The sequence below is a fragment of the Fukomys damarensis genome, unplaced genomic scaffold (assembly GCF_012274545.1).
Source record: "Fukomys damarensis isolate Sample0158 unplaced genomic scaffold, DMR_v1.0_HiC HiC_scaffold_13, whole genome shotgun sequence".
In the NCBI taxonomy this organism is placed as follows: domain Eukaryota; kingdom Metazoa; phylum Chordata; class Mammalia; order Rodentia; family Bathyergidae; genus Fukomys; species Fukomys damarensis.
The window spans coordinates 20213326-20273031 of record NW_022900925.1 but is presented as its reverse complement, the minus strand read 5'-3'; the positions used below and the strand labels follow the sequence as shown (position 1 = coordinate 20273031).

Below are 59706 nucleotides of genomic sequence, written 5' to 3'. Positions count from 1 at the left end.
TTTTTTTTTTTTTTTTTTTTTTTCGTTTTTTGAGACAGGGTCTCACTATGTAGTTGAGACTGATCTGGAACTATGTAGCTCAGGCTGCTCTCGGATTCACTGCTATCCTCCTGCCTCAGCCTCCCCAGTTCTGGGATTACAGGTGTGCGCCACCACTCCCGGCCCATGTATTGATTTTTATTTAAAAACATAGTTGTTTGTTTTCAGTACTGGGGATAAAACATGCAGGACCTTGCACTTGGAAGGCAAGCGGCAGCAACACTGAGCTAAATCCTCAACCCAAGATAATTAGATTTAATTAGGCATGGTAGCACACGCCTGTAATCCCAGCACTCTGGAGGTTATGCAGATCTCCATGAGTTTAAGGCCAGCCTAGGCTACACAACACTGTCTCAAAACAAACAAAATAAAGTTTTTGTTTTGAGAGAGGGTCTCACTATGTAGTTCAGACTGACCTGGAACTATGTAGCCCAGGTTGATCTTGAACTCACAGTGATCCTCCTGCCTCAGCCTCCCGAGTGCTGGGATTACAGGCATGTGTTCCAACTCGCCTGGGGAGAACAAAATAAAGTTTTAATGATTATGAAACAACTAGAACAGTAAGCAGACAACTACAAAGACTATCCATTTGTTATCTTTACTGAATGAAATAAAGAACGTACTTTAGGGCCAGGGATTTAGCTGCCTTCCTCACAAGCGTAAGGACCCAAGTTCGATCCCCTGTACCCACTCAAAAAAGAATCTTACTTTAGAGAGGGGCAAGGTGGCATACTCAAACTAATCTGACCTACCTCCCTAATTAATGAGGGCACTCTCCACTCTTAGGAAGAACAAGCTAGATGAGGCCTCTATTTTTCCCCAGATTCTCTAGGCTAAATCTCCAAAGGATCCTGTTTTTAAGCATGCATTATGGTTTCTGTTGCCCTGTGTGCTGTAAAAGACAGAGCCTTGCCTCAGGAATCTATTTGAGTTTTGTTCGCATGCTAGATGGTGGCTGGATTACCTAAAGGATAGCGCTAAGACCTTAGCTTTGTGCTGGATGACCAACATGCTTAGATCGATTTACTTCTTTTACTTGGACATTAAGGATAAATGTCTGCTATGCAAGGTACTTTTTCTATCTGCAATAAATTGCTTTTCAACCAATCCATTCATTGTCCAAACTCCAACTCATTCTTCAGCAGGGAGGGATCATTTCTATAGTCTTTTTTTCCCTCAGTACTGGGAAGTGAACTGAGCACCTTGCATATTTGCCAGGCAAGTGCAGTGTCACTGAGCTACATCCCCAGCCCTAGTCACCTCTTTTCAACCTTATCACCACTAAGAAGAGAACTGCCCCATTTCCACCTTTATGGCTTTTTGTATATTGCAGTAATAGCACATTTTATACCAAAACTGTTCAAATCTTTTGCTGCAATGTATGTTCCATGAGAACATGTGCCATTCTAATTATAAAATATTTTAAACCTACAGCACATCCACATAGCCACCATGTAGCCTTAGCACTTTGTCATATTTGCTATAGATCCTTAAGAAACATCAAAAACCAGGCATGGTGACACACAACTGTTAACTCCAGAACTCTGGGAAGTGGAGGCAAGAAGCTAAGTTTGAGCCTATCCTGGGCAATTTAACAATTTAGCAAGAACTTGTTTCAAGAAAAAAAATGTGGAGATATAGCTCATATGAAGAAGGCCTTCCGTTCAATCAAAAAGACAAATAAAGGTCAGAAATTGAGCTCATCAGCACCGTGCCTGCCTTGCAAGCCCACGTTCCTGAGTTTCATCCCCATATCAAAAAAAAAAAAAAGAGAGAGATAAAATGCCAGGTGTGTTGGCACATGCCTATTATCCTACCTTTTGGGAGGCTTACGCAGGAGAATCACAAATTCAAGGACAGATTGGGCTACACAGTGAATTCAGAGCCACTTTGAACTATATAGCAAGACAGTCTACAAAAAAAAAAAAAAAAAAAAAAAAAAAAAAAAAAAAAAAAAAAAAACATAAAACAAAAAACAAAAAACAAAAAACAAAAAACAAAAAACCCAAAACTGAAGCACTTCACTCTCCCTACCCATCAAGTTTTTTGTTTTTTTTTTTAATTTTTGAGACAGGCTCGCTTTTGAGTTCAGACTGCCTTTGAACTCACTATGTAGCTCTGGCCTCAAAATCATGGAATTTCTCCTGCCTCAGCCTCCCAAGCACTAGGATTACAGGCATGTGATCTCAACACCCGGCCATTTCTTTTTTTTCCCCCCGTACCGGGGATCGAATTGAGGTCCTCATGCTTGCAGTGGAACCACTGAGCTAAATCCCTGGCCCCTGTATTTTTAAAAATTTTATTAGTACACGTCTGTAGTTCATGCATTTTACAATCATCTTAGGGAGTGGACAGACATACATACTTGAGTTTTTTAATACCCTTCTCCTCTTCCCATTTCTCTCCTTGCCTCCCTAAGAGTAACTCCTACTTTGATTCTGTATTTACCCATTCCTACACACACACACACACACACACACACACACACACACAGATGCAGTTTTCCAATATTTGCTGTTATTATACACTTTGACACAACTTGCTTTTGTCACCATTGACATTTATCTGTGACACATGTAATACAATTATGTGCTCATTTTAATTTTTCTGCATTTACTCATATTCATTTTTCACTGATTAACATTTAGGTTGCTAATCAAAGAAGATGGCTTTTTTTTTTTGGTTTTTTTGAGACAGGGTCTCACTATGTAGTTGAGACTGACCTAGAACTCACTATGTAGCCCAGGCTGGTCTCGAACTCACAGGGATCCTCCTGCCTCAGCCTCCCAAGTGCTGGGATTACAGGCGTGTACCACCACACCGGTTGAAGATGGCTTTTAAAGTTGACAGATAAACAACTTAAAAGGAACCAGTGTCCCAAACATGGTATCAGCAATATACCATTCAAGGACTGCTATGAGATAAACTGTCACTTCATTAAAACATATATCTCTACCTTTGTTGTTATAGTCAAAGTATTTATACTAATAAATGCACATTTCCATTAGCAGTTTTTCCACATCCTCACCAATATCTTTGATAATCACTTTAATTTTTGCCAATAGGCTTTTGAAATTGTTTTAATTTGCATTTTTCTGACAAGTGAAGTTATTTTTTTTACATGTATTATCCATTCTAGTCTCCTCTTATAAATTAAACCAGCCATGATGGCACAACCTATAACCTGAAAGCTGAGGCAGGAGGATCACAAGATCAAACCCAGAATGAGCAATTTAGTGGCTTTGTCAGACTGTCTCAAAAGATTAAGTAAGAAGCCAGGAGAGCCAGGGATTTAGCTCAATGGCACTGTGCCTGCCTCACAGGTGCAAGGTCCTGAATTTGATCTCTGGTTCCAAAAAAAAAAAGAAGCCAGGAGTGGTGATACACTCTGTAATCCTATTTGGGAGGCTGAAGTAGGAAGGTCACCAGGAGTTCGAGAACAGCCTGGACTACATAGCAAGACCCTGTCTCAAAAAACAATCCCCCCAAAAGAGGGCCAGAGATTTAGTTCAGTGGTTCTGCTGCCTGCCTCGCAAGTGCAACGAACCAAGTTCAATCCCCAGTACCAAAAAAAAAAAAAAAAAAAAAAAAAAAAAAAAAAAAAAAAGAAAGAAAGAAAGAAGTAAAGGTCTGGGGAGGTAACTCAGTGTGAAGGCCCTGAGTCCAAACCCCAGAACCAGTAAATAAATAAATGGATAGCTGATAGTCTATTTTTACACTGGGTTTCATTTTCTTGTTAATAACTATATTTTGGGAACTTTCTTCCTGATTTAATTTTACTCTTGTGGGTTAATTCCCGTTTTCTCAACTGTGAAACAATGATTTAACATGGTTTTATTCTACACATCATTTTAGAGGTGGTACTGACCTGAGTATGGTCACACACCTGGAGTCTCAGCACTCCAAAGGCTGAGGCAGTAGCATCATGAGTTCGAGGCCAGCCTGGGCTACAAAGCAAGTCCCTGTCTCAAATATATAAAAATTTAAAAATATGTAAACCAGATGTGGTGCACACACCTATAATCCCAGCATTTGGGAGGCTGAGCCAGTAGGACTGCCAGGAGTTCAAGGCAAGCCTGGGCTACACAGCAATTTCAAGCCCAGGCTAAACTTCACAGGGAGATTATCTCAAAACAAACAAAGGAACTAAAGGATATAATAAAAGTAGGCAAAATTACACAGAAAGAGAGACAGATACCAAGAAAAACCAAAATCTTTACTAGAAGTCAGTGTTATTACACTAGTTTTTAGCCTTTCAAGTGGTACTTATAGTCTTAATATTACAACTTTTTTTTTGGTACCGGGGATCGAACTCGGGTACTTGCGCTTCCAAGGCAGGCAGCAGAACCACTGAGCCAAACGCTGGCCCCAATATTATAACTCTTTATTAAGTCATTATTAGAACTGGGGCTGGGCTAGGGATTTAGCACAGTGGCACCACGCCTGCCTCGTAAGTGCAAGCTCTTGAGTTCGATCCCTGGTACAAAACAAAAGAGAAAAAGAAAGGACTGGGGAAGTTGCTCAATCATACAGCACTCACCTTGCATGTATAACCCTAGGTTCCTTCTCTGGTATAGAGAAAAAAAGACTGGTGATTTCCAATTTTAAAAACTTATTTACTGTATAAATAAAACATATATACAGAAAAAAATGTAAATGTCTCAGCATTAACATTGTAAAAAGTATAAATTCCTAAGAAGTGAAAAGATAAAAAAATCCTATTTTGGGGCCGGGGATTTAGCTCAGTGGTTCCACCACCTGCCTCGCAAGCACAAGGACCTGAGTTCAATCCCTGGTACCCCAAAAAAAAAAAAATCTATTTTTAATGTATTAAAGATTTGTGATTTATTTAGGTGCTAGGGATTGAACCCAGGGTCTCATACTTGCTAAGCACATGCTCTGCTATTTAGCTACACTCCTTGTCCTTATTTATGAGGTTGAGATACTATCTTTGACAAAACAAGGAAAACATTAAGTTAACAATACAACTGATGAGGGCCAGGGATTTAGCTCAGCGGTTCCACCTCCTGCTTTGCAAGCACAAGGTCCTAAATTCAATCCTTGGTTAAAAAAAAAAAAGCAAACAATAAAACTGATGATAAATTCATTAAGAGGGAAAGCGTGGTAGACTCACAATGAGATAAATCCTTACCCAAGAAAGTAGAAATCAATGGATGCTAAGTAAATAATAGAATGCTGTTATTAAATATACTAAGGTAAAGCCAAAACAGTTCAAACTATTTCTTCCACGATACTACAGCTAGAGGTGAAGGCATGGAACTTGTTTTGACTCACATTAATTTCTTTTTTTTTTTTTTTTTTGTACCAGGGATCAAACTCTGGTCCTTGTGCTTGCAAGGAAAGTGGCAGAACCACTGAGCTAAATTCCTGGCAACTCACATTAAATTTTAAAAACTTTTGCTATTTTTTTAAAAAAAAATCTACTCCCAAGCACAAGGTCCCGAGTTCAATCCCTAGTACAAAAAAAAAAAAAAAAAAAAAAAAAAAAAAAATTAAGGGCATTTTGTTTTTTGAAGCATGGTCTCACTATATAGTTCAAACTGGCATTGAACGCATGGTACTTTTTTGCCTCAGCTTCCTGAGTACTAGGAATTATAGGCATGTGCCACCACACCAGGCTAAAACTGTAATTATGTTATCTAAAATAAAAATAGGGGCTGGGGATAGCTCAGTGATAGAGCACTTGACTAGCATGCAGAAAATCCTGGGTTCCCATCACTGCAAATTTGATTTCTTTACTTCATATAAAAGTACCACTGACACAAACAAAACTCCAGAACACGTCACTCATCTACTTATTTAGTTTTTCTTTTTATCTCACCACTATTTGCCAATTGAGAAACTGGAGACTGAAGTACACTCTGCCAATACCCTGACATGATCAATGCCCTATAACCACAGAAATAAATCTACTCTAAGAAACACTGACTACGCAACAGGTGCCAGGGCCAAGAAATAAAATAACCTTTTTCAAAGCCTCACAGTAATAAATTTGAGTCACCTGTTAAGACTATTTCCAAGATATGCCTTTTACCCACTCAAAAATTATTGATTTTTCTGAAACCTTACTTTTGTAATCTCAATCCTCTTGGGAAATTACATTGCCTGAAAGATGTTCTAGAAGTCCAGACACTAAACAAAGTTTATTTATTCATTACAACCTGCACCTGAATCACAGTGGTCAGTTAGTTCAACTACACCAGTCTACACAGTAGCTTATTCTCCAACATACTGCCATTAGATGTCTCTTTTTTATTACCAAACCTTCCTTTCTAGGACTACCTGGTTTCCTCCTAGGAACATCAGTTTCCACCCAAGAAGCCTCATACTGGTAGAACTGACCTATACTTAAGTGTTTGGAATATACTGTTCGTTTTTTGTTTTGGTTTGGTTTTTCTGCAGTACTGGGATCGATCTCAGGAGCTTTTACTTGCAAGGCATGTGCACCACCATTGAGCTAAATCCCGGACCCCTTCCACTTTTGTTTTTGGCATACCAGGAATCAAACTCAGGTCCCTGTGCTTGCGAGGCAGGCAGCAGTACCACTGAGCTAAATCCCCAGTCCCCTTGTGTTTTTTGTTTTTGAGAAAGTGTCTTGCTGTAGTAGGCAATGAACATAATATAGCCCAAGATGACCTTGAAATTGCCGTACGTTGGGATTACAGGTGTGCACCATCACACCCAGCAGGCTTCAATTCTTTTTAACAGTTATTTGTGGGCCATGGATGTAGCTCAATGGCACTGTGCCTGCCTGGCAAGTGCAAAGTCCTGTGATAAATTCCCAGTGCTGGAGAAGAAAAAAAGTTATTTGTGAAATTACAAAAGACAATTTTGTCAGAAAAATTAACATGGCAATCCTGGCAAGGTACAAAGTATGCAATGAGCGTCATTTACAAGCATCATGGATTTACCATTACGTCTCCAAATGGCTTGTTGCACTTTCCAGGTTGTCTGGTTCTTGTACATATTTGTTTAAAACCCCTGGGCTTGCCTACTTCTACTCCAAACTAGTGTTTTGTTTTATGTTGTTTAGTTGTTTTTGAGTCAGAGTTTCATTATATAGTCCAGGATGCTCTCGAACTCAAGGCAATCCTGCTTCAGTTTCCCAAGTGCTGCGATTACAGGTGTGCAGCACCATGTCCAGCTAGATATCTTTCACATGGGAAACAAGAACATTTTGGCAAAGCAAAAAAATTACTTTTCAAAAATCCTTTTATTTCTGAACAAATATACCATGTTTAACAAAACTGCTCCACGTTCTTTGCTACTGAAAAGGATTTTCTTTCATCTAAGTACTTGCTCTAAAGATTCCACTGAAAAAGTGACAGTAGTGCCTGTAATCCCTTACTTTGGGAGATGATGTAAGATCAGAAAACTTCCTTCTGACAACTGCGAACCCAACAGTTAAGTGCCTCTTTCAAGTGCCATGCAGCATTATGGGATTCAGGAATGCTATAAACAAGAGATGGTCCTTGCTTAAAGGAGGTTGCAGTACAGTACAGTACAGGCTACACAATCAAGTACCCAGGGCAATGAAAACACATATGAAGGTCTTCACGGAGGCTCAGGGATTTGTAAGACAAAACTAACGGTAAACCAATTAAGTGACCTGTGAGAAAGTTATCCAAATCAAAGTATTAAGGGGAGAAAAGATGTGTAGGCTGAGGTAATTGAATTTTAACTGAACACTAAGGAGGAATGGCAAACAGTGAAGCTGTGAAGATAAGCAGGGGTTTTTGGACATGATGGAACACACAGTCAACAGGGTCCTAAGTATGAGCCCAGCATGAACAATGTAGTAACTTAGCCAGGCCCTATCTCAAAAATAAATAAATAAAATAAAAGACAGAACTGGGCTTGGGAAGCTGAGGCAGGATCACCCAGAGTTAGAAGTCAGCCTGGACTACATAATGAGTTCAAGGTTAGCCTGAACTACACAGCAAAAGCATGTCTCAAAAACACCTCCCACCAAAAAAGGATAGGGATGCAGCTTAGGGTGAAGGCTCTGGGTTCAATCCTCAGTACCACACCCCAAAAGAATGCTGAAAACTAAAATCTGTCAAGCTTTTTTTAAACCTTTTTGTTGTTGTTGTTGTTGTTTGGTATCAGGGATCAAACTTGGGATCTTGCGCTTGTGAGGCAGGTGGCGGAACCACTGAACCAAATCCCTGGTCCTAAGCCTGTCATTCTTAACTTTCACCTCTTATGCCACTTCAAACCACATTGTACCCTAAAAGGAGTTAAGAGTGGAAGCCAGGTGTGGTGGTACATGTCTACAATCCCAGGATTATAAGGGTGGGCAAATCAAGAGGATCCCAAGTTTGCCTCTCACCTGGGGAAATTAGATTAAAAGAAATAACAGGTCTTTGATTCAGCTCAGTGGGTTTCATCCACACTTGACAGGGGCTGGGGAAGAGAAGGAAGAGGAGGGAGAAAGAAAAAACTAAAGAGGGGCCAGGGATTTAGCTCAGTGGAACCTACCAAGCCTGCCTCAAAAGCACAAGATCCAAGTTCGATGCCCGGTACCCAAAACAAAAAAGGAAAGAATTCGAACAAAGTACAAATGGACACAAGAGATCACTAAAATAAAAAGTGACTAGATAAGACTGTAAAGCACATTCAAGATTAGACATTAAAACACACACACACACACACACACACTATTTAGCCAGGTATGGTAGCACATATCGTAATCCCAGTACTTGGGAAGCTGAGCACCAGCCTGAACTACACAGTGAGATCCTGTCTCAAAAACAAATGAACACCTACCTAGTCCTGTGAAAACTGACAACACTAATTGTAGATACACTGATCCTAGATAGGAGAGCCTTACTTTTTAAGGTCTTCATAAATTAGAAAGCAAAGTCACCTGAAAAAACCTGTGGTGGCAGGGATAGTGATGAGAGAATAGCAAATGCAGAAGTCAGTGGATTGACTGAAAAAGGAGAGAATACTGTATATTCTTTCATAAAGTTGCTTCACTGCATCACAAACCAATGAAGGCTGAAGTGGGGGACACTCCATATTTGTTACACATGATTATTCATTATCCATCTACAATGCATTTTACATTGGTAGAGGTATCAACAAACAAGATTGTCAGTGTCTTCAGCAACAAGGCATTATTGCTAAACTTCACGAGCAACATTCACCGTTTTTTTTTGTTTTGTTTTTGGTACCGGGGATTGAACTCAGGTCCTTGTGCTTGTGAGTCAGGCAGCAGAACCACTGAGCTAAATCTCCAGCCCTCACCAATTTATAATGATTTTTATGTCTTTTTTGATGAGACAAGGTTAAAGTCTCATCATTTAGTTCAGGCTGGCCTTGAACTTAAAGAGGGCCTCCTGCCTCAGTCTCCCAAGTGCTGGGATGGTAGGCACATGCCACACCTGGCAAGAAATACTTATCTACCTCAGAATAATCAGTATTTTCTACTTTTCTAGACACCTTGCTTTTTAGCTTTTACATTTAGGTCTAAGTCTTTTTATTTTTGGGGGCATCATATTCAGAATGGAATCCAGGATCAACCACTAAACTACATCACCAGACCTTTATTTTTAAGACATAGTCTCAGTAAGTTGCACAGGCTGACCTCAACCTTGTGATATTCCTGCTTCAGCCTCTTGAGTGTTGGGTTTCTATAGGCATGTACCCCACAACCCAATTTTCAAAAAATGTAAGAGCACTTGCCAAATTAACATACCAAATACTTCAATGAAGCAGTAAAAAGGTGGAAAAGATGTGGAGCCAAAGAGAGATTTATATACAATGGTTTGATCTCTCCTAAATAATGAGCTCAGGGTTCTATCACACTGGAGCTATAGGCCGGTGTGGTGGCGCACGCCTGTAATCAATCCCAGCACTTCGGAGGCTGAGCTGAGGCAGGAGGATCGCTGTGAGTTAGAGACCAGCCTGGGCTACATAGTGAGACCCTGTCTCAAAAACAAAAACAAAACAAAAAAAACACCCCAACCTACAAATAATCTAGATGAACAAACAAAGTGTTATGAACCTTCTCTTTCCAATAAGGTTCTGTGAAGAATTCAGAGTTCAGTTACTATTTAGCAACAGTTAGGCTAGGCATAGTGGCACATCGCTCATCTCTGGGATATAAACTGAGAAGGCCCTAAATTAAATCCCCAGTACTGCAAATAAAAACAAACCAAACCTGAGTTTTTTATTCCCCCCCCACCCCGGTTCCAGGGATTGAACTCGGTCCTTGCGCTTGCAAGGCAGGCCACCGAACCACTGAGCTAAATTCCCCGGCCCAGGAATAAATATGTACTTTCTATGTACTTTCTTTGAAATATTTTGCTTGGCTCTCAAGACTGTCCTATCTCACACCTAATCTTTTCTTTGGCTCAGCTTCCAACTCCACCCTGTTCTTCACAATTTTTCCTGGTAGGGGATATCCAACTCAAGACTTTGTACTTAACGGGCAGGGCTGGCATCACTGAGCTAAATCGCAGCCCACAATTTCCTTTCATGTAACTCTAGTTTTCCAGTCTTCTGCAATTTTCAGTCTGTCCAAATCCCAATAATCCTTGAGACCTACTTCATGTGCTACCTTTCCCTGATAGAGAACAAACAGAATTACCTTCAAATCCCTTGGGGGCACTTACCACTTTATCCTTCTTAAACTTGTGAGATGAAGTCTTTAATCTCCCTCTCCACTTCACTAGATATTCAATCCTCTAACCTACTGAAGAAAACCAGGGGCCCTCAACCACTGAGCTATATCCCTTGGCCCTACAAATTTTTTTTACGAAGTTTCCAAGCTACCCTGCTAGCTTTAAACTCACAATCATTCTGCCTCAACCTCCCAAATGACTGGTATAGGAGGGGGCCACTAGACCCAATTTAGAATGGATTTAGTATGAAGTTTTAATTTAAAAAATTACCTTCTCCAAGTCCTTTGAAAGACTTCCATTAGAATAAAATTCAAACATAGTCCTATGCCATTTTGCCATACTCCATTTGTTTGGGTTTTTTTTTGAGACAATTTTACTATGTAGTTTAGACTGGCTTTGAACTATGTACCCAGGCTATCTTTGGACTTGGGGGAATCCTACCTCAGCCTCCCGAGTGCTGGGATTACAGGTGTGTGCAGCATACCCACCTTCCATCTACATCCTCATTCACTATAGACTTCTTTCCTTCCTCTACGATTCTGTGCCTTTATCATGCCATGGTTCCTTCATCTACCATTATGTTTGACATACTGTTGTGTAATAAGACTTTGTGAAGGCTAATAACTTCTTAAAACCCTAAGTTCCAACAGTCCTCTTCTGTGGGCCAGGGATTTGGCTCACTGGTTCCACCACCTGCCTCACTAGCACAAGGGCTGAAGTTTGATCCCCAGTAACAAAAAAACAAAAAACAAAACACCAACAGTCCTCTTCTGATGCATTTACTATTTACTCTATCTGTTCAAAGGACTCTAATCAAGCATATATAATTTATGAAATAGGATTTTTAGATTTTTCAGGTAACCTGCCCCCACCATTTCCACTGGGTTAACAAGGTTACCCCAAGTGTGAACTATATCAGTTCTTTCACATAAATATATACAGAAAATATTCAAACACTTACAAGGGCCAGGCCAGCGTAAACATGTACTCCTGACTTATCACAAACCTAGAAAACCTATCATTTGAATAGTAATTTTTGCTAAGGAGATTATAACAAATGATAAAAATATCAGGATTTGATTCTAAACTTTTAGACTTACTCTAAAACACTATTGCTCAATTTACCTGTCCAAGTTCAATAAGCACTGTAACCATGTCACACGTCTAAATATGCTTTTACCCTTTAAATATTTTCTCCTTATAATCTACATTCAATAAAAATAAGTGATAGCTGGCCCAGGGCACACCAAAATATGCTTAGCACAGCTGATTTATTAGACTCCATTCTCAATATAAGCTGTTTTGGGTGTAAATAAAAGAGCTCAGACAAGTAATATAAATAACAAATGAATTATTTTATTCATCTCTGTAGACAATAGGCACTCAAAGGTTAATGAATGATGGAGATAATCCACTCTTTCCTCATTAAAAAAAAGGGGGGGCTGACTTTTAATATTGCAAAAGTAAAACATAAGGTAACAAACTAAAAATAAATGAAGAAGTGGTAGTTTTGGCTTACTTAAAAGCCTAGTAGGGGGTTGGGGATTTAGCTCAGTGGTGCTGCAGCCTGCCTTACACCCAAGGTGCCCAGTTTGATCCCCGTTACAAAAGAGAAAAGAGAAAAGAGAAAGGAAAGGAGGGAGGGAGGGAGCAAGCCTAGTGGGACCAGGAATTTAGTTCAATGTTTCCACGGCCTGCTTTGCAAGCAGAAGTCCTGAGTTCAATCCCCAGTACAAACCCACACCCACCAAAAAAAGCCTGATAGATATTCAGAGCACCGTAAAAACAAATTTTTTCAATGTCCTTTCATGAGATATTTTAGTGTATGACTGCATAATCGGGCTAGGAATTTAGCTGAGGTACTGCGCCTGCCTCAGAAGCACAAGGTCCTGAGTCCAATCCCTGATAAAAAACCAAAAACAAACAAACAAAAAAACCACACAAACAAAACTCCCAAATATCTATTGGTAGACAAAAATTAAACTTACATATACACTTTAAATGTGATTTTTCTCATTGTTTCTTTTGCAAAAGCTTCCAGTTTAACCAAGTGACAGGATGTAGTAACATTACTTGTGCAAGAAAAACTAAAATTCACAAAATCCATGTTAGAGCTTTAATGTTGATAAATTTTAAAGCTAGTTTTTAATTAAACTTTTATTGAGCTAAGATTTCTGAGTAGCTAGATCATGTAAATCATATTTTTGGACTAGCATTCTCCCTTGTACTCTGGTCCTTCTTACAACCACATCCATCAAATCACTTATTCTTTACTGCATTTCTTGACAAAACAAAGGCTTAAAGCCTGGAAAATAAATTAAGAGAGCAGCTTTTTTTTTGGGGGGGGGGGTTTTGGTACCAGGGATGGAACTTGGGTCCTATGCACTTGAGAGGCAGGTGGTGAAAACATTGAGCTAAATCCCCAGCCTATGTCTCCCTCTTTTCTAACAACCCTATGGGATCTTGTATCACATCTTATAATAGATACTATACTGGCTTGATTTTTAAAAAGGATGAATTAAAAAAAAAATTAAAAAGGATCAATAATCATGCTTCATGGCTGCACCTAATAAAAGCTTCTCACTTTAACCTCTATCCAAATTTCATCAAATTTTCTCCCTTAAAAGCACAGCCTCTATGCGAATGAAGTATGGCTTAATACCATTTTACAATTATGCAATAATTCCTACAATATTCCAGAAAAAGTACAATGAGTTTTTCCATTTTGATCAGCTGCCTATATTGTCAGTTTTAACAGGAGCTGAAAAACAGAAGACTTAAAGTAAACTAAAAGTCCTTACTGGATTTTAAGAAAAACACATTTAAGTAATCTTCTTGAGGACATTTTCTTTTGACAGCCACTTATTTCTACCCTGAAAAAAGCTTGAAATATAAAATTAGTATTTAATATGCCATACAAAATTCTAAAAAAAAACTAGACAAGTACATACACTTCAGTTTAATCATTGTGCACATAGATTTGTGAAAAATGTTAAAATACACTTTAAATCACAAAAGAATTTTAAGAACTCTTGTTCACTGTTACAGCATGGAATATGGCTACTTAGTCTATTATATGCACTTAAAATTACATACTTACCAGTTTTTTCAGTCTGGTAATTCCTTAGAAATTTACTTTCTGTAAGTCTTAAGACACAAATTGAGGGTTCATACTTTGAGTGCTTATCTAAAACAACAGATTACTGTATCACACACAAGATTATTAATTATGTATTTATTTAGAAAACTATGACTGCCCATATGAGAGTTCACAGACTGACAAAGATCAAGCAGAAAACAATGTGAAAACAGCCACAGACTCTATAGACATCACTTGGATTGTGGCTAGAAACCAGAGGGAGAGAAATCTTGCATTGTAAACATTAAGGATAAAACAGAGCAGAATTAAAAAATACACCCCAAGGGTAATTTTTACTGGTATACACATGTCTCAAAAACCAGTATATTTAACCAAAGAATTCAAATAATTAAAACGTTGAAAACTTTAAGACTCAAAGAGAACCTTATGATCAATTGGTCTGCGTGACCAATTCTGAACCCTCCTCATTCCCAACTCATTTAGTCATGAGTCACTGCAATGACATCTTTAACAAGAACGCAGTAGTTCACATAACTATTCTATTATTAAATTATATGAAAATTAAGAGCAATGAGAAAATTCATTTGGCTATCAACTAAAAAGAAAATTTTAAGCCTTATAAGTTTGTATGTATGTTTTATTAAGTGACAAAAAAGTAAACCAGAAGTAGGGGAAATGTATGGTGTTAAAATAATCATTCTTTTTTTTTTTTTGGTTTTTTGAAACAGGGTCTCACTATGTAGCTGAGACTGACCTGGAATTCACTATGTAGCCCAGGCTGGTCTCCAACTTGCTGGCATTACAGGTGTGTCACCACACCCACTTTAAAATAATTATGAAAGTAATACCCAAAGAGATCAAGAAATTCAGATTGCTCAACTCTTCAGTCCGATTTCAGTTAATTTTAAAAGGTAAAAATGGTGATACATCGAAGTATAGGACAGTACTCACCAGAAAAGCAGCTTTAAGAGAGATGATTTTAGGGCCAGGGATTTAGCTCAGTGGTACCACGCCTGCCTCACAAGCACAAGATCAAGAGTTCGATCCCCAGTACAAAAAAAAAAAAAAAAAAAAAAAAATTTAAAAAATAAAAAAAAAAAAAAAAAAAAAAAAAAAAAGATTTAAGGAAAACTATTTCCACTGTTTTTATGCCATTTCTTATACAGATTAAACTGTGAAAGGCAATAAAACTTAAGCCTTTGGGAAATTTTATATTAAAACACTTTTTATCAATTGACAAACCTAGGGGTTTTTTTGGTACCAGGGGTCGAACTCAGGACCTTGTGCTAATTGGGCAGGTGTGGTGCCACTTAGCTAAATCCCTGACCCTAGAGTTTTTTGTAAAAAGACTTAACACACAACTCCCAAACAAAATGAAGATGAACTATTTTCAGAATGGCTAATCACAATCCAGTTAAAGAGTACAAGATGAACTACAATCATGGATAGACCATCTCAAGCTAATCATAATAAGGTGAAGAGAAGTACCCATCAAGTTCAGCATCAGTGCTACAGATCTGGAAGGATGCATCAGGCTTGTACAAAATTGTAGAATTTATTCCTCCCTCTTCAGTGTTTTTAAATTGAACCAACATAAAAGTGTTAATATTAAAGAGTTAAAAAATCTCTCAATGGTTCAAACAATGAGCTCTGGTACAATGAAAAAATGGTAACTCTTTCAAAACCTCACTGCCCTTCCAAAAAAATTACTTGAGAAATCTTGACAGGTTTCTTGACAGGTAGTAGTCAGCTTTCATTTGTATTAAAAAGGTTATTTTTAGTTAAAAGTAAAATGAACCCCTAGGGGGGCACATGAACATTAACAGGATAAAAATTTTTTCTTTTTACAAAAAAAAAAAAAATCAGTAAGTCATTATATACTTGTGGTGCTAAGAATATTTAAGATGAAATAACCAGTATAAAAATATATTCTAGCTTATGATTACACAACACTTATCACTGCTATAAGTGAAGAAACTTACTTTTTCTTAGGTTGATTCATACTATAAAAGTAAAAGGTGAATATAAGAACCAGCACTGGAGTGGCTAAAGTCAAAGACACTGTATCCATAGTCCTACAGTCCTTATTGTATAGCAGTAAGGGCAGAACCAACCGGATCTTGCACTCTTCCTTTTACATACAGCATATCTATTTAGGTACAAGGTAATAAAATATTAAACCATTATGACAACTGCAGTTAGCAAAACTAGAAGTACTTTGCCCCAAGTACTAAGTGGTTATTACAAGTGTCCAGTGGATCTATTAGTTATACTCACATTTAAGTACTGCACAGCTTTCTTCCTTGTGTGGATTATATGGATATGTTTGAAAAAAATAGGAATATCAGGTACTTACAGATTAAACTAACCTGTACTGGCAAGGCTGTGGGATTTTTCTTCTCTACCAGTAAGTAGCAAATGCTGAAATTCTGCTGCTAGTTAACAAAAACACAAATTGTATTAAACTGAGGAGTTCCATCCATAGTTTAAAAGTCATTGTGCATTTAATTTCCTCAGAGTCTGATAGTAATACACTGAAAAACTTCCCTATGTTTAACAGAAGTTACGTTACACTAAATTTGTTTTTGGTACCAGGAATCCAACTTGGGACCTTGCAAGGCATGCGGTGAAACCAGTGATACTATTAAATTTAAAGTGATTCTGTAAGAATGAGCCAGTAACACAGTGTATCTTTTGGACATATCTCAATTTTAATAAACTATTCTAACGTGAATTGTGCTGGAAATAACTGGTTATACCAAAAAAAGAGGTGGCATACGTTAAATATTTTCTAAATTTAATATGTAGACACACCTCTCTACAGGTAATTTTCACAATTTTCATTTAATTTTCATAAAACGAGTCTTAATTTTAAAAACATGCACTGAAAATAAAAAATTCTATTACTCTTTAAAGTTCATTATTAGCAAGCTTGTTTCAATATAGAAAGCTTGATTTAATAAACGGACATGCCAAATTTCTGCTTCAAACGTGTATTTAAAAATTTTTTGGGGGGGTACCAGGGATCAAACTCAGGACCCTGTACTTTGTGAGGCAGGCGAGCTGCTACTGAGCTAAAACCCCAGCCCTCAAACTTATAAACTTTTAACTCTTCTTTTGTGTAGTTAACCTAAAAAAAAAAAAAAAAAAAAAAAAAAAAAAAAAAAAAAAAAAAATTCCCCCTTGCAGTACTGGGGATCAAACCCAGGTTTTTGCAAATATACATCTCCAGCTCACCCTTCCCTTTTTTCTATTTTCAGATAGAATCTTGCCAGTAAGTTCTCCAGGCTGGATTGGGGACTTGTAACATCATAAGCATATGCCACTACCCCTTGGTGATACTCCAAATTTTCTTCTTTAGCATACTGTTAAATTATTTAGAAATAAAACATTAATAATACCTACCGTAAAATATGAAAAGTGAAAACCCAAATAGCAGGAATATTAACACTGATTATAACTTAAGATTTTATAAACACTATATAAACTATCTCTTTCAAACCATCATTATTGATTTGTGTGTATTTTTTTTCCAGTAGCGGGAATCAAACTCAGAACCTTAAACTTGGCCAGGCAGGAATGGCACTACTGAGCTACATCTCTGGCCTTGACTTGTGTATAATGAACTGGGGAAAAGTTTTTTTTTTCTTTCTTTCTTTCCACCGCACCAGGGATCAAACTCAGGACCTTGTGCTTGCAAGGTAGGCGCAGTACCACTGATCTAAATGCCCAGCACTTCTTTTTTGTTTTTGAGTTTTCATTCTTCTTTTGTTGGTGCTGGGGATTTAATCCAGGGCTTTGCCCATGTACCAGTGAGTTACTCTGCCAGTTTTTATTCTTAGTTTTTACTCAAATTGAGCATCAATAAATTCTATTGTCAGTTTTTCAAATTTAACAAAGATGAAGTCAATTTTTTTGGTACCAGGTATCAGACTGAGGACCTTGGCACTTGCCAGGCAGGTAGGGAACCTGAATAAAGATTCTTTAATCGTAAGTTAAAAACAAAACAAATATCCCCTGTAGAGAGATGGCAAACGCTGATGGAAGAATTTCACTATTTTATAAACATATGTAAAATCTGATGAAAAACACAGCACACAAAAATGTGCCATATATCACATTACACACTGTTGCAGTATTACAATGGGTGGGGTGTAAGCAGTAAATAACACATTGTAAAAAGCACATGTATCTCTTCTGTAATTAATTCTATCAAAATGAAAATACAAAAACAAATTCTCATATACCTTCTAAAGAACCTAACCAAGAAAGTTTTTATTGAATGAGCCAGTTTGATTTATTAGTGTTTGATTTGCTTCAGGTAGAAAGTAGCTCAAATTTGCTTCAATAAAGACTTTTTTTTTTTTGGAGACAGTGCTTCATGTAATTCAGGCTGGCCTTAAACTCACTACGAGCCCAAGCAGGCCTCAAAATCGTGGAGATCCTCCTCCCTCAGAGTCCCATGAAAATCTCTTTTAAGGGATTATAAAATTCCATCATAGCATTATTTGTACATTCCCCTTAGTATAATACATTTGTGCAAACACAATAGATTAACAGATTTTGAAGAAAATGAAAAGATCTACTTATTAGGACCAAATATTATGCAAGAATAAAGAGCTCAGAGTAGGAAAAAAAACAGTGCTTATTAAAAGCAATTCTTAGCTGGGTGTGGTGGCACACTCCTGTAATCCCAACACTTGGGAGGCTGAGGCAGGAGGATCTCTGTGAGTTCAAGACTAGTCTGGGCTACATAGTGAGTTCCAGGTCAGTCTCAACTATATAGTGAGACCCTGTCTCAAAAAATAAAGAATTAAAATTTTAAAAATAAATAAAAGCGATTCTTCTTGAGGGGAGAATGGGATAAAATAAAATGTATGAATTGAAAAACAACCTGCAAAAAACAATTCTGGGCTGGGAGTGTGGCTCAGCAGCACAGTCCCTGCCTGGCAAGCACTGCCTGGCCTGGAACTTGCTTGCTAGTACCATAAAAACACCCAAAAGAATTCTGAGCATTACCTTTTGAAAATGCATTTTCTAGCCAAGAAGCAAAGCTAGAACATTTAAAAAGATGAGTCTTTTAAGGACAAACCAGCTGGAAAACTTTATCTCATAAAAAATGTGCAATTACCATGTATCAAGAAATTTGACATCATACAAAAAAAAAAGTGAAATCGGGCTAGGCGTGGTGGCTCTCACCTGTAATCCCAGCATTCAGGAGGCCGAGGCAGAAGGATTGCTGTGGGTTCGAAACCAGCCTGGGCTACATAGTGAGTTCCAGGTCATTCTCAACTACATAGTGAGACCCTGTATCAAACCCCCACCCCCCAAAAAAGGAAAGGTGAACTTCCTAAAACCACTATTGGTTAGGGACCAGCAACTAGCTCAGTGGTTCTGCTGACTGCCTCACAAGTGCCAGGTCCCAAGTTCAATCCCTGGTACCAAAAATAAATAAATAAATAAAAATTAACACACAGAACAAAAAAACATTATTGGAAATGGTGTATATATTAAAAAGATGGCCAAACTTAAGCCCTGCTTTCTTTGATTCCTATGCATTCATCTTAGTTAGATCGATATAAGGATTCCTAAGAGTTTAAGGCATTGCATTTTTTAAAATTTAACATTAATTACATAATTATAAATATCCACTTATGAATGACTATATACAACATTGTTAAAATAATGCTGTTTTTGTGGAGACGAGATCAGGCTGTATGGCCCAAGAGGGCCTCGAACTTGTGGTCCTCCTGCCTCAGTCACCCAAGTGCTGGTATTACAGGCATGCGCCATCACACCTGGCCAGTGCTTATCTTACCAGGAAATAGCACAGAAGATGATTTCTTCACTATAAAAATCAAAAGACTGTTAAAATGATTTCATGACAGAAAACAAAATACTGAGAAAAGGTTAAAAAAAAAAAAAGTTAATTCAGTGTCATGAGATAGTTAAAGAGAATCAGAGGAACATTTACTTACAAAAATCTGCCCTACAGTCCAGTCTCCTAAATGAATCTTTTAGAAGATATTTCCATGAAAGTTCAGTAAGAGAAAATGAACTTAATTTGGGGAGAATGTTCAAAAACTATTGTCTATATAGGCAAATACCACCTTTAAAAAAAGACATACCAGATTTATAAAAATTTAGGGTACACATTTAATTTCTTTTATCTCCTAACCAATACAACAGTGTTGTATCTGTTTTCATCAGTTTACTCAAACAAAATTTTACCTAAGTGACTGAAGTATTTTTACAGTTTTACCATTAGACATTATAGACACCTGAAAATTATCTAACTTTCAAAACTATTTGGTCACAGAATTACAAAGATATGAAAGGATACATAATTTTCTTCTGGGGTAAGGGTGGGTGGGTTTCTGGGAATCAAACCCAAGAACTTTTACATGTCAGGCAAATGCCCTACTAAACACCTGAGGCCCCAAAGGATACATTTTAAATTAGTTATTACTGCCTTAACAATTTGTGCCATTAGTAAATCCCACCCATCCCAAGGACCTATTTCAATTGTGCGTGTGTCTGAAGACAGGGTCTTACAATGTAGCTCAAGCTGGCCTTGAACTCTGTGCTGAAAGTAAGGCATATGTCACCATGTTTGGCTAAAATTACAAGGACCTTGGAGAATAGTGTGTACAATATAATATATCTCCAATTGGTCTTAAAAATATGAAATTACTAAGTCATTCAATATCCCAGTGGGATATTTTGTCATGGAAGAAAATGTGTTTTTATTAAAAGCCTATGTCCTGAAATAGGTCAGAAGTAGGAATCCTTTAATGTATTTAATAACCCAATGAATGAAAATCATATAATCCGTTTTGCTAGATATTGTACACTGTATGCAAATACTGTCCAGAGTAAACTGCTTGCTAGCCAGCTAGGGTGGTGGCTTAAACACAAGGGGAAAAAAAATCCAGATTTATACTTTGACCTCTTCCAATTCCCTCTTTATTCCCTCAGCAGACACACACATATGACTATTCGGACCAAATAAATCTTAGAAATAAAAGTGGATTCTATTCATGTATGCATTTTGCATTGAAACACTGGTCAGTAAAGTTGGAAATGAACTCCAAAGAAATCATTTGAAAACCAGTTTAGCACATTATAAAAGTAAATTCCACCACGTGATCAACTTTCAGTCTAGCTACCTGAAATTTAGTAATCTATCCATGATGACAGGTATGCAATGCTCATACCACCTTTTTCTTGTAGTTTATACCCATCCAAACCACAAAAACACACAAAGATATCACCTTCCCACTCTTCATAGGGCTCTACATTAACATTTGCTCTAATGTGGTGAGGATGTTTGAAAATATTAAAAATCACGAGCATTTCCAGATGATCTTTTCAACCCTGATGTTCAATGCATAAATTCAACAGTAAGAATACAGATTTTAGTACCCTATGTCATTTCCAGTAATTACTTATCCTTGAAGTTAATTTAAGTTTCAGGAGAAAATAACCAGTAAGATTTTCCTAGAAGTAAAAGTAAAAAATTTGAGTATTTAATGCCTCCAAATCAAGAATATCAAATATTTACTAAGGTTCAATACAGAGAAACAAGCTTTACCAAAGCCATTAAATATGTAATATAAATTACTTTAAAAGTTTAACACCACAGTCAAACGTGAATATTAATATAGAGCCTTCTCTGCCAAAAGAATATAAAAATCCTAAATTTAATTAAATTTAGGGGCCTTCACCAAACTTGCTGCAAGTTTGGGGACATAAATATCCAACAGCCATAAAGCTGTGAAAGCCCCTATAAGGAATAAAATAAATCCCACTTGCCTCAGACTGAACAGGGCAACACTGAGACTCAGCCTCAGCCTGTCCTATGGCAGGGCTATAGGAAGAAGAAAATTTTAATTTTAGAAAAACATTACCCAATTAATTTAAAAGACATGCATTAAAAAATTTTTTTAAATCCCAATGATCAAGCAAACAAAGGAAAAAGAACAACTCCTTTTGTCTACTACAATTCCATTCTAAACCCACTCTTGGTTTTGGGGGGCATTTCCCCCTAAATAAATTTAAGTTCATTATGAAACTTGATCAGTGGAATAGGTATTTTCCCCACATCTAACAGCAAATGTGTGAGAAATTACTAAAATGCAACGTATTCAAATCATATAATTCTAGCAGCCACTGGAAAGCTGATCTTCATTTGTTGGTCCTATTATCATTAGTAGTAAAACCTTTTATAGAAACTAGTGCCAGACAAAATATTTGTTTTTGCTTTTTAAATACAGTAACAGGAGTGGACAGGTACAGCCAAAGCTGCCAGCCCTATTAATATGACTTCCTTAATTATAGCAACCACAAGTACCTGCCTGAATATATCAAATCCCAAAAGCAGTTTTGTGTGAGGACAAGTAGAATTCACTTTGACTGAACATCGCGTTATTACCTAGGAGCAGAAGGGAAAGTAGAAGAGTAACTCAAACACAATTTTATCCACTCCTGATTCAATAACCTTAAAGACCCCAGAAGCACATAGGTAAAAGGTATTTTCTAGAAGCTTAATTATCCTTGGGTGCATGCGAAATTTACGGTTAAATATACTAAATGGGCACTACTTCTGAGCTATTTAGTTAAAAAACACAAGATCATGTACCACGTATAACACTTTTATTTTTAATAAGAATCCCAACCTTACTAAAGTTATTTTAACCCTTCAGGACTCAGAGAGCAATAAACATGCATGAAATATTGGCCTTTGCATAAAATACAAATAAAGCTTTGTATGATTTTTGAAAAAGGTCTACCAATTCTGCCTTTTCCTGTAAGAGTGCACATGAAATTTTTGAGACAGCTGGTTAAGAAAAACATTTCCTATTTAATTATGCCATCTTAACTTTAAATATTAAATATTTTCTTTTTTGTGGATTTTTAAGACAAGGTCTGGGCAATGTAGTTCAGGCTAGCCTCAAACTCATGGCGATCCTCCTTTCTCAGCCTCCCAAGGGCTTAACATTAAATACTTTCACAAGTTTTTTTCTTGCAGTATGGGAAGTATGCTGCTAGGAATGAGGGTGCACATATTCCAAAACTGGGCAGGCAAATTCAAGGAAAGCAGCATTTGAGGCTTAGTTGCTGACAGAAATAAATATTCTTGATGATATACGGGTATTTTCTTTTTCAAACAATGGAATATTTTTCATTTCAGCAGTAGTATAGCACAAGAGCTGTAAAATTAGTGAAGCAAAATTAAATACAAACTCTTGTAGTATTTTTTCAATGTAATTCCCTAAAATTAAAGCTTCTTCCCCTTGAAACTTCAAAAAACAAACTTCAGATAGCAGTTTGTATCAATACCTTCATGTAAATTATATTATCATTTTCTTAAATGAAAATTTAAGAATTATATTGAAAAAATGAGCTCATACTGATATTTGCATTGACTATTTGATACTTACTAATGAAACTACTCTGGGAAAATTAAAAAGATTAGAAAAAGAAAGGCTGGGGACTTAGCTCAGCAGTTTGGTGGACTGCCTTGCAAGTGCAAGAACCCAAGTTCAATCCCCGGTACCAAAACAAACAACCCAAATAAAAAGAGGGCAAGGGATTTAGCTCAGTGGTGTCGCCGCCTGCCTTGCAAGCACAAGGACCCGAGTTTGATCCCCGGTATCAAAAAAAGATTAGAAAAAGAAATGCCCCCAAATAGGCCAATAACACCTCTTATTATTCTAAGAGATTTGCAAAAGCAGTCATTTCTACAGAAAAGTTCTCTAAAGGAACATAGTAATACTCAAACTTTCCAAGGATGAACAATTTAACAGAAAAGCCATCTAGGCTTAATAATAGAAGGTACCTATGTAATGGAATGAGCAATGTAACCTTCCAGGAAGGTAGTAAAAGTTACAAACCTATCTGATAGCCATACTAACAGTCACATTTACATTCTCAGCATACATAGAACATATACCAACTACTACCAGCACAAGAAACTGCATGCACCTAAGCCTCTAGAATTCTGTGCCTGAAAAGCTTCTGAGGTCCATGCAGTACTCAAGTTTCAAAAATAATCAGAAGGAAATAAATGAGTCTGGCACTAGGTTCTAAATATCTCAACAGGAAGGAAAAAATGTTAAGGTTTACTTTTTAAGCACTATGACATCTGACTGAGGACATCAAAAGGTGTGAAAAATGTGACACATAAAGACTTCAGACCCATCAAATGATTCACACATATCTAAGTTTTTTTTAACTTAAAGTATTAACCTACAACTCTACATAGATACTGCTGTTTAAAACATGCAGCTATGAAAAAGAATCTACAATTCATAGACAGAATCCAATGATTTATCAAAACTGCATCAGTAACTATGAGTTTTATTTTGTGGACGTCTGTGGCATGCATGTGTATAAACCTTTCAGGCAGTGGTCCACAGCTAGGTTATGAATAAAAAGGCATAAATTTTTCTTTTATTTTATTACAATGAAGTTTAACAGTACAGAAAAAGTCACAATATAAATTTTTCTTTTATTTTATTACAATGAAGTTTAACAGTACAGAAAAAGTCACATGACCTTGTTGGGTCAGATTTCTTAAACCCTGCAACATGAGGAACTCTAAATACATTAAATATTGTTACACATTCAGACTTCCAATGTACAGGTTACTTGGAAATAGTTACAGCCCTCACCAAGCTAGGTTGGGGACATGAAGTCCAACAGCATCTGAAATGCTGTGAAGGCATAACTTTACAAATAGCAATGTAAGCTTACAGAACTTGCCTTTATTAAGGTGGTATGTTCATGTAATTCCAGCGCCTTCACAATTTAACGAACCAAATTTACTATACTTCACTTCTAAAAACCTAGATGAAACATGAAAAAGAAGCCATACAGTATAAATTGCAACTTCAGGAAAAGTTCCTGCTTTATTATTCCAAATAAATTTTCCCATGTAAAATAAATGTCCAATAGTTCCTGGTATGTGGGAAGATAATGTTTGTTAAAGTCACAATGAAGCCTTATTGACGGAAGCTTGGCTATATAAACAGCACAAGTTGAGAAAAGGTTTAATCTCCAAACCTATTAGACTGGATGAAGCAAGATCAGTAACGGCCACCTTGCGACATTACAGGAGGTCTCATTCCCATTGGAGGTCGAGGAGGCCCACCTTGGTAAGGGGGCACCATCGGCGGTCCCTGCCCATACGGTGGCATAGCACCAGGAAGGTAACCTGGCATGCCTTGATGATGTCCACCATACTGACCTAAAAAACATATTTCAAACAAAAAACAGAATGAGTTGCTATGTGAATTATAGTATAATTGCAATGTGCTTTTTAGATAAAATTATATATATATCCTCAGAAAACCCACTAAATACAATAAACCAAAAAAAGAAGAATACCATGAGGTGGCATTGGAGGTCTCATTCCTTGCTGCTGTGGGATGCCCGGTTGTGGTGGCATCATACCTCCAATGGGTCCAACTGGTGGGTTACCGATTGGGGCCTGTCCTGGTCGAGGAAGATTTCGTTGGTATTTAGGTAACTGTGCCCTTCTCTCCTCCTATAAACAGAAGTAAACACAATGTGAAATATACAAATACAGGGGGGTTAATTAAGCATAAAGTCAAGCATCTGAAATCTCACAGAATAATTTTTTTTTAAAAATTGCACTTCTCAACTAATTATTTTTACTCCCTAAAACCAGCCCAATTACTTAAAATATCTATCCCTTAAGAAAAATCTCTCCTTTTGGGGGGTTCTGTTGTTTTTTGTTTTGATTTTTGGTACTGAAAATCCAACTCGGGTCCTTGCACTTGCGAGGCAGGCGCTGGAACCACTAAGCTAAATCCCTAGCCCTTTTGTTTGTTGAGACAGTGTCTCACTATGTAGGCCAGGCAGCAGATCTCAAACTTGTGGAGGTCCTCTTGCCTCAGTCTCGTGTGCTAGGAGTATAGGTATGATATTGCATATCAGTACCAGCTATACTATACAAGTATAGTACCACATATGGTTTACTTCAGGTAAGGCTAACAACTTCACAGGAATTATTACAGTGGACCCTTAAGTTACAAATAGCCTGACATATGAACAACTTGGGTTAAGTTAATGGAATATTCATATCTTTTATTATCTATAGTGTGTACCTAGGTAAACATCCAGATCTCAGCTGCACTGACTTAAAAGCAACTTGAGTTACAACCAGCCCTCAGGAACTGATGAGTTCCTAAGTCAAGGGTCCACTGTATTTCAACAAGAAACTGTACAAGTCTTTTTTTTCAAATTCTAAGTATTAATGCTGTATCAGGGACCTATGGGCTCCTATTTGTTCTTTAATCAATTTATGCATATTTATTGCAAATATGAAAAAATAATACTGGTGGTTTTCTGAGATAGTCTATCTAACAACTCAAGCTAGCTTCAAACCTGTCTCAACTGCCCATCTTGTCCCCCTCCATCTCTTTACCCAGTGCTAAAATAACAGGCACGCAAAGCGATGCTCACCTAAAAATGATTTTTATAAAGAGAACCCAACTTACTATTTTCTATTAGAAATAAGATGCCTAAGACATTTTATTATTTTTACTCATAATTATTTTATTATAGTTATTAAAATCAGAATGGTAAAAACCACCTGGGAAGTATTAAATCATCCTAAAACCATCTGAGTACAAATTATTTTCAAATGAACATGATACTACAAGGGTTTTCAATCAAATGCTGCTAGTAAAAACCTGAAAATGACTTACCAGTGATATATCCTCATCTGGATGGATCAACTTACTGGTTGCACTGGTGGTTGTAAGTGTAGCAGGCTTACTTGTTATTGAAGCTGCTGGTTTTGCTGCAGTACTATTTGTAGTACTAGTGGTTGAAGCCGTAGACTGTGTATAAGCAGGGAATGTAGGTTTTGGGGGTTCTGTAGTTGTGGCAGGGGTACTATTTAAGGGCTTGAAATCTGTACCAACAGGTCCTTGAACAGCTGCCTGAGCCTGTAAAATACAATCTTTTATTAATGAAACGTCAAAACCCAATTCTGTGTTTATATATGAACAAATTAACTTAAAAAAATACACCAATATATTAAAGGACCAAACTTTAAATCAAAGTTAAAATTAACAGATGAGAAATGCTCCACAAAATTCAAAATAAATCATAAGAATATCAGAAGATGCTGCATAAAAGTCACATCACATTACAGGAAGCAAGATTTAGGTAGCTTTTCAGATGTCTTCTATCTCTTCACCCAAAACTTAATCTACTATGATTTGTACTAAACTACTCCAGAATGCTAAAATACAGTACATCGCAATCTATTGTGATCTATTTCTACTGGTCTATATAGTTGCTTTAAGTAATTAATCTAAAAAGCAACTAGAAACTTAGAAACTACGAAATACGAGAATTTGGATAAACTCCATTTACTTAGTATGAAAAATTAGTATCAATGGGATCATATTAAAGATAGGTCCTTAGGACTTTTTCTTTAAAAATAAAAGTACTGTTTACATGATATCTTCCAAATTAGCAATGGCTAGCTAGATGATCATGGACAAAAGGGTAAACTTAGCAGGCTCTTTCAAGTAAAAAAGTTACCAGTAACAAATGTGTTACTTTTCATTACACAAACAATTAAAATATCCATTAGGTCAACTTTAGAACCAAAAACTAAATTTCCTTATATCAAATATGATGCATTAAACAGCATAAATCAAAATTAGCTTAATCATGCATCAGGCTAACCATTGGATACTATAAAGCAGTTACTGCTTACATGCTTTTAACCCTTTAGAACCAAAGGAGTTTGGGGTACTTTTTTTTTAGCATGAATACAAATTTCATGTACAATTTGACTTTTATTAATACCACTGATTTTACTTAAAATGATATATTTCAAAGGATAGACTTAGTTTTTATATAGGGTCCAAAGGGTTAATTTATAATGCCATTTTAACAATTTTATACTGCAACTTCCTGCGTACTTGTGCTGTGCTAGGAAACAGAGCTTTAGAAGATGCAGACAGACTTTCTGAATTGGATGAAGCTGTACTTGAGCTTGTTACAGGTGTCCCCATCTGTAGCATAAAAGAAAGGAAACAATGAAAAGTCTCCAAACAAATGGGTGAAAATAAGCCACGTGGCAGACTCTATAGACTGGATCTTTGTAAATGCAAAATTTTATGCAGTCAAAGGTCATTTTAAGATGCAGGCAGTTAATGCATTTACAATAAACAAAGTCAAAGTATGCGCCTCAAAAAGTTTTAAATTCTGTATCAATAAACCTAGCTAACCACAATTTCTTTTCTAAAAACTAATGTGTTCTGCATTGTATTTCAAGAATACGTTAAACTAAGGATGCTTTCATACTGAAATTTCAATTCCACTTATCAACTCTACAAAAAAACTTTAGCTAAAAATTTAACAATTGTAATTAACAAAATCCCTACCCACCACAAAAACCAAAGCTTAACATGCTTAAAAAGCAATAAAAAGTAATGCTTTTCACTTATTACCTTCAAGCAGAAAAAAAAACACCTAAAGGAAGGAAAAAAATTAAAAACCACCCTAATCTTAAATGCAATCTACATCATCGTAAATGAAATTTTTTTAAAAAGTGCATCTTATACATGACAGACACATCTCCCACTTACATTTTAGAAAGTTTTGAAAACTTTAAAGACCACTAGAAAAAAATATGACTAGATGAAAAACCATCAAATGATGCCCTTCCAAAAAGAGTGCAGCACTGTAATTTATCATAGTTGTTTTACACTACACCCCAACAGATGTGCTAAGGCCTTAAGAACTTGCATCTTGGCCTCTGGCTTTATCACATTCATATTCCAATAAGCAGGCCTAGGGATTTAGCTCAGTGGTGCCTCCAGCTGCCTGGAAAGCCCCATCTGCTTTGAAAGTGCAGGTCCCAAATTCAATCCTGGATACCAAAAAAAAAAAAAAAAAAGTGTGGGGGAAGCACATTCTAATAGACAAAGTAGGACCTATAACCATTGCCATTTACGCCTCCAGATTCTATTTGCATTTCTAACCACAGACAGGAATAAAGAATCTACAACCATAAACAACAACATACTGTCTTTGATGCCATTCAATTTTTCATGAGTAGAAGTCAAGATGTGTAAGGACAGCAAAGGATTGGCTACTTTTCCTATATTTCATCAAATTAAATTTTTTATTTAAAGAAACTGACCTGTGATAATTTCAAAGATTTCCGTAAAACAGCTACACTTAACCTTTAAAATGTTAGTGCACTCCTTTTCAGCCATTTCACCTTACCTGTCCAGCACTGGGGAAAAGAGGCTTAGTAACTGGAGGCTGTGGAGCAGGTACTGTTGCTGCTGGTGCAGGTGGTCTATTAAGAATACCTGGTGCTGAAACAGCCTGTGCCTGAGTCATTGGAGGAATTCCAGGCCGTGGGACAGGGGGAGGCATACCTGCAGAAGGGGGGAGGCCGCAACTCAATGAAACATTTAGTTCAATAAGCATGCTTCCATACTAACTGCTGAACAACTATGAAGGCACTTAGGCATTTGTCCTTCGCAACAATTTCGCCTCAAACTTTTCCTTCCTTTTTAGCATTTCAGGATTTTAACCACTTGGCTCTGTATATGAGTAAAATAGTAACTACGGTTACTGCTAATACTCATCTGATCAACTTCTTAAAATATATGATATTTGTCATCTACTAGCAGCTATCTTTAATTGAAAATTATTTCAATACACTAAACTTAAAATTTCCTGAACGCTAACATACTGTAAAAACTTTCATAAATCACAGCATACATTATACATAACAATCTTTCATGTTATTCCTTTGAATAGTTTAAACAAATTATCCTAAAACCCACTTTCATTCTTTAAAATTTCTCATTAACTTTTACTGACTTCATTATCAAGTGAATATTGATTATCCTTTATTCCTTTAAATGTCTACACATTTTACAGTGTAATATCCACAGACTATGTGCTATGAATTAATGGCTTCACAATAATAATTCCAAAAAAAATTTTTTTGCTGCCTTTTCCAATGTCCTTTAATGTTAGCTATAACGAGTACTTTTAAATATGCTATGGATTGCAAATTGAATGTGTACAGGGCTAGGGATTTAGCTCAGTGGTGCCACAACCTGCCTCACAAGCACAGGGTCCCAGAGTTTGATCCTCAGTACCAAAAACAAAAACAAACGCAAATTGAATGTGTACTAGCATAGAAAGCAAAGCAATCGAGTACCTCATGTAGCACACTTACTTAGTTGACAAATCCCTTTCCTCACTGCGCCTACTTTATTAAGCTATAAAGCCAAGTACTATCAGGTATGGTGGCACACACCTGTAATCCCAGCACTCAACAGGCTGAGGCAAGATGCCTTGAGTTAAAAGCCAGCCTGAACTAATAGCAAGACCCTGTCTCAAAAACTTCATGCCCTGAGTTCAATCCCCAGTACCAAAAAAAAAGTCAAGAATAACTTTATTTCCCAGGTTCATCACAGCTACAAGGTGTTTACTTAAGGGGAAAGTTATTTTGCCATTTAATAATTATTTCTTTAAAAATTGCTACTGACACGTGTTCATGTCTGAGTCATAACCATTAGTTGAAATTTTTTTTTTTTGGTATCAGGGATCGAACTCGGGTGCTTACACTTGTGAGGCAGGCAGCAGAACCACTGACCTAAATCCCCAGCACCTAATTGACATTTCTAAGGAAGAAAACCTTAAACTTTGCAAAGGAAAAAGTAAAAAAAAAAGGATGGATTATTAATATCAACTCATATAAATAAACTGCTTTTGAATGAGACAGTCAATCCCTACACTGTTTAATAATTCATTGGATCTCACCATGACTTGTCTAAAAACAATTTCTGAGAAACACACTTCTTTAAGTACACTGTCAGGGGTGGGATTTAGCTCAGTGGTTCCGGCGCCTGCTTTGCAAGCACAAGAACCCAAGTTCGATCCCTGGTACAAAAAAAAAAAACACACACACACACACACACACACACACAATTTTTGGGCCGGGGATTTAGCTCAGCAGTTTGGTGGCCTGCCTCGTAAGCGCAAGGACCAGAGTTCAATCCCTGGTACCAAAAATAAATAAATAAAAAATAAAGTACATTGTCACTGCACAGGTGGCTCTTAACACTTTTCCCATTAATATAGTTATTTCTTTTTTTTGATACTGGAAAGTAAATCCAGGACCTCCACATTGAAAAACATCCTCAGCCCTTTATTTGGACAGAGATTCTCAGAGTAAGTTGCTCAATTGCCCTGGCTAGCCTCAAAATGATGATTCTCCAGCTGTGGGAGTATCTGGGATTACAGACATGCAGTACTACACCCAGTCAAATTTATTTTCTTAAGACACTTATTTAACATGTCCTACCTGGTGGCATACCAGGCATGAGGGGTGGTATTCCTGGTCCAGGTGGCATCATTCCACCCATCGGCATCATTCTATTAGAAAGCAAATTTCAAGAAACAAAAGTTAAATTAACAGTATAAAACATTAAGAAAATATTTTGACTAAAGTCTGAAAATACACAAGATAAAGGACTTGACCTTTAATACTAATGAAACAACCCACCATACACTACAATAATCCTATCACAATCCAACCTCTTAAAAAACCCAGGAAACTCTGGTTTACCAGTAAGAGGGAAGAAAATGTTTGTCAATTTAATATGAACAGAAGGCTTTATCTCAAATGTGTAAATGAAAAGCAAAAATCACCCTCTGTCCCACATGAAAAATATTCACACTTGATATAAATTAAATGGAAGAAATTTCTTATCTTAGAGTTGTCAGGTTTTTCGAAAAGAAAATATTGAATATACTGTACACTGTGAAGAACTTTTGTTTTGGAGGAGCAAGTAAACAGTACTCCCAAAATTAATGATCAAAAGTAAACTCACTTGGCCTTTTTTATTTTGAATAGCCACCTAACTACTAGACCATTACTAAAATCTCGTACTTCCTTTCCCCTAAAAATAGCCCACCTTCCACTACCAGTGTCCAATTAACTTAAAAAAGATTAAATTACAGGGCCAAAGATTTAGCTCAGTGGCACCCTGCCTGCCTCACAAGCACAAGGTCCTGAGTTTGATCCACAATACCAAAAATAAAAAAAAAATAATAAGAATAATAATAATAAATTACAGTGTGTAGAACCAGATTTGGTGGCACATGCCTGTAATTCCAGTACTTGGGAGCCAGAGACAGGAGAAATACAGCAACATCAAGGTCAGCCTGGAATGCATAGTGTTTTAAGGCCAGCCTAAACTGCATAGCGGAAATTGTCTCCAAAAACCAAAAACCAAAAAAAAAAAAAAAAAAAAAAAATACCCCACCCAGCAAAGAAACAAGAACAAAAACACTATAATAAAATAAACTGCTGGAGATTTAGCTCAGTGGTGCTGCCGCTGACCTCAAAAGCACAAGGCCCAAAGTTCGATCCCAAGTACCAAAAAAAAAGGAAAGAAAAATGAAAAAAAAAAGTCTTCTCAGCTCAATTTAGTACTTTCTATTTGGCTGGTGCCAAAGATTAAACTCAAGTAAGCTCCATACCTGACCCATCAACTATCAACCCTATTTACAACTTTTATCAGAAGTTTAGTCTCTATATATTAATTCTAGTCAGAAAAAAAATCAGTTACATTCTATAACCAAGTATGCATTCTGGGAGAATATATATTCTTTATAGTTCAGACTGACCTGGAACTCACTATGGAGCCCAGGCTGCTCTAGAACTCACAGCAATCCTCCTGCCTCAGCCTCCCGAGTGCTGGGATTACAGGCGTGCACCACCACACCCAGCTTAATATATATTCTTTCTTAAATATTAATTCTTATTGTCAAGTCCCATTACTTTTAGTATTGTGGAGAAAATAGTTGCACATTTTGAAAATACTTAATAGTCTATTTCCTCACAAACGTTTTAATTTCATCCTCTAAAGAGATCTATGTCAGCCTGAAAATTTCAGAAGTCAAGTGAATAGATATCATTCAACACACACAAAAAATGACATTATGATTATACCTCCTGAATTACATTATGAATGAGATGCTTACATGTTTTCACCGCAAAATGACTGGGTGTATTTTCTCTGATGATGCAATCTGTGAAAATGTATGACAAAATCAAAATCTAACTGTGACTTTCAAAATACAGTGGGAAAGTGTATTGTATACCTCTCACATCCAACAATATCTAAGTAAAAGTGACGGGCATGAGGACCTCGGAAATTCATTTTAGTTTTTGATGCTTTGACAATTATTTACATTTTCCTTCCTATCATAACTACAAAGTGTCATAAATAGTCTACATCTTTAGAAACTCTAACCTACAACCAAGTACTTAATTACAGTAAATGAAATTGAAGTAGATGGCTGCCTAGGTACATGATAAAGCCCAAGCTCTTCAGAGGCAAATTTATACCTTAAATGTATTGACTGACCCCTTATTACACAAGTCTAAGACTCAGAGCCCATATCTTCTAGAAGCAAAAAATGCAAGTAATATTTAATTCATACAACATCCAAGTTGAAAAAAAGCATTAAGTACAAACCAATAGAAAATGTTCTTACCCAGGTGGCATGCCTGGCATAACCGGTGGCATTCCTGGCATTAGAGGAGGAACACCTGGCATTAATGGAGGTATGCCTACAAAGAATTTCCACAACAAAAAATCAGTATTAAGGAGTTGGAAAAAAGTACTAATTCTATACCTTATTGGCAAAATCCTAAGAATGCCCAACTGTAAGAAACATGCTACCTGGAGGCATTCCTGGTGCCCCTGGAACAGGTGGCAGACCTGGCTGCGCTATTGGAGGGATATAACCTTGCTGAGGCTGAACAGGCTGTGGTTGAAATGAAGTTGAGGCTGCAGATTCATCGTCATCATATTCATCAGAATCATCTTGTTGCTTCTTTTTTTGACTTTCTGCTAAGACAAAGTTTCAATTAATGTTTCCATAAATGAAAAAAAATTAAAACCGAGCATATTTAGGACAGACAACATGTTTTGTTGTGTTTTGTTTTGAGACAGGGTCTCACTCTGTAATTGAGACTGACCTGGAACTCACTATGTAGCCCAGGCTGGTCTCAAACTCAGAGCAATCCTCCTGCCTCACTCAGCCTCCTGAGTGCTGGGAGTGGTGTGTCACCACACCCGGCTCAGGACAGTCAACGTTTAAGAGAACACTATTTGCTAATGAGGCATGGTGGTACATCCTTGTAATACCAACACCCTGTAAGGACAAGGGAGGAGGATTGCAAATTCAAATTCAGGCTAGGTAACTTAATGACTCTGTCTCAAATTAAGTCTGGAGGTATACTTTAGTGCCCTGGGTTCAATCCTTAGTATTGAAAAAAAAAAAAAAAAAAAAAAAAAAATCTATCTTCTATTCTTCAAATATGCCTTTGCTCTATTATTAAGCAAGGTCAACTTTCCCCCATCCTATAAAGGTAAAAATGCTAACCCTAAGTCAAATTTAAACAGCTTTCTATTCCATCACAGAAGGTAAACTATGACAATGAAGTCTGACCTCTCTGTAAAGTTTAAAAACAAACAAACAAACAAAAAACCTGCAGGTTATATTATAGCTTCTACCATCCAGACAGTGCATGGTTTTGAATTCCAAGTCAAACAGTAATTCTAAGCATAAAACATTAACGATCCCAGCACTCATTTGGGATGAGGAATGAAGTTTGCCACAAGTTCAAGGTCAGCCTGAACTATATAGTGAGTTCAAGACCAGCCTTAACTACAATAGGGAGGGGGCCAGGGATTTAGCTCAGTGATTCCAACGCCTGCCTCGCAAGCACAAGGACCCAAGTTCAATTCCCGGTACCAAAAAAACCAAAAACCAAACAAAACAAAACAAAAAACAACTACAATAGGGAGAGCCTATCTCCAACACCTCCCCAGAACAAACAAACAAAAAACCTAAAAATTAGAATTCTGAAATCTATCATCTACCATTCAATTTATACTTGAGTAATAGTGTAACACTCTCTAACAAAGGGAAGCTGTATTTTTACAAAAACTTATCTTAGAAGGGCCAGGGCTCAGTGGCACATCACCTGTCTCGCCAGCGCAAGGTTGTAAGTTTGATTCCCGGTGGGTGGATGGGTGGGTAGGTGTGTGTGTTTTTAAGAAAAAAAAGCTTACCTTGTGTTTTCTGTTCAAGAAGCCGTCGTCTTTCATCCATGTCTTTTTCTGGAATGCCTTCCATTCCATATATTTCCAATTCTATGTCCGTTCTCCCAGGTATTGCATTTGGTACAGCATCTATTGTCTCTTTATGCACCTAACATTAAAAAGCAAAACTTTACATGAACTTAAGTTTCTCATAAACTTCCTTTTTTGGTACCAGGGATTGAACTCAGAATCTTGTGCTTGCAAGGGCTGCGTGGCCCCACTGAGCTAAATCCCCAGCCCTCATAAATTTTTAGTAAGAAATTTCGAATTACTCAAACAGTAAAATGGTCAATAAATGGATCTAGATAGTGAAGACTATCTGGATTCAATCCCTTGTTTTGCCATTTAATAGCTGTGACACTGGGCAAGTCACTTGCCCTCCAACGCAGTTTATTTCACCTTCACCACAGCTAACTTCTAGGGTTATTTTTAGGATTAAGCACCACGTAGAAAAAACACCTGGTAGAATGTGTAACATACAGCAAGGACTCAAAAGTCTCTCAACTTTTATCTGTAATCTTAAATGCTTGAATTATTAGCAATAAATAAGAGATGTTTCAAGTCTGAAAAAAGATAATGAAAACTTAATTTGCAATGCTGGGGATGGAACTCAGGGCCTTACACACGCTAAGCAAGTACTCTGCCAGTGAATCACCTCACCCTTAATAAGATCATGTTTTCAGCAGGGGATGTAGCTCAGTGGCAGAGTACTTGCACGGCAATATCCTTGTTAGTCTTGGTTTCTTAAGCAAATCTACCTAGGCTATCCGATGTCAAAATATTTAGCCTAGACTATCAGTCATCTGGAAACATATTCTAGAAATACAAATACTCAGGCCCCACAAATAGCATTCTATATTTTTCTTTTGCAGTACTAGAAATTGAACCCAAGGCCTTTGCACCAAGCTACCTTCCCAGCCTGTTCTCCATTTTTTATTTTCAGAGATCTCATTGAGACACTAAACTACCCAGGATAGGTACAAAAAGGATAGATGCAAACTTACCTCATCATCTCAAGAGCTTTGATTATAGTAGGCATGTACCACCACATCCAGCTAAGTAATAAGCACTGTGTCTTTAATAAGCTCATCTGATGATTCTGATATAAACCCAAGCTTGTTGAGAGCTACTTGTTTAGACTTGGCTATTATTTGTCCAAGCAATAGTTTTTTTTCCTTCCTCTTAAGAAATTTTCATGTTTTCTGAAGTACTGAAGATTAAACCCATACATCGCCATTTTTTTTTTTTTTTTTTTTTTTTTAATTTTGAGACGATTGGGCTAAACTGAACAGGCTGTGCTTGAACTTGCATCCTGACCCAAGCCTTTGAAGCAGCTGGATCTTAAGTGAGTGTCACCACACGTGGTTTTCTTGCTATTCTTTTTTCCCCCCTTTGGTACCAGGGATCAAACTCTGGTCCTCGGACCAGCGGATTGCTATTCTTTTTTGGTTTTTTGAGACAGGATCTCACTATGTAGTTCAGACTGCCCTGGAACTCACTGTGTAGCCCAGGCTGATCTCAAACTTGCAGCGATACTCCTGCCTCAGCCTCCCAGTGCTGGTGCACCACCACCATGCCCCGCCAGATTGCTATGCTTGATAAATACAATGACACAATGAAGCTGATGCAGGACTGCCACAAGCTCAAGGATCATCTGGGCTACAAAGTAAGTTCAAAACCAGCCTAAATTATAGAACACAATCATGAATTAAGGGTGAGGGGGCACCACAGGGATTTGGCTCAGTGGTTCTGCTGCCTGGTACCAAAAAAATAGGGGGGGGATAATGATAGATGTATTTAAAGTTGCTAGGAAGAAAATTATGTATCTACTTAAAATCCTCTATTATAGTTCAGCCAGAATAGATTTCTTAGGCCATCATTAAGTCTTTTTGCTAAAAAGACAGAAGCAAGCATTAAAAGCTGTCAACCACCAAATGCCTTAACATTTCTCATCTATAGGACTGGGGAGCTCAGCGGTGCCACCGCCTGCCTCACAAGCACAAGGTCCTGAGTTCAATCCCTGATCCTCCATAAAAAAAAAAAAAAAAGGCCGGGCATGGTGGCGCACTCCTATGATCCCAGCACTCAGGAGGCTGAGGCAGGAGGATCCCGGAGTTCGAGACTAGCCTGGACTACATAGTGAGTTCCAGGTCAACTACACAGTGAGACCCTGTCTCAAAAAACAAAACAAAACCAAAAAAGATTTATCGTCTAAAAAACTGGAATACTTATGGCTTAACCATCAGGCCAATCTCACAGGTTGCTGTGAAATAAAAGCATTGAGTCAATTTAAAATGTTACTACATCCAGGGATTTAGTTCAGTGCTTTCACCGCCTGCCTTGGCAGTGCAAGGGCCCAAGTTCAATCCCCAGTACCAAATAAATAAATAAATAAATGTGCGTGCGTGCGTGTGTGTGTGTGTGTGTGTGTGTAAATAAAATGTTACTACTAATGGGGCTGAGGTGTTAACTCAGTGGTGTAACACTTACCTAGCATGCATGAAGCTACTTCCTGTTTTCTCTTTAAAAAAGTCTAACCAACTTTTACCCTCAATGATCTCCGCTCTGATTCATTCTCCAGGCTAGCAGTGTAGCTCACTGTAAGAGGACTTGCCTAGTGTGCACAAGACCCTGCCTGAGTTCAATTAATTACCAGCACATACACATGAACACTCACCCCCACACAAACACAAATCAACCACCAAGAACTTTACTCAATTAAGTAAAACATTCTTAGCTCAATATGCATGACCACAATCCCAACACTCTAGAGGCTGAGATAGGAGCAACACCACTGGTTCAAGGCCAGCCTGGACTACATAGCTTGACCTTGTCTCAAAAAACACCACACATGTTAAAAAATAGTTTCATTCTTTAAAAGGCTGAGGACGTAGCTCAGTTTGAAGATCCTGTGGTCAATTTCCACAAGTCATTCCTTGCAAAACTGCCTTCTTGTCTGACTCTCTTGGTTTCAAACACCTTTCAATCTCCTTGAATGGTTTCCTTTAATCCATTTTCTGACCTCTAACTGTTGGGAGTGGCCCAGCACAGAGTGTCCTTGCACCTCTTTCCTAGTCACATTATACTCCTTAGGAAAGTACTATTATCAGGTCTTAACTCAACCATCCTCATACACCCCAAATTTATCTCCAGTTCCACTTTCTCCAAATTCCAGACTATACATCCAACGGCTTACATAAAATCCTGATCAGGACAACAGACCTAAACTTGACAATAGATTTTGTCAAATTTAACACAAAATTACACTGTGGTCCTCATCACTACTTCTGTTCTTCCTGCAGCTTGTCACCCCGTACATGGGAAGTCATTTTTCATACAGTTCAGAACAGAGGCCCAACCCCTCACAACCATCTAATCTACCAGCAAATTTTGGCTTGTCACCAATACCTTTTGCCTGAAATACTCCAAGTCTCCTAATTAGTTTCCCTGTAATATGCACTCTAACTCCAACCCTCCAGCCATAACGATCCTTTAAAAAAAATAAAACACCTAAACCAGAGCATGATGCATCTCTACTCAATTCCATTTCATTCAGAATTAAAACTGAAGTAGCACAGCACCTTTCCTTCAATACAGGTGAAAACTCACGTGAGGGCCTTTAATTTACTGCACCCTATAAACAGTTCTCTTTCAGATATCTTCTCAATTCTATCATCTTCTCATTCAGAGATTTCCTATGTGCAGATTTCTCAATCTATTTTCGTTTTCTCTACCACTCTCCACCGTAAGACAAACTTTATTTACAAGTTATTCCCTCCACAATACAAATCTAAACTCCACAATGGCAGAAAATTGTTTATTCAGTGAATAACCATTACCCAAAATACTGTCTAGCACAGTGCAATTCCACAGGCATTTTCTGTTATTGATGGAAATGTTCTGTATCTACTTTAGCTAAAAAGTCATCTAGCCACATGTGAAAATTGAGTACAGGAAATGTGACTAGTAAAAACATAGAAAACCACATTTTTAATTATTAAATAGCAACATGAAACTTGTAGCTGGTGTAGTGAACTGCCATTGGTCTAATATACTGTAAACAAAAAGTAAATTACAATAAAGCAACCAAGCAAGAGATCTATATTAATTTATTCATTTATTTCTGTGGCGATGAAGATCTAACTCAGGGCCTTGCACATTCTAGGCAAACTCTACCACTAAGCAAATTTCCTATTCCTTACATAAATTTATGGGGAAGCAATGTCTCATTGCCTCCCACCAAAAGTAGTTTCCAATGTGTAAGGACCTACTCATCTCACACTACCCTAAGGATATCCTAACTTAGGATAAATTCAACCAACTCTAAAAATAGCAAAAGCAGAAGAAATGAGGTTGAATGTGTTATTAGATTGTTTAAAATTTTTTTTCAAACATCTCACTACATCATAGTAAAAGGAATCAAGAATACTTGAAATTATATCAAGCATAATGCTACCATTCCAAAGGGGGTAAATGGAATAAACTGTGGAAAAAACCTAGCCCCAAGCAGGATTATAACAAATCCTTCAATGGCAATGAGTAATGGCAGCTAATTATATATTAATTCTTATAGCCAGGCTGCCCATGGAATTTAAATCATCGATTCTTTAGGTATTCAGAGGAGATATTTTATGATCGAAACCTAAAAGATAAATACCAACAAAATCTCTTCAAACAAAGTCAAACTCTGTACACTTGCATGTAATCCCAGCACTCTGGAAGTGAGGCAAGAGGATGAGCCCAACATGGTCAATTTAGGGAAATTGTCTGGTGGGGGAGAGAATGAGTAGGTGTGGCTCGGTAGTAATGTGTTTGTCTCACGTGAGGCCCTGGGTTCAATCCTCAACACCACCAAAATTCAGTAACAAAAAGAACAGTTTTGAATTTTTTAAAGTTGGCTATCTTACCTACTGCAAAACAAAATAGCTACAATTATCAAAGGCAAATTCAAGTTTTTTTTATGTCATTTCCAAAATACCAAAGGACAAAAAAATACTGAAAAAATGCTTACCTGCATGCAATGAATAGCTAAACCAGGTCCTGTATACAATTTCTTATGGCATATATGGCATTTAAAATGCTTTGCTTTTTGATGCTGTATAAGAATCTTCTCATCATCAAAATCTCTATTACAATACCTAATCAACATTGTTAAGGTTCAAAAGTAACACGACACCGTCCATATGAAAACAACTTGTACAGCTGGGCAATTGTGTGCACTAGTCCCAGCTAGTTAGGAAGCTGAGACAAGAGAACTGCTTGAGCCTAGAACCTTGAAGTAGCTTGGCAAAATAGACTCCCCCACACATCTTTAATTTTAAAAATAAAATAAAATAAAAAGGCGGGGATTTAGCTCAGTGGGTCCCCACCCCCGCCCCCACTTAAACCCAAGGTCCCGGGTTTGAACCCTGGTACCAAAAAAAAAAAAAAAAAAAAGAGATCAGGAGCAACACTAAAACATAACAGCTAAAACCAAAATGTACTTCACAATCTACTTTTGCTATTATTATACAACTAGTGATTAAACACACCACGTAATCTCCGTATTTTCAATTTCCTAGAAGCCCATCAATCTTCAGCACCCCCCGAATAAACACACCTCAGTAACTGGCAATGAACTTTTGTTAAATTCTTAACACAAATATTATGTAAAACTTTTTTCATATTTTGACACATACAAATGCATATGGAAAAGCTTCTTTGTCAAGGATCCACCAAATTTATGTTCTAATGTTAACTTTGGCCAGACAGGATAGCGCAGGCCTATAATCCCAGCGCTGGGAAGGCTGAAGCAGAAGGTGGCAGCAAGTTCGAGGTTAGTTGGGGCTACACAGTGAATTCAAAAGCAGCCTAAACTGCAGGAAACCTTATCTCAAAAAATAGAAAAAAATTTAAAATAAAATTAACTTCATGGTGAATAGTTAATGACCCACCATTTATAATAAAGTAGCATGCAATTTCGTATGAATGTTGGGGAAAGACCTTAAATCCACAATACGGAGAATTCTTACCTCGGAGTCTCATTTTCTCCTACAATCACATTACGAAATCAAATGACCGATTTCAAGATATTTTTTAACTAGCATTTTAAAAATTCGGTTCTGCAATAAACCGTTTTTAGGCAAAAACCAGTAAATAAAATTAATTTTTTAAAAGTACGTTAAGGCTTCCAGGAAGAGTTATTACAAGGATACACATTTTAGTACGCGTTTTCTTTTCTGAAAAGTATTTTTTCCGCCCTACGAAGTTAATTTAAAATATAAGAAACTCCACCCTGTTAGAAAAAGGCTCGGGAATACTAAAGCACCTCTGGGTGAAGCTTGGTCTCCGCCAAAACCCGTGGGCAAAAATGTTTCAAATTCAGGGTTGACTAACCAACCCCAGCCTTTCCTGAACGACCGATTTGACAAAACACAGAAAAGTGTGAGACCGACTACAGATTTCCCGCAATCCTTCCGGGAGTCAATTAGCATACCTCCCGAGAAGAAAGTCTCTTTGTTGAATCGTCACCAAAACAGAAGAAGGCCTCGGAGGACGTTGCCCTTGGCGAAGGGGTCCCGGTCTCCTCCCAGTCGGCCACCTCGCACCGCACAGGATGAGTCCCCGTCCCACAACGGCCAGAGCCTTTCGCCCTTGGGACTCCTTATTCCTAGAAACCTCCCTAAATTCTGTCCCAGCCACCAAGCCACTCACACCCCTAAGACTCGATCCCAGACACTCCCCGCCACAGGCCAAACCCAGGCCTCCCAATCCCAAGTCCTCAACCGCCGGCACACCCGGCGGTTGGCCTCGGCTTCAAACCGACAAAGGATATCAGCACCACGGCTTCAGCTGCTTCTTCTTCTTGCGCCCCATAACTGTGCCCTAAAGCGAAGTTATAAACAGAAGCGAAAAGAAACGGGAAAAACGAGGCGAAAAAAATCGCACACTTTTCCGAACCAACGCACACCAACGCGTCCCACAGGAAGCCGACACAAAATGGCCGACACCCTCGTTTGCGCTCCGTCTCCCGTCAGGAACTGCGGCAGGAGGCGGGGCTGGACATGGATCATCACGTGACTCTGACCCCGCACCTAAATGGGTGGAGAGGGGCAGCCGGGGCGGGGCGGGGCAGTGGTCGCCATCTTGTGAGTTTCTGTGGTTTCTGTTCTGTGTCAGTGTGCTAGCTGATTCGCAAGTTTTTTTCGTGTGGGGGACCCTCCTCAGTGTTGGTAATCTAAAAGGCGCGCGAATTAGAAAGGAAAAAAATTACCACATTAAGGGCAGATTTAGAAATAATAATTGAGAGGGCGCCCGATTTGTAAATTGTTACAATTTTTAAATATCTCACTGTTGGTTAGGTGCCTACTACGTGCTAAGGCAGAGAACTCATAATCTGTGGTTTGTAGCTCACAAGGTAGTGAATGAGGAGTAAAGGACGCAGTGTGGTCGGCAGGGCAACAGAGATAGAGGAAACCTAGGTACAATGGAGTCTGAGCCCCCCAGCTTCAGTGGTCTTAGGGATGTCTGGAAAGGTCAAGGCTCAGTGGGTATCTCACTAACCAGGCAAAAGGTACAATATTTTGATGACGCTTAGTATTGTTTCTTGAGATAGGGTCTCTGTAGTTCAGGCTGGCCTTGAACTTATATACCACAGGCAAGTTTCAGTGATTTTTTTATTTTTGAGATGGTCTCACTATGTAGTTGAGACTGACCTGGAACTCACTATGTAGCCCAAGTTGGTCTTGAACTCACAGTGATCCTCCTGCCTCAGCCTCCCAAGTGCTGGGATTACAGGCCTGCCCACCATGTCCGGCTAGGTTTCGTGATCTTCTGACTCAACCTCCAGGTAACAGCATGCACCAAGGGCTAAATAAATAGACTTTGTGGGTAGGCAACTGAAAAAAATATAGTAGGTCCCGAGAAAAGCAAAGGTGCTTTTTAAAAACAGAAGCCTAGGGCCAGGGATTTAGCTCAGTGGTTCCACTGCCTGCCTTGCAAGCACAAGGACCCGAGTTCAATCCCTGGTACCAAATAAATAAATAAATAAAAACCAACAATCCTAGGGAAGCTGGCAAAGGCAAGTGGGCACATGCCTGTAATTCCAGCATTTGGGAGGCAGAGGCAGGAGGATCTCCACCAGTTCTAGGCCAACCTGGGCTGCAGAGTGAGTTCCAGGCCAGCCTTAAGTTCATAGCAAAACCCTGTTTCAAAAAACAAAACTAAAAAAAAATTCCCAGGGGCTGGGAATTTAGCTCAGTGGTGCTGCTGCCTGCCTTGGAAGCACAAGGTCCGGAGTTCAATCCCCAGTACAAATTTTAAAAAAAGAATAATGCATCCAGAGGTAGTCTAGATTCCAGTGCTTGTGCTCCTATTCTGTCAGTAAATATATTTGGACACATCACTTGGTGGCATCCTCTGGAAAAGTTTGGCATTTAGCTGGCAGTGTGAATTGTGTTGCTGCTAAAGGCAAAAATAATAGACATCCATGGGGTACTTAGTATATGCCAGGCACTGTAATTCTGCATTATAGACCTCTTGTCTCTGTGATAGATGCCACTATTACCAATCCCATTAAAAAACAACAACAACAACAACAACAAAAACACTTAAAAGCCGGGCGTGGTGGCACACGCCTGTAATCCCAGCACTCAGGAGGCTGAGGCAGGTGGATCGCTGGGAGTAGACCAGCCTGGGCTACACAGTGAGTTCCAGAGCAGTCTGAACTACATACTGAGACCCTGTCTCAAAAAACAAACCAAAAAACACAGGACAATTCAGAAAATTTACCCATGGTCTCAGTAATTGAGCTGAGTTATATTTCAGTGTTGTTGTTGTTGTTTTGAGACAGGGTCTCCCTGCGTAGTTAAGGCTGGCCTTGAATTCACTATATAGCCTAGGCATATAACTCATGACAATCCCCCTGCCTCAGCCTCCCAAGTGCTGGGATTACAGGCATGCACTATGGCCTTATGGTTCTTTTATAATAAGCCTGTAAATCACAGCTCTTATCCTGTGCTTTTCACTCATAAATTGCATTTCTCCATCCTCAGGAAACAGTAGTATTGATGGGCAACATATCTCAACTTCAAAAACGTAGATAAGGGCCGGGGATTTAGCTCAGTGGTTCCAGCACCTGCTTCTCAAGCACAAGGGCCTGAGTTCCATCCCTGGTACCAAAAACAAACAAACAAAAAACATGTAGATAGGGGCCTGGGATTTAGCTCAGTGGTGTCGCTGCCTGCCTTGCAAGAGCTAGGACCCCAGTTCTATCCCGGTACCAAAAAAAAACAAAAAACATGTAGATAGGGCCAGGGATGTTGGTGCACATCTGTAATCCCAGCATTCGGGAGGCTGAGGCAGGAGGATCACTGTGAGTTCGAGACCAGCCTGGGCTATCTAGTGAGTTCCAGGTCAGTCTCAACTACATAGTGAGACCCTGTCTCAAATATACAAAACAAACAAACAAACAAAAAAAAAAGCTAAAAAATCAGGACCCCTCCAATTTAAAGACCCAATCTAGGGGGGGATTTAGCTCAGTGGTTCCAGCACCTGCTTCACAAGCCCAATGACCCGAGTTTGATCCCCAGTACAAAAAAAAAAAAAAAAAAAAAAAAAAAAAAAATCTAAAAATGGGCATCTTAAATGAATAGATGCTTCTCAGATGAAGTAGAAATAGCTAATAAATTTATGAAAAAATTTTAACACTCATCATTCGATAGATAAAAATTAAATCATACTGAGATTTCATTTCACTCTAGAAAGAATGGCTGTTATCAAGGAATCAGCCAATAACAAATGCTGGTAGAGTTGTGGGGGAAAAGGAACCCTCCTCTCCACTGTTGGCAGGAGTGTAGACTGATTGCAATCAGTGTGAAGATTTTTTATTTGTTTTTGGTTTTTTGAGACAGGGTCTCACTATGTAGTTGAGACTGACCGGACTCACTATGTCATTCGATAGATAAAAATTAAATCATACTGAGATTTCATTTCACTCTAGAAAGAATGGCTGTTATCAAGGAATCAGCCAATAACAAATGCTGGTAGAGTTGTGGGGGAAAAGGAACCCTCCTCTCCACTGTTGGCAGGAGTGTAGACTGATTGCAATCAGTGTGAAGATTTTTTATTTGTTTTTGGTTTTTTGAGACAGGGTCTCACTATGTAGTTGAGACTGACCTGGAACTCACTATGTAGCCCAGGCTGGTCTCGAACTCACAGTGATCCTCCTGCCTCAGCCTCCCGAGTGCTGGGATTACAGACGTGCACCACCACACCTGGCCTAGTGTGGAGATTTCTCAACAAACTAAAGCTAGAAATTCAGTTTGACTCAGCTATTCCCCCTTCTTGGTATCTTTTGGAAAGAATTAAAAGCGTCCTACCGCAGGGATATATGTAGACCCATATTAATAGGGGCACAGTTCGTAATAGCTAAATCTTGGAAACGGCCCTAGTGCCCATCAACTGGTGAATGGAAAAAGAGGATGTATTGGTTTTTTTTTTTATACTATGGAGTACCGCACTGCCATAAAGAAGGCTGAGCTTGAGACATTTATAGCTAAATGAATGGTCCTCGAGACCCTACTCTGAAATGAAATAAATCAGACACACATGTTTAAATACTGGGTTGTTTTTGTGGTGTGAGAAACCAAAAGTGGATATAAGGATCAAAATATATAATAGATATTGGGAAATGGGAGGATAATATTCAAATGCGAAGGGGACAAGGGAGGGGAGAGGGGAAAGGGAAGAAGGAACAAGGAAAAAGAATAGAAGGAAAAATGGAAACAAAGCTTTTGTAAATATGGAGGGGAAGAGGAGGTGAGGGGGGATGCGAAAAAAAGGAGAACAATATGTCATATACAGGTACAAATTCCCTCCGATGAATGTTATCATATCTAAAATGTACCAATAAAGGTTTTGCTTAAAAGAAAAAGGCCACACCCACTTCCCCAACCAGTTTACCACACCCTAATCTCCTGCTTCAGAATTGCAGGCACTGGATCACCTTTGGTCACCTGGGTGATCCAGCATAGCATCTCCATTTGAAGACCTTTAATTCAGTCCTGTGTGCAAAGTCTCTACTGCAATTTAAGTAATATACGTTCAGGTTTCACAGGTTAGGATGTGGATATCTTTGAGGGTCCTAAAACTACATGTGCCCTAATTTAGGCACATCCATTTTTTTTTTCGTACCAGGGATTGAACTCAGGACTTTGTGCTTGCAAGGCAAGCACAGTACCACTGAGCTAAATCCCCAGCCCTAGCCCATCCACCATCGACTAGCATTCAGATTGTATTTGTTTTTTAACCATTACAAACTATAATACACAGAATATTTTTAGATTCCTGCATTTCAGTTATATAAAAATTTGTTTTTCTGGTACTGATGATCAAATCCACAGGTATATCTGGGTATGGTGCTGCACACCTGTAATCCCACTACTTGGGAGGCTGAGGCAGAGGAGTGCTGTGAATTGAAGGCCAGCCTGAACTACTTAGTGAGACTCTTATCTTGAAAAAAGAAAAGATATCCATGAGTGTGCTGTCACTGAGTTATAATCCCAGCCCCTTTATTTTTATTTTGAAATAGGAGCTCATTAAATTTCCCAGGTAGGAATTGCACTTGTGATCCTCCTGTCTGACTCCTACACTACTGGGATTATAGGCATGTACTACTTTTCCCAAATGAGAACATCTATTTGATGATGTCCTAAGTGGTGCTTTTTTGGGGGGTGGGATGGTTTTGGTTTTTTGAGACAGGGTCTCACTATGTGGTTGAGACTGACCTGGAACTCACTTATATAGCCCAGGCTGGTCTCGAACTCACAGCGATCCTCCTGCCACAGCCTCCTGAGTGCTGGGATTACAGGCGTGCACCACCACGCCCGGCCCTAAGTGGTACTTTTTTTTGAGGCATCATGTAGCCCAAGCTGGTTTAAATACACAATCCTCCTGCCTCAGACTCCCAAGTCCTGGGACTACAGGTATTGGCCACCATGCTTGGCACTTTGTTGCATTGGTAGTCAAAAGATATATGCATTTAATTTTATTTTTTGGTACCAGGGATGGAACTCACAACCTCGGGTTTATAGTACAGGCAGCAGAGCAACTAAGCTAAATCCCTGGCCCTGGATTTATTGAATTTTAAATCTTAATCTATGTGCTAGGTAAAAAGTAGTACAATATTTCTTCTTTGAAATTGAATAGCTCATTTATGTATTTCTTTCTTTCTTTTTTTTATTTTGGCTTGCAGTACCAGGGATCGAACTCAGGACCTTGCACTTACTTGCCAGGCAAGCACAGAATGCTGTCATTTATGTATTTCTTTTCCTTCGGGGGGAGGATACTGGTGATCAAATTTGGGACCTTGCATTGCAAGGCAGGAGGCAGGACCGCTGAGCTAAACCCCTGGCATATTTTTTCTTAATGAAACAGGGTCTTGATGTATAGTCTAGGCTGGCCTTGAATTTACTATGTAGCCTAGGCTGGTCTTGAACTTGAGGCGATCCTGTTGCCTCAGCCTCCTAAGTGCTAAGATTACAGGTGTGTGCTACCACATCTGGCTGTATTTGATTTTTTTTTTGTTGTTGTTGGTACCAGGGATCAAACTCTGGACCTTGTGCTTGTGAGGCAGGTGGAGGAACGACTGAGCTAAATCCCTGACCTGGCTGTATTTTTTTGTTTTTGTTTTTGTTTTTTGGTACCGGGGATTGAACTCAGGTCCTTGTGCTTGCGATGCAGGCGGCCAACCATTGAGCTAAATCCCCGGCCCTAGCTGTATTTAATTTTAATTTCTTCTTCTGTAAACTGCTTCCCCCGGCCCCATGCATCTGTAGTCCAGGCTGCCTTGAAGTCACTATTTAGCCCACATTGGCCTTGAACTTGCAGAGATCCTACAGCTTCTTTTCTATCTTCTATCTCCTCTCTTCTCTTTCTCCCCATCTCCCATTTGTTTATTGATGAGTGAGAGCCTTCAATCCGTTGCATATGTTGCAAATATTTTTCCTAGTTTGTCATTTGTATTCTTGTGGCTGGCTAGTGTGAGAAATGGAGATGACAACTAAAACACACATTTACAGAGGAAAATCTTTAACTGGAAAGTTAGAGAGAAAATAGGAAAGGATTTCAGTTTAGGTAATGGAGTAGGCCCACTCTGATACAGAGGTTCAGATTGGCCCACCCACAATGGCAGAGGGCAGGTTTTCAAAGATCAGCTGGTAGGGACCAGGATTTAGCTCAGTGGTTCCACCACCTGCCTTCCAAGTGCAAGGACCTGAGTTCAGTCCCTGGTACAAAAACAAAACAAAACGAAATCAAAGATTACCTGGTATGTAGGGGTCTGGTGAATCATCATCTCAGTCCTGGGATCCTCAGAGCTAAGGGAGACTCTATTCCAGTTGTCTTTAACTGCAGTTGTATTATTATTGACAGCTAAGTTATTTAGAAATATTATTGTCAGTCAGACAGGGGTGGGCCCTGGGAAGATGTCAACCCAGTAGACAAGTATGGCTGGAGATGCATTCCTTGATGATCAGGCTTCCAAACAAGGAGAAATGACGACACCCACATATTTCCCCTGGGGATGCAGATCAGGGATTGCATCTATCAGCTTGGGTTGAGGACTAAAATCTCCCTAGCCCATTCCTTCCATGGTCTTTTGATCCCTACTTATCCTTAATCAATGTTACCTAAAGCAACTATACTTGTAACCTTTTTTGGTACTGGGATCTAACTGGGGACCTTGAGCTTTCGAGGCAGGCGGTGGAAACACTGAACTAAGTCCCCAGCCTTATACTTGTAATCTTGTATTTGTTGACTAGTTTGTCCTACTTTATACCTGCCTCACCTCATGGTTTTGCTCCATAAAACTCCCTTGAGAAGTGGAAGCTCCCAGGAAACCCACCTTGCAGGTCCCCTTCTGTCTCTTTTGGACAGAAGCTACCTTATATTTCCTACTCTTAACTTCTGTTGTTCCCAGAATTCTTTCTTTGATTTTAGAGAACATGGACCCGGTGTATCAGACATCTAACAGGTTGGGAGTTATATTTCCCTTATATCATTTGGAGGTCCTTATATCTGACAGATCCCCCAATCGGACCCCCACCCAAGCAGACCTGCTACCCACATCCACGCATCCACAGGAGCACAGAGATAACCAGAAGCCAGCAGCCACCCTGCTGTTGTCCCCACCATCCTGTTTTATCAGGCAGCCCCAGACCCATCACCCATGCGACTCTTAAAATTTTCCACCCTGTTGACCAGAGTGCCCCCTCCCCTACCTAAAATGCACCCTATCATTCATGGGCACCCTCCTCTCGGTGCCAACAGCCTTCTCACCCTTGGCCCATCAAACTCATTGCATGTTGCTTAAATTTTGCCCGCCTCAGTGGTCTCAGTTGTGCCTCGGTTTGACTTTACAATATCATCCCGATATCATACTCCCTGTATCAGTATCCCGCATGTGAGGCTTTGCCTTTCCTAGATTCAGGTAATCGCAGGTTTAGGATCATGGCTGGGAGACTTCTGGGTGTGGCGGTGTCCCTATATAAACCTTTCGTCTTGGTGGGTGTCCTTGATCTTTTTTGGGTACTGGGGATCAAACTCGGTTCCTTACACTTGCTAGGCAGGCAGCAGAACCACTGAGCCAAGGTCTCACTATATGGTTCAGGCTGGCCTTGAGCTCATTATGTAGCCCTAGGGTTGGGGATTAAACTCAGTGGTGCTATGACTGCCTGGCAAGCACAAGGTCCTGAGTTCAAGCCCTGGTACTGGAAATAAAAAGTGTAAAAATGTGGCCTCAGACTCAAAGCAAGTCTCTTGCCTCAGCCTCCCAAGTGTGGAGATTACAGGCATGTGCCACCGCATCTAATTTAGTGTCCCCAGTCTTGAAGGAAAATGAGCTCATGTAAATTGAGGGCTCATCAATTCTATCCAGCCAGTTCAACAGACACTAAATGATCAGCACACCCCTATGAAGATCTGAGAAATGACCTGACACAAGAATTACAGAAACAAAGGTTACACAATGAAGGTCACTGTCAGGTAAAAAAGCCAAGAACCAAGACCAGACCAGAACCACTACAAGCCTTTATTGTAGGAACAATCTGCTGGGTTGTCTCCAATCAAAGGAGAGAGAGCAACATGGCAGAAATGAGAGCTTCTTTTAATGGACTGGGATGGATATATGGGAGCTGGGGTATAGTTAAGTGAGGTAGTATTAAGGGATTGGAGGAACCTGTGACATAATTAGGAGGGGCTTGTGACATCACTGGTTACTCCAGGTGGCAAGTATCTGGTTACTTTTGGTGGGAGAAGAGGCATCATGGGAAGAAGAAGGCTGTCCTGGTAGGTGGGTAGGTGGCAAGTATCTGGTTACTTTTGGTGGGAGAAGAGGCATCATGGGAAGAAGAAGGCTGTCCTTTGGTAGGTGGGAGAAGCCATCTTTTTAGGTGAGAAGCAGGGCATTATGGGAAGGGGACTAATGGCCATTTTAAGGCAAGGGAAATCTAACAGTCACAACTTGTGCTGTTTTTAGTTACCTGTTGGCATCTGTGTGCCCAAGTGAATATGGTTCATAGCAAAAATGCCTTTTAAGTCCCCGACTCTTCCACAAGAAAACACAAATGCTTTTAACAAGTAGTGGAAGGGATTCTTCCTGTTCCCCATCTCTGTGGTGGTCCCTGACTATGTTGTGCCTACACCATTCTGACTTTGACTGAAGAAGTGTTTCACTTTGATGTAGTCAGATTTAAAAATACCTCCATATATGTCTTCTAAGTGTTTTTGTTTGTTTTTCAGACAGGATCTCACTATATTCCAAACTAGACTCAAACTTGCTATGTATCCCTAGCTGGCCTTGAAGTCATGATTCTCCTTCTTCAGCCCCCTGTTAACCAGGCAGGGTATGAAGTGGTCTCCAAAGCAGAGATGGAGAACTTTGACTCACTCCATCCATGAGGCAGGCTGCAAGTTCAGTGACTTCTGTCATAGAAAAAAAAAACTTTTTTTCTTGAGACAGTGTCTCCTATGTAGTTCAAGATGGCCTTGAACTCACTATGTCACCCAGGCTGGTCTTGAATTTGGGGTAATATTCCTGCCTTGGCTTCCCAAGTGATGGTGATATAAGAGAAATACCACACAAAACCTAGATGTCAGATATGGTCATTTCTTGTCCCCCGCATATTAAAGAATGAATTCACTCAGACAGTGGAAGCTAAATTGAAAAGGCTTATTGAGAGATAGCTCCTGAGAGATAGGAGGGGTCCTGAGTGGTGGCCATGGAGGCCCTTTGCCAGGGGTAAATTTATACAGCAATGTCACAATGTAGATATAGTACACTTAAAAACAAAGGAGCTGAGTTATTCCCTTCCCTCCATTTCAATGAAAAAGGCACCCTATGGTTATTCCTTCTTCCTTTTTCCTAAGAGAGATAAAAAAATAATAATAATAGCCTAGGAAGCCCGGCATGGTGGCGCATGCCTGTAATCCCAGCACTCGAGAGGCTGAGGCAGGAGGATCACTTGGAGTTAGAGACCAGTTTGGGCTACATAGTGAGTTCCAGGTCAGCCTCAACTACATAGTGAGACCCTGTCTCAAAAAACAAAGCAAAAACAAAAATAAATAAGTAAAAGCCTAGGAGATCACCACACCCTAGGAGCTAGTGAGAGATTTAGTAGGAGGCACCAAAAGCAGAAATGTCTGACCTTTAAATTCTAACAGCATGAGTTATGGGGCCTCCCTTTTCCCCTTTCTTGTTACTAGCTTTCCTGTGATCTTCAATAAATGTAGCTACTTACTATGTACTACTGGGTGTATGATTGGCAATTCTTTCCTCCTTCTATGCAAGACCCTAGAAGATTACAAGTATAGCTGCTTAGCTAATATTGATTGAATAGGGAGCAAGGGTATGTGAAAAGAACAAAGGCATTTTTGGGAAGGGATGGGTCCAGATGCTCTGGTCATCTGATACCTATCTAGATTTACTGGACTAGGTGGTGCTAATTACAATATAATCTCTGATGGCTCAAGTGCAACAATCACAGTCCTTACAATTAGTTGTTTATCTTTTCTTTTTTTCTTTTTACACAGGGTCTCACTATGTAGTTGAGACTGACCTGGAACTCACTATGTAGCCCAGGCTGGTCTCAAACTCACAGTGATCCTCCTGCCTCAGCCTCTCGAGTGCTGGGATTACAGGCGTGTGCCACCACGCCCAGCTTTTTTTTTTTCTTCATAGGGAATTCATACTGTGTAAATATTTTATTTCTACACCCCCATTCCCCTCCCCTACATTCAATCCCTGTTTTACCTCCACATTTACAAATGCTGTTTCCATTTGTTTTTTCTTTACCTTCTCTTCCTTTTCCCTTCCCTTCCCCTCCCTTATTTCCTTTCCCATATCAACTTGTTCTTCCTACTTCCCGATATCTATCATACATTTTGGTGCTTATTTACCCTTTAAATTTCTCACACCAAAGAAACAATGTGATATATTTAAGATTATGGTTTCTTTTGTCATAGCTCATTTACCTCGATACCTCAAATGATAGAGCAGAAAAAATGAGTTAAAAAGAAACAGTAAAAGGTCTTGGTGAAGTTGAACCTCGTGCCCGGAAGGGAAGAGCCTGGTTTCTTTGCCAGGGATTTCCGGGCCCGAGGACCCGGGAAACCAGCGGAACGCAGGTGCGCGAGCGGGCGGAGCTGGAGGAATCCGGCTGCTGTGGACTTCACAGCAGCGGGGGACCGGTTTGGCGGAGACACAGGGCCGCTAGCAGGCCGCCGTGATGCTACCCTCTTTGCAGGAGTCGCTGGATGGGGACGAAAAGGAGCTAGAGAGCAGCGAGGAGGGAGGTTCTGCGGAAGAGCGGAGACTCGAGCCGCCGCCCAGCAGCCACTACTGTCTCTACAGCTACCGCGGAAGCAGGTGCCGCAGTCCAGCTCAGCCTGCCGGGCTGCCCCAGCCGTCCCTCCCCGGGCCCGCCGCCAGGCCTTGCACCCCACCCGCGGCCCGGCCGCTCCCAAACGTCAGCTTCTCCTCTCCCAGACAAGGTCTCTGGCCATAAAGGTCCACACCACGTCCCTCCCTTCTTTCCGGCTCTTGTATTGGCTCTTCCGAGCCTCTGCCATCACTGTCCTCACGTCCCTGACCCTGTCATTGTTTAGCGCAGCTCTGGCAAGTTAGTTTCTGCCTTCTGTTGTCCTGTTATCTCCGTTACCTCCCTTTTCTGCCACACCCACTTTCACCCTCCCGGTTTCTTCTGCCCTTGCTGCCTCGTTTTCCTCTGGCTGACCTTGCAGGGTCTTGCTTGGCCCTATAAAGTCAGTTTTGAGTCTTTCTGCCTGTTAGACCTTTGCTCCACATCCTTAAGTAGCCTGGAAAGAGAAGGGGCTCTTGTCAGTGCTTTTTATGGGTTTTCCCTTTCATGCACATAGGCTATGGAGGACCCGAGCACTTTGACCTTACTCAGCTTGCAAGGGCCCCGTACTCTGCTTGATTCAGAGTACATAACTGATATCACAATTGCTTTTGTGGCTTACAGATTGGCACAGCAGAGAGGAGACAGCGATGATGGAAACCCAAGTGGTACCAATGTGGAAACTCCCTCTGGTGATGTCTTCAGGTAACAGCCCAACCATAACCCGTTCATGTGCTTGCATTTATATTTTCTGTGCATCTCTAACCTGTAGATGTCAGTGGGCTCCCTGTTTCCACTGGGCTTTCCCATAGTCAAACTACTTATCAGTTCTTTTCTATCCCCTAGGAATCCCTCCCGATTTCCTTATTGGCTCATTCGTTCCAGGCCAAGGCAGATCCAAGTACTGATGCTGCCTCCAATTAGCTAGAGAGAAATAGTTTGAGTTTCTTGTCGGAACTCCACCTACACACACACACACACACACACACACATATTTTGAGACAGTCTTGCTGTGTAGTTCAGGGTGGCCTTGAACTCACTGTAGCCCAGGTTAGCCTCCAACTTGCACCTATCATCCTGGCTAGGTCTCCTGAGTGCCAGGATCACAGGTGAGTGCCACCATGACCAGCCTATTATTTCAAGATTTAATTTAATTTTAAATTTTTTTTCAAAATTAATTTTTTTCAAGATTTAATTTGAATCCTTTTTGGTTTTCCACTTTTGAATACTCTTTTTAGACAGTGTCTTCCTTTGTCTGTTTATCCAGGCTCATCTCAAACCTCTCCCTTCTCATTTTGGGATTACTGGCCTGCATCACCATGCTCCTATACCATACACTAGATTACAGTGAAGAGAATGTTTGTTTGTTTGTTTGTTTTTTGTACCATGGATCAAACTCTGGACCTTATGCATGCTAGGCAGACAGTGGAACCACTGAACTAAATCCCCAGCCTCCAGTGATTAAAATGTAAATCCTAGGACAGCAGGGATTGTCTCTTTTATTCAGTAAGACTCTATTTTGTTTCTTAGTGGTGCCTGGCACAGAGTAGACATTTAATACATTTTTATTAAGTGTATGGATCAATGTACATATCTTGATATTTGATGCAAAAAAAGGTAATACAAAAATTCAGGGTTCATTAAATGAATAATGCGTGATTGTTCCTTTTTTTTTTTTTTTTTTTTTGAGATGTGGTCTCACTATATAGGTCAGGCTGGCCTTGAACTCACTATGTAGCTGTGATAATCCTGCTGCAGCTTCCTCAGTGCTTGGATTAAAGGTGTATATCACCACACCCAGCTAGATAATGGATGATTTAAAAATTTTCAGGGGCCAGGGATTTAGCTCAGTGGTTTTGCCACCTGCCTTGCAAGCGCAAGGACTCAAGTTTGATCCCCAGTACCAAAAAAAAAAAAAAAAAATTTTTTTTCAGATGTCACAAAATATTTTTTGTCAATTCTGTGGATTGAGCCCTAGGGCCTTTGCACTAAGCTATATTCGGTCCTTTTTTTATTATTAGTTTGGGACCAGGTTTCACCAAGTCACAGAGTTGCCCAGGCTGGACTCTTTAATTTATGGTCCTCCTACCTCAAACTTCCAGAGTGCTGGAATTACATATGTGCACCATCAAACCTGGCTTGTTTGACCCCATTACCATTGGGCCTCTGGTGACTCAGTACATCAGGTGGTGGCACAGACCTAATCTCCCCATTAAGGGCATACCCCCAGACCTAACTTTTTCTAGGCCCTTTTTTTTTTTAACCAGGTATAGAACTCAGGACATTGTGCTTATGAAGCAGGCGGTGGCACCACTGAGCTAAATCCCTGGCCCAAGGTCCTATCTTCTAAAGTTTCCTAAGAGCACCAAGGACAGGGATTAAGCCTTTAACACATGTGTCTTTGGGGAACATTCCAGATCCAAATTATCACAACAGGGATCTGGTATACAATTGTCAAATCCTTAGGAGAAAAGCTAAAGCCAGGCATTGCTGGCCTGTGATCCTAGCCCATAATGCCAGCATTTGGGAGGCTGAGGCAGGAGGATCACTGGGAGTTCAAGGCCATCGTGAGCTACATAGTTAGTTCAAGGCCAGACTACATAGCAAGACCCCGTCTCAAAAAAACAAAAAAAGATTTTGGAATTGGGACCATTCTTTTGATTTACGGGTGAATACACTGGTCCACTGGTAAGGAATGTGTCTCATTTGTCAAGCCTCTCTTTGGCGGATACTAATCTACCATCTGAAGTGGAGCCAGAGCTGCGAAGTTTCATTGCTAAGCGTCTTTCCAAGGGAACAGTCTTTGAAGGGCTCGGTAATGTTGCATCAGTGGAGCTGAGGTAAGTGTAAAATGTGCTGTGTCTTGAGTTTTTAATTTCTGGGCTAAATATGAGAAGCAGTGATAAACTCCAAAAGATTATTTCTTTCTGGACTTTCTGATAGTCTGAGTTCTGGGTCTCACACATAAACATTTGTGGAATGAGATTGAATGGTAGAGATTCTGGAATCTAAATGTACTATTAGTTTTGTACGTAGAAGAAAAGAGTCAGTTACCAAAACCAATATTGTATACTTTATAGTTTGTAATGTGTTTCACCAATTTTGATGCAGTGAACCCTATAAAGGGGAGATAGATCGGTTCTCATTTCCATTTTCAAATGATTATATGCACTCTGAGAAGTTAAATGGAATGCCCAAGGTCACAGGGCTGGTTATCTTGCTGGAGTTCAGGTTTAAACAAAGGCATCCTCAGGCCAATTTCAGATGTCTTCCCATTACCCTTCTTTTTTTTTTTTTTGAGACAGGGCCTCTCTGTAGTTCAGACTGCCCTGGAACTCACTGTGTGGCCCACTCTGGTCTCAAACTCACAGAGATTGCCATCCTCCTGCCTCTGCCTCCCGAGTGTTGGGATTACAGGCGTACGCCACCACACCTGGCAGATTTCTTTGTTTTTGTTTTTTTTTCTTATCGGGGATCGAACCCCGGACCTTGGGCTTGGGAAGAAGGTGGTGGCAGAGCTAAATCCCTGGCCCCCCATTACCCTTCTTTAGACTGTAAAGTTGGCATGTAAGTCCCTCAGGAGTAGGAAGCCAGGCATCCAGGATAAGGCCACAGGATGGACCTGGTACATCTGCCTGGAGCATCGGTGACTGAAGGTTCAAGGTAGGGGAAGAACATACTTATATTCACATACATGTGGGTGTACAATGAATAAAAGTGAAATCACATGAAAATGGTTTGTTTTGTTTTGTTTTGTTTTTTTGGTACCAGGGATTGAACTCAGGTCTTTGTGCTTGAGAGGCAGGTGGCAGATCCACTAATCTAAATCCTCGGCCCTTAAGTCACATGAAATGTTTACATAACCCAGGATAATTCAAAAAAGAATGTTCACCTGTATTAGTGGCTACTCTAAAACTCACCAGGTTTGCATGCGTGTTCCTCTGCTGTTATGAGTGAGCTAATGAACCATCTAGCAGACTCTGACTGCTGAGCTAACTGCCCCGCAGACTGACTCCTGTGGACAGAGTGTGGAGGTGGCCAAGAGGCGAACATGCCTGCATATTAGAAATCAGGAGTGACAGCAGGAATGGACTGACAGCGGTGGGGATTTTTGAAAACTACTGGGAGGAGGGCTGAAGAAGTGGAGCCTGTTGTTCCAAGTCAGCAAATGTCCCGAGGTTCATGGCTTACTGGCCTTACATGCCCCTGGGCCTAATGCAGTGAGGCTGGCTCTTCAGGCACACCCTGCACAAGTCCATGTTTAGTACCCTGAACTCCCATCCTCCCAGCTGAGGGCATCAACTTTGGAACCAAATCTCTTAGGTGTGAATCCAGAAATGCCATCTACTATCAGAAAGTGAGTAAACCCTAAACTTTTCCCTGTGTATAATATGAGGATGTTTATACTCACTTCATAGGAAGTTGTGAAAATGCTTACCCCAGTGCCTAGCACATAGTAGGTGCTCACTAAATTGTTTTCGTTTTCTATTTTTTTGTTTGTTGTTTTGAGACAGGGTCTCACTGTGTAGTTCAGACTACCTTGGAACTTACTATGTAGCCCAGGCTGGTCTCGAACTCAGTGATCCTCCTGCCTCAGTGCCCCCCACCCCAGAGCTGGGATTACCGGCATGTGCCACCACGCCCAGGTTGGATCGTCTAGCGGACTGAGAGGGCCATCGAAAGGTTCACCAGGGTTCAGAGCAGTCCACAAAATGAGACGCATGAGTTACTAAAGCTGTGCATTTTACCCTTTTCATTCTTTTCTAGAATTCCAGGTTACCGAGTTGGTTGTTATTACTGCCTTTTCCAACAAGAAAAGCTGCTTCCTCAGTCAGCTACAGTGGGCTCTGAACAGAACCCTTCAGAGTATGTGGTCTGCTTTTTGGGAGGGACTGAGAAAGGACTCGAGCTATATCCTTTCTGTCTTTGGGGGAATCAGGAAGGAGAAAAGGGGGAGGCAAGTGGAGAAGTATCTCTACCACCCTCCCCAGGCTTCTCCGCCCTTATGCGTTGTGCTTCATGTGGCCATTTGCCCGACTTGTTTTGATTTATCTGCTTTATTTGAGAGATTTTACATTTCTTCTTGAGAAAAAAACCATGGTTGGACTGGGGATATAGCTCAGTGGTGCCACCACCTGCCTTGTAAGTGCAAGGTCCTGAGTTCGATCCCCCATACCAAAAAACCAACCAAAAAACATTACTGTGATTATTCATTCTTCATTACTTCCTTAAGAACAAACTTTCAGGCTTGAATTGGACAAATATATTCAAGGGCTGAAAAAAAGCATGAATTGTGAGGTAAGATGACTGATTTAATTTCCTAAGACTGAAATGACTGACAAACCATAACTACACTCGTCATGTTGTGTATGTCTATATGATACGTAAATTCTGAAAACTTTACCTTGTGAGCTATCAGACTGGTGATTTTTAAGGAAAGACTGAAAGTTGCACACGACAGCTTCTGATGTGAAAAATTCTATCTATAACAAAAAATTCAACACCATGTACTAACATGTCTGTTGAAGATGATGCCTTTTCTGATGTCTACTCATGTAAGATTTATATTCTGCTCAGAACTAATGGTCCGTGTAGTCTCTGGCACCAGAGACACGCTGTGCAGTGGTATGGCTATCCTTACACTTAACATCAAAGATCTTTACAAACATTCCATTTTCATTAATCGATTCTTTATGAATTAGATATATCCAAATTGACCGATTTATCTGAATGTTTTACAATTGTGCTCTCAGCTTACAGCAGTTAAAGTTATATCTCTTCTAAGTTTGTTGCCCATTAAATATAATAATAATAGTCCCCTTCACTTGCCCTATACGTACAAGAAGGAAAAGTGTAGGAGTGAGCCAGGGGCTTGAATCTGGGGTGCTGCTCTCCTGGACTGGTGTTTTCCCCATGAGACTAGTCCCAGAGAAAGCTAGACATACACGCAGTGGCACTCGTGACAACTGGAGAGGCTTGAGTGCTTTGATGAGTTACTTAGAAGTTAGTCCTTCCCTATTTACATTTTGAGTGCAAATATGAATTCTCTGTATTCCTTCAATTATTCAGTGTCACTTAAACGCGTACTATGCGTGTGTCAGACACCACACCGGGTGCTGAGGAAGGATTATTAAGAGTATCTCCAAAGAATGTGCTGTGAGGTGGGATGAGATGGACAGACATATAATTGCCTAGCTCCTCACCATGAATAGAGTGAAGTGTTATTAATTCAGTCTTCCAGGAAAGCTATAATTCTTGTTGTTTTGAGTTGGTGACGTTTCCTTTTTAAAGGAGGTATAGGTAGGGCTGTGGATCAGTGGTAGGCCCTGAGATCAGTCCCTAGTATGGGACTATGGAGAGTGTGAGGAAGATGTTAAATTTAGCAGGTGAAGACTTATATAGTATTAAAGCAATGACATTCTCTCCCAATCCAGGAGAGGGGCCTGGAGACTCAAATCAAGTCCTATCTGAGCAGCTGGTTTGAGGATGTTGTGTGCCCAGTCCAGAGGGTTGTTCTTCTCTTTCAGGAGAAACTTACCTTTCTTCTCCATGCTGTAAGTATTGCTCAAGGAAGAGCATTTCATTCATTGAGAATCACTTTGGCAGAATTTGGTTTAGAGACGTACTGATTTTCTCTGAACACTGCTTTCTTTCCCCTGAATATTCATTCAAAGTATGTTTGCTAGGCCGGGCGTGGTGGCGCACGCCTGTAATCCCAGCACTCGGAGGCTGAGGCAGGAGGATTGCTGTGAGTTGAGACCAGCCTGGGCTACACAGTGAGTTCCAGGTCAGTCTCACTACATAGTAAGACCCTGTCT

At 39.5% G+C, this 59706-nt stretch overlaps 2 protein-coding genes across 9 annotated transcripts in view; one reads left to right on the top strand and one right to left on the bottom strand.

Annotated features, from left to right (window-relative positions):
* Positions 1-24308: 24308 nt before the first annotated feature.
* On the bottom strand, positions 24309-41999 carry Znf207 (zinc finger protein 207). 8 transcript variants are annotated; one of them, XM_010642376.3, is made up of 13 exons: positions 41809-41997; positions 40006-40132; positions 34965-35103; positions 33567-33737; positions 33379-33454; positions 32863-32910; positions 31178-31248; positions 29074-29231; positions 27762-27854; positions 26529-26771; positions 25183-25342; positions 24859-25042; positions 24311-24641 (listed from the first exon to the last, which is right to left on the bottom strand). In XM_010642376.3, exons 1-12 carry the CDS (start codon positions 41847-41849, stop codon positions 24882-24884), a joined length of 1488 nt encoding a protein of 495 aa, XP_010640678.1. In that variant the 5' UTR covers positions 41850-41997; the 3' UTR covers positions 24311-24641; positions 24859-24881. The 8 variants fall into 8 exon arrangements, with proteins under 8 accessions (XP_033618784.1, XP_010640677.1, XP_010640679.1 ...); XM_010642375.3 differs by having other exon boundaries at positions 24310-25042; XM_010642377.3 differs by having other exon boundaries at positions 24310-25042; positions 33567-33734; positions 41809-41996.
* Positions 42000-52672: 10673 nt separating this feature from the next.
* CUNH17orf75 (chromosome unknown C17orf75 homolog) overlaps positions 52673-59706 on the top strand; it is an 11441-nt gene continuing 4407 nt past the window's right edge. The window contains exons 1-6 of the mRNA XM_010642384.2: positions 52673-52896; positions 53513-53593; positions 55603-55728; positions 57656-57799; positions 58129-58186; positions 59323-59442. Of these exons, the coding sequence (XP_010640686.1) occupies positions 52757-52896; positions 53513-53593; positions 55603-55728; positions 57656-57799; positions 58129-58186; positions 59323-59442 (669 nt within the window). The 5' untranslated portion in view covers positions 52673-52756. The remainder of the gene's footprint in view (positions 52897-53512; positions 53594-55602; positions 55729-57655; positions 57800-58128; positions 58187-59322; positions 59443-59706) is intronic.

Excerpts from the sequence above, each read along its gene's own strand:
- Znf207 (XM_010642375.3), bottom strand. The coding sequence starts at position 41,849 with ATGGGGCGCAAGAAGAAGAAGCAGCTGAAGCCGTGGTGCTG. Across the intron at positions 40,133-41,808 it reads CAGCTGAAGCCGTGGTGCTG|GTATTGTAATAGAGATTTTG; the intron begins ATATCCTTTGTC and ends AATGTTGATTAG. Across the intron at positions 25,043-25,182 it reads ACCTCCAATGCCACCTCATG|GTCAGTATGGTGGACATCAT; the intron begins GTATTCTTCTTT and ends TATGTTTTTTAG.